Source organism: Corvus kubaryi, unplaced genomic scaffold, assembly GCF_017639235.1.
Source record: "Corvus kubaryi isolate FWS band 111438036 unplaced genomic scaffold, C.kubaryi_AGA036_p1.0 37367, whole genome shotgun sequence".
Lineage (NCBI taxonomy): Eukaryota > Metazoa > Chordata > Aves > Passeriformes > Corvidae > Corvus > Corvus kubaryi.
In genome coordinates, this window is record NW_024581119.1 from 428,798 (window position 1) to 500,603 (window position 71,806).

The following is a 71,806-nucleotide window of genomic DNA, read 5'->3' on the forward strand; positions in this document are numbered from 1 at the left end:
CAGTCTCTGGGAGAAGGATGCTAATGAAGATGTGATGTGGGCAGCGCCATCCGCAGCCATTTCTCAATTCATTAGCATCCTGTCACTCCGAGGGGCGACCGCAGAGACCTGTGTTCCCACCTTTCACCAAAACATGACAGGATAATAAAGCAACACTATTTTTACTGGGGAAAAGCCAAGTACATTCCTTAAGCTCAGTGTTTGTTACGGTGAGTCCCTTAAACTGGGAACAAAAAAAAAGGGAGCAAAACCCCAGAACCCAACTGAGCAACAACCAACTGCCTTGCACCCCTGGCAGGGCACCCACAGGCAGGTCCAGCAGCCCCATTCCTCAGTACAAGGTGCTGCTACACCCACGGCAAGGAGCAGGGAATTGCATGGAGTGAGCCTGAAAATCTGTGTGGGTGTCCCAAGGCAGGACAGACCCTGGCAGCTGAGGGCAGGGACAGGCAGCTCCTGCAGTGCTGATGCTCTCACACCTGCACAAACTCTTTATTTGGTGGCAGGGATATGGAGAAGGGAACAGGCAGCAATGCACAACAGGTGAAATTCAAATCTCTGGATCTGAGGTCCAGACTGTGCTCCACCAACCAGACAATTACCAATGTCCCCTACTATTTGTGCTCCACATCACGCCAGGTGAATGGTACCCCTTTGGTAGGGCAGATTTATCCCAGCAGCTCCACATAACAAACAAGCCCATTTCACTACTGAAATCAGAGTGTGAAATCGCACCACATCCTCAGAAAGATGCAGTGTGCCATAACCAGCTTTGGGTTAGAAAACACAGTCCTTCGAGCCATCTGATGGGTGCCTGAGGTAACGTGGTAATAGATAAGGCAGATTTCTATCGTAGCTGTGAGCATCCCGCTCTGCTCTGGGCAGGCTTTCATGCTGTTTCCATCACTGTGACATCCAAACTCAACGTCTCTGCTCTGACCGTGTGTCATCTGTTACCAGCAAACATTCAGATGAGCTGTGAAGCTCATGCAAATACTCACTAAATCTGGGAGACGCAGTTTTTGCTGATATCTGTTCTCTTGACAGTGGCTCCATCATCCGATTGGGAATAACAGCAGCACAGTGTGAGCCAAGGGTAGCAGACAGCTGGCACAAAGCCTTGTAAAATATACCTTGTGCTCACCCCCAAAGCCACCTGTCTGGCTGATTTGGGATAGAGCCATAAACCAAGCCAGAGGATGCATTTGCGGACACTGGAAAGAAGTCAGCCACTTTTCAGTCTGGGGCTTGTTTTCACCCTCGGCAGACAGGGAGGGGAATGAGCCACGTCTCCCTCACTGCACCAGAGACAAGGCACTCACCCTCCTCTGACAGGATCTCTTGGAGACACCGAGGGGCTGCTGCAGTTTGGGGCATGACCCAATCCCACTCGGCATGACGGGATCCTGTGGAGGGCAGACCAAGCCTGCTGGAGTAGTAACATGGGCTGGTGGGGACCTGTAGCTAGAGCATTCCAGCTAGGAAATTTAAATTACACTTTGGAAGGTGGAACGATGTGCCTGTGTTTGAATGGCAGCATCTGCTTTTAGTGAGATGCTCATGAGCAGCAAGTTTGGCAGATGCCGGTACAACAGAGCAGCCAGGAGGTCCCTGGCTGTGTCAGCTTCCTGAATCCAAAAGAAATCCCATTGCCTCCCTTCCTGTAACAGCTGAGCAGCAATCAATGCCAAGGGCCCCAGCTCTGAGGCAGGGTGAGAGGAACACGTGTTGGCAGTGCCTGGACAGCACCAGAGACCTCGCACTTCTCTGATTGAATTTCACTCCTCTCCCCTGGATACCTCCTGGCTTCCCTGCCAGCCTCAGCTGCAGCACAGCATCGTCTGAGCTGTGAACACGCAGCCAGCACATCCAGCCACTGCTGCCCGAGCCCTCCCCAGGGCTCTCAGCTCTCCACAGCCGTCACTGCTTCTGATGGCAAAGTGGTTTTGTGGATGACTGGGGAAAAGTGACCAGGGCGAGGGATCACCACCGGGAGAGGAGACAGAGATGTACAGAAGGCAAGCAGGCAACAGGAACGCATCCAGAGCCAGCCCATTTGAGGGCATGGCCATGCCAAGATTCACGTGGGGGTCCCATCCCTGCATGGAGCCACCCGACAAGGAGTGGAGGAAGCAACCTTCTGAAGCAGCTGACAAGGAAAACGCATTTGCCGCCCTCCCAGATGAAAGAAAATGTTCAGTGCACACTCTGACAGTACGAACCTCTCCTGATCTGATGCTCATTCCTCTTGAAAACACTCAAAAAAAGAATAAGCTTGCTCCCCATCCTCCTCTTGCAGGCTCGCACAAAGGCACCAGCTCTTCTCCATATGTCTTTTTTTTAAAAAAAGAAAGACCACGCACTTCCATTTAATTAAAAGTATCTACGTAGGAATGAGATTAATTAATTCTCCTTCTACCCAAGAGCCCTCTCATTGTGTTCGCTTAAATGAGGTTTTAAATGTTGTCTCTGTGCTGTATCTGGGCCAGTTGTCTCCAGACAACACTTGGAATGTTCTTCCAGCTCGTGCTATACCACCCTGCATCTCTTACAAGGAAATGAAGAGCACAGGGCCAGCCACTCCTTGCTTTGGAAGATGTTCCGAGTAGAGCTCAGGACACAGGTGGGCATCTCCAAGGATCTGCTCATCCTCCCAGTAGCCTGTATAGTCTGGGACACAGGCAGCCTCCACACAACACTCGAAATGCCGGGAGAGAGCTGCCAAAGCTGCACAGCCCAGCTGGAGCACAGTGGAGGGGAAGCAGCAGCTGGGACAGGACCTTGTGCCCCATACCACTGGTGCTGATGATGAGTGAGAAGCACGGAGGAAGCACCTCCACCCCCTCCCAGCACCACCAGCCCTGGCTCCAGCTCCTCTGATGCAAATCAGTAAATCAACAGCATGGGAGATGCCACTTCCCAACCTGACACTTTCCGTAGCCACCCGCCCATTTCTCTGCACAAATACACCGAAGGATGACAGCTGACAGGAGAACTTGGCTTGAACCACCCCAAATAAAAGGAAGAGAACAAAGCAAAGGAACAAGCTCCTCAGCTTTGGAGGGGTGACCTCAAGCAATGCTGCAAGAATGGCCTTGTCTATTCTGCCTGAGGAGCAACACACGTACTCTTTGCACCCAAATTCCACCTGTTGCAGGGAAAACATCTTTCTGCTACTTGGAGCTGCCCATGATCATGGCAGGGAGCCCTGCTCTTCCCTTCCCAAATGGCTCCCCCACGTAGACCCCTGGCAAAGCACCACGTTTGCATCCCACTTTCCTGGGGCAATTTACGTTTCACCCAAATCCCCTATGATGAATCGTTATCTGAGTGCCCATGGCAAGCCTGCGGTGACTTTGCTCACTCAGATTAGCTCCTTGCGGTGCTCAGCCAGTTCATACGGATTTCTGATAAATGTTTTGACAGATTTTCCTTACTTGGGGGGAAAAACCCAAAAACCCAGGAGGGGTGGAGGGGAAGAAGAAAGAGACCCTTTGTCTGCCCATACTCCAGATAGCACTGGAGATGTGAAATACTCATTGCCTTTCAACCAGGCAGGATCAACAAGCTGGCAACCACCTCTCTACCCCCAGATAACAGATCATCTCGTTTTCCCCGGCCCTGCTCTGCCAGCAGCTCCTGGGTCTTGCTTCTTTCCTGCACCATCCCACGCTGCCTGCCCTGGAGGAGCCAGGACTCCACGGAAGGATGCTGCTCCACCTGCTCCTTCCTCTGCACCCTGAGGAGGACTGGAGGCTGCAGGTGGATCTTTAAGCCGATTTGGGATGCCCAGGCAGCACTTATCTCCTCCCAATTTATGTCTCTGCAGCAGACACTGTAAATTCAGTGGATTGCCTTAACCTTTGGTGTTGTCTCTCCCCTGTAACTCTAATCTTTTATTCATCTCAAATATGAGCAAAGATTTTCTAGATAGTAAAGTGACAATGAGACTGCTGGGTATGTCACCCTTTGGTCAGACATGGGGACTGTGGATGCTCTTGATGCCACCTGCAGCTCCCCACCTGTGCAGGACCCCGATGCCGGATTTGGACTGGCATCAGTAAGGATGCAGGCGCCTGAGTTCCAGCTCCTGTGATATTCAAGTCTCCCCCTGGGAGATCCAGGGCTTGCAGAGAGGAGCACATAGCCTGCAGTCTGCCTGGGGATGGAAATTTCCACCATCCCTTTCATGCACCCGTTTACTCTCCACTGGATTTTTCTGCTTGCCATTAGCCTTCAGAGCTCTGATTTGTCGGCCTGTCATTTGGACAAATGTTGACGGGCAGAAACAAGCAGGGTTTTCTTTTCCCCCCTCCCCTTTTCTCTCTTTTTCCACCTTCCACACTCTCCACTGCCAGTGAGAACATCAAGGGAAAAGGATGAACAACTGACCCATAAAATAAATACAGGGCTTACAGTTTCTGATAGAGATTAAATATTGTAGGAGTCATGACTAGATAAAAGCCAGTGGAAGGAAAAGCCTCAGACCTCAATAGAGCATTAAATAAAAAGAAAGCAGCACATATACACACACCCAGACACAAGAAGATGTGCTGCAAGATTTATGGGGAGTTTGATAATCTGAACTGGTTTTGCTCCAAGCAGACTCACCTCAGGAATGCAGCTCAAACATGGCCCTGAGGAGGCCGAGGAGATGAGTAGAGGCAGAACATGGCTCTGCTTCACCCTATCCATGGGCTGGCAGCCTCTGTCCCCAGCCCCAGAGAGGTCCCCAGCCCCAGAGAGGCCCCCAGCAGCACTCCCAGTGCCGGACACAGTGACCAGTCCACATGGACCAAACAGGCTGGGGCAGACTGTGGGAGCACAGAAGTGGTGGTAGGTGATGGCAGCTCCTCCAGAGCTCAAGGGCTTCGATGGGCACATTTGGCACAATCTGCTTCTGACCCTGCCAGTCTCTGCAGGGGAAGCTGCTGGTCCAAGGGTTTCCATTGAACACACAAAGGGTCCAACAGCCTCAGCAAACCCTGCTCCCTGCTCCTCATTTCCCTTTGCCTCACTGAAAACTGTCTAAGCTCTCCTGTGACCCAGCTCCTGAACCTGGAGCTGGCCAAGCCACCACAGATTTAATTTCCCCTCCCTCAACTTGCAAACCTGTGAAGTTTTGGGTTTGCTCCAAAGCATCCCATTAACTGTGGCACGAGCACTGTGGCCAGGGCACAGCTCCAGGCAGGGCTGCTGCCCCTGTGCCCTGCAGTGGGTCGCTTCCCCAGGACCAGGAGCACCCTGAGGCTCCAGCTGAGCAGCCAAGCAATCAGGCAAACACCAGGCAGTTAAAGGGAGAATTGGAGCCGCTCTCGGCAGCAAAGTAGACATTTAAAAACTGAGGAGAGCGAGTGGTGAAGATTAAATGTGTTATAGATTTGCTGGAGGAGAGGCGAGTGAAGCAAAGGTGGATCATTGACACCCCTCAGGCAACTGGGTGAAGATTTGTTTACGTACTGGTGTGTAATCAAGTAGGAATGAATGCGAGACACAGGGCCTTAATTTTTCATTTGCAATCAAGGCCACGCACACACCTTTTCTTAGTCACAGAAAAACACTGCCACGCTCCCTGTCCCTGCTCAGCAGCATTACCTGGAGAAGGGACAATTACCAGGGATAATCGGGCTGATTGGGGACAGGAGCAGTGGGGGAAGGAAGGCTCTGGGGCTGCAGGGAAGGGCTGCCAGGCCAGTGGATGTGGGAAGAAGCCTGGTTCCCGGCAGATCCCAGTCACCACTGGAGGATGCACTGGGCACCGTGCTCCCCTGGCTTGGAGCACATTATGTGGAAGAAACACGAATGCCCAGAGCACAGCGTGGACAAGGGGCATGTCTGAGGAAGGACAATGTCTGAGCAAGCTGTACCCCAGCACAGGGCACGGGGCAGCACCTCCTTGTCCTGGGAATGGACACAGGGACCAGGTACAGAGGATGGAAAGCTGACCATGGGCACAGAAAACAGCAGAGAGGAGCTGGAACAGAGAAGGGTACAAAGGTGCAGGGGAAGAAAAGAACATGGAGAGTCACAGGCTGAAGATTACCTTCTCCATCTCATTGAGATTCCCATGCAGGTCCCACTTTGAGGAGATGCTGCCAACCTGTCGCAGCTGTGGTGCTTGGAGGCAGTGAGGTGCTGTCCCGAGGGAGGCTGAGAGCCAAGAACAGAGGAGAGAGGAGGGCGTCTGATCAAATATTCCCTTTACTCCTGGCAGCCTTCACATCTCCCGCTCGCTCGTTCCGTGCGTGCCTGCTCCGAGAGTGCTCCGGCAGGCGAGGGGATGCCAGCACCACTCACCCCACTTGTTGCAGCCAGGAGGGAGCCGCAGGAGTCCCGGGAGGAATGGTGCTGCTGTGACAGATGCTTAACCTGGGGCACTGAAGCCCAGGGCTCAAAATCCCAGGTATGACATGGTACCGAGCATCCCCTGCTGCACAGGTACCACTGCAGTGAGGGATTCCCACTTTTGGGCAGTTTGTTGAGGACGAAGAGGGGATCCCACTCGCCCCAAAGGATGCTGAGAGCCAGCACCTGAGGACTTGGGTTAGCACTGGTACTGTTGGGACACAAAGCAGGAAAACAGGATTTCCAGGATTTCTCTGGGGACAGGGCATAGAACAGCTTAGAGCAACTCTGCCAGCCACCACAGGGAATGAAGTCTGGAGGCAGACGCGGGTTGGCTCACAGCAGAATCTTAAGACAGAGACGAAACTTCCCAGGGCTGCTGAATCCCTTCAATCTTCCAGAGGGGCTCAGTTTCCCCAGCCTCTGGGGTGCAGGGTGCCCCCCCAACCACACTCAGATTGCCCAGTGCCTGAACCCTGCTCACTTTGGATTGCAGAGCCGAGGGACTGCTGAATGGCATCTCTCTGTACCCTTCCTATCTACGTTCTGCATCCCCGTTCCATCTGTACACATTTTTCCCATGCTGCCCACATCACTCCAGGTCTGTGACTTACAGGGCTGCTGCTGTCCTGCAGAACAGGATAAGGAACTGGAGCGGGAGAACACGGTTGTGGGCAGATAGGCAGAGGCACACGGGTTAGAGCTGATATTAATGTAGCTCGGCCTGGGCTGGCAGGGAAAAGAGATGGAGAGCTCTGCCACCAGCGCCGGCACCGCGGAGCGAGGCACCGACGAGTCCTGAGCAAAGCGGGACCTGTCAGCCCACCCACCTCCGGAGACTGGGCGAGGGGACAGGATGAGCCTGGAGGGGTGAGCGAGGAACTGACCCGACATGGGACAGGGAGACATCCTGTGAGGCACCCCCCTCTGGCAGCAGCAGGGCTGCAGGAGCTGACGATGTCCCCAGTCACTGGGGCTCTCTCTCCAGGAGAGCCTGTGCTGGGATGGATCCCTGAGTTCTCATCCTTCTCCTCGCAGGCTCCAGTGGCACAGCTGGCCCTGAGCAGAGTTTGCTTGTTTAACTCAAGCTCTTTATTGCACTAAAGTTTGCTTATTCAAGTAAAGTTTACTTTTTCACATAATGTTTGTTAATTCATCTAAAGTTTATTTTTCCTCCTTAAACCTGTTTGTTTACACAAAGTCTGTTTATTTTACTCAAACTGACCAAGGAGCTCCTCAGTTTGCAGCCCAGCTGCAGGGTTAGGGTTAGGGTTAGTGCAGAGCTCTGCAGAATCCCCTTTCCTGCCTTTCCCCACAGGACCCTGCTAAGCCCCTGCCCTGCTCACCGTGTACACAGGTTTCCAGGAGAGACCTCGTGCTGCAGGGATCACATCTCCACACTGACTCTGGCCGGTTAAAACAGGACAGGGCCAGTTTAAACTCTTCATGGTCAGTAGACTGAAATTCTTTTCCTGGTTACACTAATTCAGGTGTAAATTTTTAAGCCAGGCGTTGGGGTTTAGATGGAATTTGGGTTTCCCCTTCACTGAAATTACACATCCAGATGAAGCTGCTGGGACACAGCACTGGGGTGTCACATGTGCCCCCACCCGATCGATGCCACCTGGAGCAGGTGTTATCCCAGGTGGCACAGCACCAGAGGCTGCCTAGAAAATGGGATTGGATCTTCAGAAAAAGCTATTAGCCCCTTGTCAGGACCCTCTGATGAGAACTGACTGGCTGGCGTGGATCGATGCTGCCAGCTCACGCCTCGTCCCTGCTCCCATGTATTTCAATCACCCAGCCCAGGATCCAGGTACACCTTACCTGACGTGAGTTTAAGTGTCATTTATTGCTAATTACTTTACGTGGCATAAGCTCTTTGACAACTTCAGCCTGGCAGAAAAGGCTGTAATTACACAAGTCAGACTCAGATGCCCAGTTAAAATAATTCCTCCCTGTATTTGGTTAAAAAGGGAAGAAAACTAAGAACTGAATTACTGACCTAATAAAATAATTCTGCAATTAGGACCAAATGACTTCTGCAACTCATGAAAATGTGAAGTTCAGGGCAAAAAATAATGATAATTTTCTTCATTTTCATAAAATCCTGGCAGTGTCCTCAGCTCTATGTAATGGAACAGGCTCAGCAGCTGGGGGGTCATGCCTGGGGAGTGTGTTTCTGCAGCTGGACACTTAGGATATGGGAGTCACTCAGTCTTGTTGCTCAATTGTTACCCTTTCCAGCTTTCCCTATCCCAGTTCTTTGTATCTCAGTATCTGAAAAGTTAATGCACAGGGATTCATCAGGTACCTGATCCTGCATGCTACAGGTACAGTTTCCTGCCACCCACTTGTAAGGCCTGTGTAGGGCCAGAAAAGCGAAGGACAAGTATTTAGATCCACTGGGAAGAAAAGCACCAGTAAATAACCTTAAAACCCTGAAAGATGTGGACCCCTGAGAGGATAAATTACAGACACCTCAAGTGTGAGACACAATTAGTGCTGGCTTGAGGAGAAAACCATCGTGAGCCGGCATCGGGGACCTGTGAGCTGCAAATCTCTTCTGCATTGAAATAATTGCAATAGCCATGGAAACCATCATGAGCTCTGCTCATTTCAGGTAAGAAAAGAGCGAGCCGCTTTTTTGGCTCTGCCCTACGGTTTTTTCCTCAGTGTCATGATTTCTCTCAGAAAAACATTATTTGTGACGTAACCATACGAGATGCACCGAGTGCTCAAGAGCTGCACAGTGGCCTTGGAGCAGTGGCAGCCACTGCCTCCGGCACACACCCCGGTCCGCGCGGCTCCTCCAGCGCCGGGCACGCTGCTTCTGCATGGTTGTTCCCGGTGTGATCTCCTCGAAAAGCAATTGTCTTTCTCCTCATCCTTTGTGCAAAACATAAAAGATTAATGATTGTAATTTCAGTGCCGCAGCTGCCTCGCAGCCTGATTTGGGGGCTGTGGTGGGGGGAAAGGCGGGAGGAGAAGCGTGTGCTGCTGCCATCAACAGCTGCCCGAGGCCGAGTGGAGCCAAACGGATCCTCCCCAGCAGCGCTGGTTGTTGGAGTTGGGTGTCTTGAGGCAAACAGACTTTGTGTGTCACAACCTGGAAATGCCAAGTGTTTTAAGGGGAGATGCCAAGAAATCTGGCAGCACCAAGATGGAACGGGAGACAAGAACGGGGTGAAGGAGGTCACATATTTTAACACTCACCTTTCAAGGGAGGATTTAAATATTTGTCTGCTATTAAGACCTTGTGTACTGACCTACTCCAGCTTGGGAAGGTTGGAGCATCAGTGACAGATCAATTTTCTCCAAGGCATTACTCCTCAAAGAAAATAATTTAGCAATTTTAAACAAGAAACGTATGAAATCTGCTCCGTATTTTATGCAGCTTCAATACATCAGGTTTAACTCTTTTTGTTCCAGGCAGTGCTGGGTGTTACCTGCTTGGCCCCAGCTCCTCCTGCCCATGTCACCAGTGGAGCTCCAATGGTGGGCTCTGTAACAGCCAGGATAAAGAGTGCAAAACAAGATCTAGTTTTGTAACATTAATTTTTTTTTATTAAGAAGACAGATATTTCATAGTACTTCTTTTCCTTTGTAAAAATGGGATACATGAACCAATACAAAATGTGAATGGGAACAGATGGATATGTATTTTCTTACACTGTAACATCTTCCATGGACACCTTAAAACAGAACTGGCCTAAGGGGAAAAAATAAAAAGGCCGGGTAAATAAAGAACAAGGTTGTTTATCATCAGTTCCGCGTCCTTCATTTGTGATCCTCCTTTAAACAAGGTTGTTCTTTCTTCACGCTTCAAAGTCCTAATGATCTAAAGCTGTACAAAGTAATACTCAACAATACATTTCAACAGTGCACTGTATACTGAAGAAAAAATACATAAACCGATATACAACTAAAATTAATAATTTCCTGTTTTTTCTCCTGTTTTTTATGTGGGTTTTTTATTTCTCCAATGCGTGGGGCCGAAATTTTGCAATCTACCTGAGACGGAAAACACCAATCAAACACATGAACCTGAGACATGTCAACATTGTAAGTCAAAGTTACATCGGTAACACTGCACTACGGTACACTTCCAAACAAGTATGGGCTGCTCAAGGCCAGGATGCCCGTCCCGTGCCGCCGCCGCTGGGCCACGGAGCCCCCGGCTCCAACCTGGCTGCTTCTCATCGCGATGGGGATTGGCAATGGTGCTGAGGGCTCAGAAAAGAGCTGCGCTCGACAAAATCTGCTCAGAAAGAAGGGTGCTTCGTGAGGTTCTGCTTGTGAAGAGGGAAAAGACGGAATACTGCTGGGGAATGGGCCTGTTTGCTGCACCAGGCCACCCTGTTCCCAAAGGAATCCCACATTGTAATGGTTCTGCCAAAAACAACGACTGAGAAACAAACACACGGAAATGCCCCCCCGCAAAACCCCTAAAAAATCCTCAAACCTGACACTAAGATTAATGCTTTCCTTAAATAAATCAGATACATTTGCCACGTAAACACAATAAAAAATTATCGCTCGAAATCCATGATTACTCACCAAAAAAAAGTCAGCATATATAACTTTATACCGTCTTCCCGCTGCGGTTTGCTACCTGTCGCTTACAATTCCGATTGAGCCAGAGTCTCCTGTGCACCTATGGCTTTAGTGGTCATTAGCACGCTCGTTTCAACACGAATTCCCGCGTTTTACTCAGCAGGTAGAAAAAAAAGGCAGTTTTGTTCATCCAGCCGCTCTCCAGGTCTGGCCCCACGCATCAGAGGGGCTTTACCTGCTGCTCCCATGGCTGCCAAGCAGGGAGAGGATGAGGAGAAGCCCCCGCGCCCAGGAGAGCTCTGCCTGCCCAGCAAGGACCCTGCTCCTGCATCCCCACGGCCGAGCAGCGCCTCTGCCGAGCTTCAGCCCATTTCCCAGCCGCCACCATCGAAAGCACCTGAAACAGCCACAAAGGGGGGCTCGGGGGGTGTTATCCAAGCCCTGACGGCAAATGGGGAACGGGACATGGGCACACTGAACTGCAAACTACGCATCTAAAATGTGCTGGTTCTCCTCCGATGAGCTTGAGTTCTGAACGGAAACCGGTGAAGAGAAAAAAGGGGAAACACCTTCAGAGAAACGCACCTACTCCACGGGGTCCCAGCTGGCAACTCCAGAAACAGGAAAGGGGAAACGAAGAGCCACAGAAACCCGAAGGGAATTAACGCACAGAAGCCCCTCTTCTTCCCAGCCTCCCCCCGACCCGAACAAACAGAAATTAAACAAGGCACAGAATCTTCTGCAAATGACTTCACTAAACTAAATCCAAGCTGGACTTGGCCAAAAAAAGAAAACCCAAACGAACTGAGGTGTCGAACAGCAGAGTGTACTTTACGAGGAATATTTTTACACAGCAAATCCCGGACCTTCCCGGCCTCACCGCTCTCCACACATTTCCTTTTTTTTCCTTAAAAAAAAAAGACACAAGCTGGTTGCAACTTCCAAGATCACTGTCTTTGTAGCGTTTAAATAGGGCCAGTAGTAACCGTCCACAGTTGGACACCTCATGGGAACCAAGGCTGCTCTAGATGAAGTACTCTTTCTTTTCCTCGGAGTTGTTTTGTCCCCCCTCTGCGTTGATGATGGCTGTGTCTGCGTCGGCCGCATCATCTGCTCCTTTGGCTTCGTGAGTGAAGTATGTACCTGCAAGGAAAGTGGAGGCTGTGTGACTCTTTGGGGGTCTTGCTGTGGGTGCCAAGGGAGCGACCGACAAAGGAAACAAAACACCACTGGGAGAGAAACTGGGGGGGTCTGTCGCATCAGACATGCCAACACCGTGACTGAGGGGACACACGTGCCTGGCCTTTCATCCTCCAGCTTTGGTCTCTGTCTTACCTTTATGTCTGGCAAAATATCGCCCTAAAATGATGAGCAGGCAAAGCATCGCAAAGACGACGACGGCCACGACGCCACCAACCACGGCATGGTCCACGCTCCGTATGGCCCCTTCCTCACCTGCACGGGAATCTGTTGAGATCAGAAGAGGAATAAGCATTGGGGACTTACTCCGATGCTCTTGGCAGGGTCTGGCTGCAGCTGCTCTCAGGATGGAAAGAGCTGCCCTCAGGCTCTCCAGAGGAGCAGGGGTGAAGCACAGAGCTAACTAGACAGATGAGTTCGGGCAGAGGAGCTTTGTCCGGAGCCGAACTGATCTGGCGGCTTGACTCGCGAGGTGTTTTCCGCTAAAAGCAGCAGCACTATGACTATGCACGTGGGAGACAGCTGGGAGAGGGGAGGAAGGGCACATGGAGTCATTGGTGGGGACCTATTTTGGGAACTTTCCCTACAGTGCTGCCCAGATCTCAGCCTTTCTGGTGGATGGGGCACGAAGAAGAGCAAGAACAATATGGGAATACTAATTGATAGCTCTGAGAAACGTCATTAACGAATGCCCTGTGGAAAACATTTCAACTTCCCAAGACACTCCTTACCCAAAACCCAACCCGCCCAGCACAGAAAATGTGTTTACAACCATCCTCTGCCCCGACTGAACTGGGTTCCACCATGAAGCCCCACCTTTGCTGTTCATTGCAACCCACAAGGACACAACACTCCTGACCCAAACGCTAACACCTACTCCGAGGCCGACAGTGAGCAGTAACTGTACAGTGCCTCTGACTGCTTTACTGCGTTTATTTAACTCCTCATCACACAATTAGTTTCCTTTCAGCAGCGCCTCTCCCTCGGGACGCCGTCACCTGGGAGAGGGATGACTGATGTGGTGGAGGAACAGCTCCGGAATGAACCCCGGATGAGCTATGGCCATGTAAAATGAATGTATAGCAGTGTCAACAATTTTAATTTAAGAACGCAGCTACATCAACCCTCGCTGCAATCCTAATGGCAACTGAGATTTATAACGCAGTAAAAAACAATTATTCTCCTGCTGATTAATACATTAACATTTTGGAATAGAAGCTAAACCATTGTCTCTTTTTTTTAGTGAGTCAAGCACGACACCTCCATTAAAATGATTTACTGGCCATACCTTACAATTTAAGCACAGCAGCAACAGAAACGGTAAAAATCTTTTAACTTTACATGATTTGTGAAGTCATATGTGAAGGATTTACCATTTAAATCTTTCACTACAAGAAGCACATGGCCCATAAATCTGCCCTGCCTGTGCCTGCCTGGACACCTCGGAGAAATGCGTTTTGCCAGGACGACTGAGAGAGCAAATGCAAGTCAATTTTTAAGAAAGATTTATCTCCGTCTCCCTCCAAAGAACAGAGCAAATCTCTGAAGCCTCCACCTCTAATAATATTTGAAGTTTATCGATCAAGCGTACAGATCCGTGACAGCTAAAGGTAATGGGGCTCTTTTGAGCCGAGACCCGATACAAAGCTTTCGAGCAGCAGCTGGGATTTACGCTTTCTATCGATATTTCCAATTCTGCTCCAAGATTAAGGACTGAGGGACCCCAGTAGATAACTCGGGACCAAGAGCACCATAAAGCGCCTTTTAATTAAAACAATTTAAGAAAAAAAGCCCCTTTGAGTAACCTCTGAGAGCAGGAGCCTCAGCGTGGGCAGGGAGATGCTGGGATGAGCTGGGGTGTGGTGAGGGACACTGCAGAGACCCTTCCAGCAGCTTGGCTGATAAAAAAACTGCAGCCAAAAAAGGATTATTCCCCTGCAAACCAAAAGCCTTCACTGTCACATCCCCGAACCCCAAGCCATGGCACTGTGGCAAGAGTGTGCCAAGCAATCCAAAAGCACAGCAAAGGGGGACCTTCTGTCTCATCTCCAGTGGGAACGGACCATGCTGTGATCCCTTCCCAGCATCTGCTGCTGTGGCAACTGCCTGAACATCCCTGCATGCTGATGGGAAAGGTGCCCACAGACACGGCACGCTGTGGGGTGCTGAGCTGACCCCGTGCCCAGGCACAGGATCTGCTGCTTGCCCAGGGTGGCAGCTGGGGAAAACCAGCACCCCGGGAGCTCCTAATCCGACACAGCCTTCCCGCTGCCGCTCCAGCTCGGCTAATCTGGCCTCTGTAAACCTGCTCTCTGCAAAGCAACTGAACTGGCTCATCTGCTGGAGCAGCTGCTTTAGGTACGCTTCACTCCATTTTTTTCTTATTTTTTTTAGAAACTTTGTGCCCAGTTCCGCTCGGCTGCATTCGGAGCAGCCAGCAGCAGCCCAGCCTGGGCGGATGAGTGCCTCGTTGACATCTGGAACAGCTGAGGGGCATAAACGCACTGAGTTACGGCTCTGTAATGTGCTTCCAGCAAGATTTTGCATCAAGAGGCATTTTTTCTTCATCATCATAAATTAAGGTTCTGGAAAGACAAAGGTGTGTGTTCGTGCTGGCGGCAGCAGCCTCCACACCGTCCCACCAGCCCACGGCCGCGGAGACAGGGCTGTGCCAGAGCCTTGTGCCTGACACATCCCTCATGTCTTCCCTTTAATCGGCATCATGCCAAGAGCAGGGAGAGAGGGTTCCCCTGAGAAGGGACTTTGGCTTAAAGCCTTGCCAGGTTTGTTCAGCAGAGTTTGTTAAGCATGAGTTCCTCAACTGGGACGTGCAGGGCCATTTTTCTCAATTGTTTCTCTTCAGGAAGACCCCTGCGAGGTGACAGCCCCAAGTTCACGCTGTTACACGTGGCTAAATACATCTTCAAGCTTACACACAGCCTAAAACATTCTCCTGCAGGATCTCCTCTCCTTGCCTCCAGCACCTCATCAAACCCCGTATGCTCCAGCAGCATGACCCAGCACCAAGAGCTCTGCCTGCTGGCCCAGCAAAGCCCGACTCCACTGCCAGCGATTCCGACACTGCTCCCAGCAAACCTGCCTGTGTGCCACCAGCCCCTCCACATCCTGTCCCTCGCTATTTCTTTGGTAATTAACAAAGTGTCAGGTCTATAGAACAAAGACTAATTCCCCAAAGCCAAGGAGAGACTTGACCTTAACAACCGAAATCTGCTTTAAATGCTGTCTCCAATTCACCCAAGCTATTCCTGCCTCCTATCTCTGATTAAACCAGAAATCACAACTTTATTGCTGAAGAGGGAACAGTCAAGATGGCAGGAACTGACAAAATGCCACATTATTTGCTAATCCTAATATGTTATTCTTCCTCAAGATTTGCTTTTCTCAGCACCAATTCAATTACAGATGCTACAAATCCTTCTGACATTTAATTCCCTCTTGTCAGGGCGCAGTAAATGTATACATGCAGAGCTTTCCCGTTAGGATGTTAATATATATTGGAGCAAGCTGGATCCTGGCCTCTCCAGCGAATCATCAGGAATTTTCCTATTAGGGGTTTTGTTTTGGGTTTGCTTGCGAGTTTTTGTGGGTGGGGCAGAAGGAGGGAGGGAAGGGCAGGGAAGGAAGACATCACAGCATGTTGTCACCAACATGCCCCCTCAGGGCTACTCTGCAGCTACAGTGCACCTTGGCTGAACCGTTTTTGTGTCGATGCTTTGCTTGGCACCAAAGCACCTTAAAGGAAAACTGCATCAGCAATGGTACAATCCACTTGCCAGAGATGAACTCATGCAGGAAAAAAATCCATTTTTCTTTCCAAGTGCTGTGCTGTTCCCCAAGGGATTGGCACGGCTGCACCCCACCACAGGGGATGCCAGGGTTTCATGGGATGCCGCACTGGGTCCATCTGCCCACGGTGCAGATCACTGCACAGCAGCAGGAACGCTCCAGAGCCTCTTCTAGGGTGGCCAGGAAGAGACTTAGGCTGCTTTAAACTTATTTTTGCTGATTATTTTAACCAATTGCTCACGTAATCAACAAAATAGTGATTACACTGCTGGAATGGGAACCCTGAAGTTTTCCTTTAAACAGAAAGTGCGGATCAGCAAACAGCACACAGACAGGAGAGAAAGGAGTTTGGGACTGGTTGCTACTCATCACAGAACTAAGGAACTAATTCCAAAGGTCAGGAGCAGTATGGGGCAGACGCTGAGCTAGGGATTGTCCATCTAAGTACTGATAACCATCATCTGTGATTCACACCTGCAGGTTCTCAGCTATGGGGGTTTTGGGAGAGACTCTCTTTAAAAGTACATATATTAATGATCTCCAGGTTTCCAACATTTCTGCCAATATAAGTGCTAAAACCAACTTTCTGTGGGCTCTCAAGAAAAATGTTGGTGATGGTAAGAGCAGCACCCTGACAGTGTGGGTCAGCGCTTACACCGAGGTTTAGCAGAGGGAAGACTTTTCTGCTCCCAGCTTCTCAATGAAAAGGTTCCACTCAGTTCCATTTTAATGAGGCTTTAAATATAGATATATCTATGAATATTCCACTCTTTTTGTCGTCGGCAGCAGCATCTCAAGACTAAAAGCAAGACTGAGTTGGACCGGGCTGCCTGTATTTAAATCTCCTTTCTACCCACGCTAACAGCTTCAGACCTATTTGGGTCAAACCACTTCATGTTTACCTTCAGTGCTCCCCATGCTCTCAGCAGCGGGTCCCGCGAGGCTCGAAACGGCGGCTTTGGGCTCACCTTGGTGACGGGAGCCCTCTGCACACACGAGCATCCTCGAGTGCCCGGAGGCAGCAGCTCCTTCCAGTGACCTCCTGCAGCCAGGACCAGCCAGCCCCCACCTCTCCACCGCCGCTGGCACCGCTCCTGACATTACTGCTGCTGCCAACAGCTCCTTCCCTGTGCTCCAGCACCCTCTCCAGCTGATTACGGCTCTCCCTTGGCTCAGTGCCAGAGGTGCAGAGCAAAGGCAGCACTGGGAGATGCAGCCTGTCCTGATGGGATGATGTGGGAAAGCCCAGGTTTTATGGAACCCTGCTGTGTGGTGCTCCCGTCTCCCGTCCTTCCTCCTCACCTCCCTCCGGCTTCACACTCTGCATAGCCCAACATTCTGGGGTATCTCTGGACAGCCCTGACCCTCCTCTATGAGCATTTCTGCTGTAAAAGCAGAGAACAGAGGGAGATTTTTATGAAAATGTAGTTTAGACATTAATTTTGGCATATTGGATTTAATGCTGCACTTACACAAAAAATTTGCCTTTTATTTCTGGGTGAAAATGATTGTCAAGCTCCTGACATTGGACAGTGTGGGCTAAACTTGTGTGTAATCATGAGCAAGCTTATACACACTGACCCCACTGACAGCTCCTGAGCTTCCCAGATGTGCAGGTAACATCTGCGTCACAGCAGGAAAAAGGAAACCTATGCCAACGGCTTTGAAGAATTCCTAAACAAGTGATCTCTTCTAAATCTGGTTATAGTTCAGTTTATTAAATGATTATCACATCAGCACACCTGAAGATCCCACAGGTCATGATTTGGGCACTAATGGCCTTAAGTCACTTGAGCACTCCTGAAAACCTTGTGAGCCAATTATTCTTTTCCCTGGAGGTAAGAAACATCAGGATTGCACTGACACCTCCCAACTGAATCTGGGGTCAATTCTTTTGCGGAATGAAGTTTTTGAAATGATGGAGCAACACTAGAGGTTGGACTTGGCAGGGGGTGCTGGTGGAAGAACAGGCTGCCATTATTCCATGAACACTATAAACCACTTAGCCACAACGTGGGAGGACAGAAATCACTGCCTATGACAGGATGAGCAATAATGTTATTCATTCCCCCCGCGTGGCGTGGAGCAGGCTACCCCTCCTCAAATTTATTGAGGGGCTGTTAAACAGCAGTGTTAACCTGCCTGTCGTATCGTAATTGAATTTGGTCTAATTTAAACCAGAGAAATTTGAGGAGTTCATCCTTCTTCAATCAATAAGCTCCCCTTCAGCGACCCATTTCAAGATTGCTTCATAAAAAATAACGCGCTTTCTTTGAATAAATGTGCTCACCCCGGCAGAGCTCAGAGCTGAGCAGCTGCTCCCACTGACTCCTCTCTGGAGAAGGGAGCCCTGCTCGCAGCCGATGGCCATTGATCCACCTGCACCCCCTCCACAAAGGTGCTGATCGAGCTGCGGTCAGGGAACCTGGCCCGATGCGGAGGCTGCGCGGAGCCATCGTGACCATTCCCTGTTTTACAGGAGGTGCTGACGCTCTGGAGCAGAGCCAGGAGAGCTCAGGGAGTGCTGGGGCAGGTCCCCAGAGCGCGGTGCTCGGAGCCCGTGGCAGTGTCTATTCGTGTGCACCTGCGTGCACAGGTGCGCACAACACACACGCACTCAGGGCTTGCCCTCGCGATTCCTGGTGCTGCAGGAATCCTGCCTGTCGGTCTGCGCCGGGCTGGAATGAGGAACTGAGAGCTGCGAGGCCAGCCCTCTCCGCACCCTAAGGGCTCAGGATGTGAGGAACAAGAGGAGGATTGCGAGAGGCACGGACACACAGAACTCGGCCGGGAAGAGCGAGGATGGCTCTGGACTCAGGCTACCTGGGCGGAAGGCAAGGGAGGCATTACTTAATTGCACGGTCGGCAGAGCCTCGGTTGAAGCTGTGGGCGGGACAGGTGTACCTGGAAGGAACAGCACACTGAGCAAACACGGCAGCAGCCCCCACGCCCGCCACGCTATGGTCCCCGTGGGGGTGGGCACATGCCCTGCATCCCTCAGGGTGGTGCCCAGGGCTCCCAGCACCCACTCCTGCCGGAGCGGAGAGCAGTGTTCCCGACAGAGAGCTCAACTCCAGCACTCACCTGGGACCACCCATCTGAGAGCCCCAGTGTGCTGACCCCGGGCCAAAAATGCGACCTGGTTTCAGTTTCCTGACATTCTAAACAGAGGCTATGGGGCAGAGGCCGCTCTGTTTGTAGAAGAGAAGGGCCTGGGGCTTTCTCTCTAGTGCCTCCTCCATACCTGACCCAGTAAGATCCTGACCACTCCTGACCAGGAATGATCACCCTTTGGGCAGGCAGGAGTAATCTAAAGAGCAACAAGCAAAAGTTTGAAACTCTTAGGAAAAAAATCAGTAGTCAAACCAGATGCTCCAAAATGGGTGTCTGGAAGCACACGATAGGTGCTCGCTGTGGGCAGCGGCTCTGCCTGCACTGTGCTCTGTAAAGGCAGGGGAAATTTTGGCTTCCATTCCAGATTCAGAAAAAAGACTACACTGAGCTATGTGCCCCGGGAAATGTGTGAGCCCCTCTGGGCAGCACAGGCTGGGGAGCAGACACCCATTCTGGGCAATTCCTTTAAGGAATTTTTTCCTATTCTTCTCTTCATTCACCAAAAAGTGTATTTTTCCTTAAAAAATAGAATTTCAAAAAGTAGAACTTATCAGAGCAGAACAATTTTCCCCATCCACTCAGGGATGTTCACCAGAGCCCTGGTGCATCTTACCTATGGGATCTGTCCCAGGCCTGCAATAGTAATTGTTAGCATCACTCAGTGTTAGAACACATCCGGAATGAATCCATCATTTCTGACCTCTTGGCCAAAGCACACCTGTAGTGGCATATGGGATGGGATGTTCCCGATTTGATCGGGTGAGACGGAACTGTTTGACAGAATAAGATGACGACTCAGGGGTTTTTTGGGGTATTTTTTTGCTCCATGCTGAACCCCTGACAGAACAGCACTGGGTTCCAACCCCCCTGGGCTGGGCTCTTCCCAGGGGGCCAAATGGCTGCTCTGGCCCTGTGGCCAGGATCGCGCACCCTGTGTTGGAGTGGCCGCATGCAGCAACAGAGCCCGGCAGGTACCAGGGGTCTGCAGGGATGCTCTGCAAGTGGGAGCAAAAAAAAAAAAAAGGGAGGATTTCAATAGGAAAACATGAAGAACAGAGATTTAGGTTTGTACCACTGGTACAGACCCTGTTCTGAATGCACCCAACTGCACCCACTGAAGATGTTGTTATGCTTTAATCTCAATTGCTGCTAATTGGCAAGGACCAGCCAAGAGGATGCATTTATACCCCTTTCAGTCCAGTGTGGATAAAAACAGGCTCAAACCATTTACTTGGTTTGGCCTCACTGATGAAACAATCACCTCCTTTTTGCCCCCAAACTGATGTTGGTATGATGAGGAATCCCCAAGCAGCCAAGGGTTAGTGCTGGCCGCCTGTTTTAAGGGGGGTTTCACACAACACGGCAGAGTCAAGTGCTTTACAAACAAAGATTCAACTCAACCGGTCTCCAAATCAGCGTTCAAAAAATTCCAGCCAGGAGGGAACCACAGTGGTTGGCCTCGGTGCCCTGCACCTCCTGCCCCATGTCTGAGGACGCCACACAGAAATGGGTGCCAAAACAACAACCAAAAAAAAAAAAAAAAAAAAAAAAAAAAAAAGAAAAAAAGGAGGAAAACCCCAACAGAAAGGAGCGCACTTCCAAGCTGCGAGAGCGTGGGGGGAATGGCTGTGCCATAGCGACTGCACAATGCAACATGGCCAAGATGCAGGAATCAGAGTGGAACCAGTGTCTAGCGAAGGGAGAGCAGCGGGTTACCTACGGACTAGCCCTTACCTGAGAGATCCCCATAGTCCAGCTCCTCGGCCGAATTGGGCAACTGAGTAAAGCCTTACAAGTAAAAACAAACTCATTTTTCTCTGTGTTTCTCAAGCGACAAAAAACAACACACTTAAGAACTGAGGATGAATTTCTTGGGGGGAGGGGGGGAAGAGAATGCATCAATCACTTGGCACCGTCTGGCGGTGTGGGCAGAGCCATCGTGTGACACAAGTGCAATCGTGGCCTTTATTACAGACAGAAACGTTCCTCGCTCTACACTGTTGGCACACGAAACATGGCATTGAGACCACTCATAACAGCATGCAGAGCCCCCCAAACTCTGCCATTCAGCTGTCACGGGGACAATTTCCCAATTTAGTCCAGGCTGATTTTGGTCCTGCATACATAGAGCAATGGAAAACTTGCTTCCAGTTTTGCACCCAATCCAATTATTTTGGTCATGGTGACAAGTCTGGACATTTATCGATGAGAGAATACGAATATTGCACAGTGCATGTCATGGCCTGTTTGCAGCTGCGGGCTGTGTTGTCCACCAAACCATTGGACAAACCGGCTTTTTTTCATTTGCCCAAACGTGATGGATTTATGGGAAAAGCATCTGTCCCCAAAGCTATAAAGCAATCAGGGAGGCACATGGTCGTGGCCACCACAGGCAGCCAGCGCTGCCTGTGAGGGCATTAGTGCTGCTTGGTTTGGGAATTTGAGGAAATGCTGGGGTCTGCAGGCAGAGCATCCCCATGGGTGGCCATCCTGGCACCAGTGACAGGGCAAACCAGTGCCGGGAGGCCACCCAGACTTACTGAAATGTGGGGTGGGGCAATGTTACCCTGTGGGCTGGGACTTCCACGACTCACTCTTGCCGCTGGCCACTAAAAGCAAATGCATAAAGCGAAGAAAAAAAATTCCCATGAAGAGATCCCGCATCCCTGGGCACTGGGGAACCTGGGATCGTCAGCTCACAGACTGCCACCAGTGCTGACTGTTAAATAGCCAAGCTGTGAGTGCAGTATGGTCAATGTGCAGACTGGCCCCACTGCAGAGCAGCAATATGTATATTTATAAATACACACTGCTCTTTAAAGATCAAACTCATTTTCAGTGACTGGTTTTTAAATACATCAAATCACTAGGAAGCTATGTTGGAATTACCTCCTGAAGTGGGAAGTCATTTAGATTAATAGCAGGAAATTTGCTTGTGTGCCACTCTTGGGTTTCAGGGAGCCCTTTTCAGGTTTTCAGGAGCCTTTTTCCTATAAATGATCTATAAATACAACAGTTGACTCACAGAAGCACTGGACATACAGAGCTGTACTTGGCAGAGGAGCCCTTCAACTTTTCTTTCTCCAAAATTGCTTCTGTAGAGTTCCCTTTAAAGGAACTACATTTTATCACTGATGAAAAAGGGCAATGTTACATTTTTTATGAAGCAAAAAAAATCCTTTTCAGAATAAAATTTGCAACAATTCCACAATTCCGCTTCTCCCTGCACTTGGGACACTACTTCTTGATTCTTCTCATTAAACTTCCATATTGGCTACTAAAGCCCCTTCTTCTCACTACTGAGGGGATGAACTCAAAGTCTGCCACTACTCCTGTTAGAGAAATGAAAGGGAACTTTTCGCTCTGCTCCATTTCCCTGGAAATGATAAACTCTCGGCAGGCACAGCCGGCACGGCGAGCGCATCCTGCAGCTCAGCCAGGTGCCCATGTGAGGACCAGGCACCCTGGCTATATTTAGGTTTCTATGGGCTCCTACACTACATCCAGTTTTAAGGAAAAGCCAATTTCTCTCCCATCTCAGGCTCTAAATAAGCAATTAGGGATTCCGTTTCATGGCGTGCGTGGCGGCGCTGCACAGAGCCGCAGCGTGCGCAGACAGCGCTGTGATGTTTTATTCAACCGCCCCAAGGACGGGAGCTCTAAAATGCATTGAGGAACAGATTCACTATTAGCTGCACTTTTAAGTAGGGCATTTCCAAGAGGGAAGGAGGCAGTCGGACTGGCAGAGATGCTTGATGATGGCAATGCAGAAAGCTCTGAGGCTTTTTCTGTGGCACCTGGTGAGGTGTACAGCACTCTGGGGTGAGCAGGCTTTCACTTCAGCCAAGCAAAACTCATTTTCAGGGACTGAGCACTATCAGAAAAAGGAACAAGAGCGTAGCACAATAGTGTTACCTGTTCTTGGACCAAACCTGCTAAGGCCACAATTAAAAACCCACATGGGCTTTCAGGGAAGAATTTCCAGCCTGTAAAATGATTTACCTGCTGCATAATGGGCCAAGTATTTTCTTATCACTCTTCATTTGTGATTGGGATGTTTTCCTTATTTTAACCTTCACTCCAGGCTTCCTGCTTTGCCAGCTTCAGAGGAGGCTTTTTCACCCTACCTTTCCATGACAATGAGCAGAAATGCTGCCTGTGCTGAGGCAGCATTGCCTGGTTCTTGCCTCGCCGGGGGAGTGGGGAGCAGCCCTGAGCCCCCATTGCTGGGTGGACGGATGGACGGACAGGGACGCAAGCACAATGCCCTGCGTGGGCAACGCCCGCATCCTGGGGAATCACTCTGAGCTCTTGAAGCTCTCTGCTTAGAACCGGGTAAGGGCAGAATTTGGAAAAAACTGGACACAAGGTCAGTGTGTCCAAGGTCATGGCTGCTTAGAGATGTCCTGCTTGCGTAGGGGGCAAACGTGAGCCGGGCATCTCACCTGAGGGGCTCCACAAAGGCCAGCACCGCATGAGGGCCGAGCTCTCTGGCCACCGAGCAGCAACAGGGGCCAGGTCATTAAAAACTGGCACATTGATTTTGGTGGGGACAGGGGCAGGGGAAGAAAATTGAAAAGGCCTGGCAGAAAAAGGGCTTTCTCCCCAGACTGAGTGGCGCAGACACTCCAGGTTGTTACTCTCCCGGCTCCACCAAGTTCTGCCCGTATTCCAGCTCAAACAGTGGGACCTGCGATGTCAGCCCCACAGGCACCCTGACCCCATGGGGGCACACCGAGAGGGAGGAGGGCTGAAGCTGGGAAACCCCGGCTTCGTGGGGTGCAGCGGAAGCACAAGCCTTCCTGCCGGCCATGACCATGCTGTTATTGGAGCTCTGGCAATGAACAGTGCAGAGAAAGGAGAAAGTGCATCAGAAAACTCACAGTTAAGCTCTCATTTTTCAACAAAAGAGTTAACAACATTCGTGCGTTAGGTCACTCATGCATCGCTGCCGTCAACTCCATTCCGTGAGGAAACGGGAATGGCAGGGCCTTGGCTGCTGCTGGGACATGCACACACATACAGGACTCCTTCCCCCCAGTCCTCTAGGATACACTCCAAAACTTTAAATGGCTCAAAACCCTCTTTCCCCGATTGAAGCATTGTGCTGGCTATACACTGGCCTTACGTTCAATTTTCTTTGCTAGCAAGCTCTTTTTGGGTTGGTTTTTGGTTTTGGTTTTTTTTTTTGGTTGGTTGGTTGATTTTCTTTTTTCTTCCCCCAATTCATTTTAAATCGTTTTTGGAGAAAATCCATTTGGCTGTATTCATGCCCATGCATTTCTAGTCATTCACAGACATGCTCACTCCCATCGGACATCGGAAAGAACAAATGGCCAACATACAGAAACACCTGGTATACTCCATACACACTCCAGCAACACAAGCTTGGAAAGAAATCCAGAGTCTTCACGGGAAAAGCACCCCACAAGGGCAAGCACGGGGGAATTTGGGACAAACTGGCTGGTTTTAAGGCAGGAAAGTTTGTGGCAGCTCGTTTGACTGGGATAGGTTGTCATTTCAGCTGGCTACCTCCCTGGCAGCGATCTTCCCCACAAAGAGGGTAAGCCCTCGAGTTAAAAACAGGCTTTTTATGGCTTTCCCAGAACAAAGAAAGAGGAGGAAAGACATCAGGAATTGCTTAAAAAAAGGGGATAAGGGCTCACCATCGAGCATCTGCCCAGCTTGTCCTCATTGCAGAGACTAAGACATGCCTACATTGAGCCTTTCCTGATGCAGAGACACCTAGAAAGGATGCTGGGAGTTGTGCTATCATCAAGGCTACCTGATCTTTAGGGATCAACATCCAGCCACGAACACGTAGCTACAAAATCAGCAACGTTGGCTCTTGACATTTAACACACACAGGGAGATCGTCACACAGACAAAACACAAGTGTGCCCGAAGATTTCCTATCTTTATGCCAAGTGGGAAAATGCATCCAAGTAGGTAAGCGATTTGGGATAAGAAGTGCAAGCCCCTTCACTTGATATGGGACATTGCTACTGAATGATTGCCCCACTCAGTCCTGCCTCTGACCTCGTCCAAGCAACACCTCAAGGGGAACAGGCGGGAGAACAGGGTGCTGTGTGCTAGGGATTTCTGTCAGTAAAACAATCAGTCAGTTTATCAGAGTTAGAAGAAACTAGAACAGCGAAGTCCAACATGGATTAGCTGTAATTAAAAATTGTCAGAGGTTTCGGTTCTTCAGCTGAAAAGTAAGCTTGTGCCAAAAAATGGGATGCTCAACTTCCAGCCTGCAGCGCGTACGTAGGCTCGCCGGGGAACGGAGGAAGCTCAGGAAGCTGTCAAGCTGTTAGCTAGACTGCCTCGAGCAGACGAGAAGGGTTACTTTGCTAGACTGCTATGCTGAGACGAAAGTGTTGCTATTTGTTTTCCCAATCTCCTTCTGCAGTGTAATAACGCAAACTTCCCTGCCGACCTTGGAGGCGAGCGCTCCTCTGTGGAGCATCCCAGAATCCCCGGTGCTGCCCTATGCCAGCAGACCTGCTGGATGCCCTGTCTTAAAAACTAACTCAAAATGCAAGAAAAATGCTCAAAAAAAAATTTTTTTTAAACTTAATTCTTTTTCATGTGTGAAGTGACTCTCAAGTCAATGGATGGAGAATCACTTGGCATCGCTTGGACCTGGATGCCACTTCCATGGGGCTTGGGCTTGCCTGGCACCAGGATGATCAGCTGGGGAGCTCTCAGCAGAAATGACAAGAGCAGACAGACTTTCCGACCTTAGAACCCATGTTGCATTTATGAGATGAGTCCACCTGAAACACAGTTCTCCCTTGAAGACTCCAGTTCCCTTTTTGGCTTCCCCTTCCCAGGCTTGTCTTGCCACTCAGCAGCGCTGAGAAATAAGATAAACAGGAATGTGATACCAACCGTGAACTGCCGGTTCTGTCGTCGCCGTTGTGTCTACACACGGGAACAGAGGATTGGAGGAAGGGAAGAAACAGGAGGAACAGCATGCAAAAAAAGGGAAAATGGAAAAAATGGAACAGATAATATATGAGCAAGCTTTCAAAGAACATTGCGTGACAAGCAATAATAAAATGAAAGGCAAAAAGCATTTGAAGTGAGTTGCACTGTTTAGAAGACATGCCTCCAGTTCAAAAGCTATGAGCCTGAGGAAAACAGTAAATTTTTCTCTTTTTCCAGGACCTTGCCAGAACAATTACTGGTGGTTGCAAAGTCAGGGGAACAGGAGACAGGAGGGAACACCGACACCAATGGTTTGGTTGGTGGGGACAAAACAGAAGCTCCAGAGCAGGCTGAGGAGCTGAGGCTCAGCACGTCGCTGTTACACACTCAAACACTGCCCTCACCAGAGCACCCATGGCCAGGGAACAGTCTGCTCCTGCCTCTCCTCCAGCTTCCCAGCCACCACCTGCATGAGGAATCATTTTTTTCAGCATAAAATATGTTCTAGAACTGGTAACTGTCGACAAACATTACCAGTCCCTCTGCTGCAGCAGGTACCTGGTTGAACAGCTATGGGTAATTAAAATATCCTGGATGGTTTTTTGCTGGTTAGTGTGAAGCTGAGTCTACTCCATATGGCCTACATCCCACTGGAAATTTCTTGGGGGGTGCTGCCTTGCCAACGGAGAGATGCTTTGTCTCTTCCACGTGTTTTCAACAGGCAGTTTAAAAGAGTGACCCAAATCTGAAGGCTTTTTCTGACAGTTATTTCCCCACACCAATAGGTTTAAACCAAATGTAACCACATTACCCGAATTTCCTGGCTTATTTAGTTGTTGCAGCCCATTTGCTTTCCATCTGGAGGTAGGTATTCCGTGGCAGGGGTCAGTGGCTGGAGCGGGCTGGCTCCTCAGAACGTGGCACTGAAATAAAGCCCCGGAGCCAACGGCCCAGCCCAGGTTTGTCCCAGCCCTGCGTGGTTCGAGGCAGGCAGTGTTTGAGCGAGTAACACCGTGCGAGTGAGCGCACAGAAGCGCTGCACTGCGTGTCCCTGCACAGCAGCCGGAGCTTGGGTTTTGCAGCAACGACAGACAATTCACAGCGGCATTTCCCCTCGGTGACATGCTGGCAGAGAACCCGGGCGCGGGTCCCCTGCGCGGGCAGAGGCAGCAGTGGAAAAAGGAGGACCTGTTTCTTGGCAATTTAGCTGAGGACAGCCCAGGGCCGAATTCCTGAAGCAGCAGCAAAGACAAGAATCATACAAGGAATACACAATACTTACAGATACCAGGTCTACATGCTTTAATTATGGAAGCAAAACAAATAAACCCTGCACAGTTTAACAAACTGCACCAAGATTTGCATAACAGATTACCAAGCTGTCATTAGCCTGTTTCCACTGCCAACATAGGCTGTTCTCATCTTGGCAACCAAATCTAAGGCACCCTCAAGGAGGCCAGCCCTTGTTCTCCTGCGGGAGCTCTGGGGGCTGTAAGGGAAACCTTCCAAAGCCACGAGGAGACCAAGAGCGGGGGCTTTGCTTTGGTTTTGGGCAGCAATTCCCATTCGTTTTAACCAAGCAAATGGTGGAAGGGGAAATGGCGGTGGAAGTGGGGGGAAAGTCATTGTTTAGAAGGGGTTGTAAAACTGAGCATTAATTCCTGAGATAGCATCTTGACATCTATAAATAGTCTCAATTTACTGTCTTCCTGAAATAAAAAAAGTTATGTCAGCTTTTACACTAAATAGAGAATCTGCTGGAAGCAAACTTGTATTGATGTGCTGGAAGAAATTATTAGTCAAGAAAACAGTGCAAACTGGACAGTGCATCTCGCTTCCCCGTCCGGGGATAGAGACCAACAGGTTACACAAAATAAAGTTCTCAAGCGGTTGTAAGTGCGAACAAATATCCACGTCAAACAACATGTTGGCTGCAGCTGGAATGACAAAGTTATGATTAGCAAATGGTTTGGATGGTTGCAATAGGAAACACAGACTGGTTAAAGTTTAGAGTGAGCTTTCAGGGAGCCTTGTTCAATCCCAGTCTTCTTTGGGAAGAAGGACTGTACACACCAGTATTCCGGAGAGAACAACCCCGTGTTAAAGAGATGAGCGCCCCGACACTGGTGTGTTTCTACATCATCGTGTGGCAGAGGAGAGAAAAGTGGTCCCTGGTGCTTTGGTACCAAACCAGTGCATTCCTGTAAATCCGTGTGTGTCCTGGCCCTGCCGCCGTCACTCCTCACCTGGGAAGGAACATCCTGGCCCTGCAGTGCTGCTGCTCATACAACCCGTAACTTCAAGCTGCACTGGATAACTTCAAAGGTGCTTTCCTGAATCCTGGGTATGTGCCACCAGCTTCTGCTTTGCTTTCAAGACCAGCCACACTTCCATGTCAGAGTAGGCACACAGCACCCCAGGGATCAGCCTTCTGCCCCGTGTCCTACAACAAAAACCACCTCTTCTCCTTAAATGCTGACCAACAAGAAGTCTTTGATACACTCCTGACTTAACTAATGTTGAACAAAGAAAGCCAAGGAAAGGCTTTGCCGTCACAAAAAAGCACTGTTCTGGTCCCAAGCCATCGACATGCAGAACAGCTACACGACCACCCCGGGCTGACAGCTATCATTTAAAACGGAAAGCTGGTGATGAAGAACGAGCTGGTTTACCAGGTGTAGCAAAGCCAAGAGGACGTAGTAATCACATAACCAAACAGACTCAACTCAATGTGGGATTTTCTACCTTAATATCAAAGCTTCTCTTCCCAATGCCAGTAAGGAAGAGAACTAAATGTGCTGTTTGGGAAAAGCAGAACAATGCCATGGCCTTCCAAAATCTCCATGTACAAAAGCTCCTCAGAGGCCTGGTTTATAGTTACAGAAGGTACCCAAGGGAGTAACCACTGGCCTCTACAAAGCTGCAAATTTCACTTTATTGGGATTTCTGTGTAGCACTGGCCATAAGAAATAAATAGCTGCCAGCTAAGACAACTCAGATGACACCCAAGCTCTAGGCACTCACCACCTCATTAGGCAGCTACATAAGGGCACATACACATACACACACACACATATTTATAAAATTACTGCGTGGAGGCAGCTGGGCAACATCTCTCAGTGTTATGAGCTCCATCGCTGAGCCTCCTCGTTTTCTCAAATGGATTCTCTCCAACTCCAAACTGTTTGCGGAGTGTGACCAGGCCCTTTAAACTTGGCCATAATTAGTCCACAGCCTCAAACAGAACAAGCACGATGGAGGAATATTAAAACCCCAGCAGCAAAATTAAATTCCCCCGGTTGAATTCTGGAGCCGCAGTGCTGCAGCCTCGCAGAGGTACTTGGTGCTGGGGCTGAGGAGCACACACAGAATTACAGCAGCACATCCGCAAAATAACGGCAGAACACGCTGCCGCCTTTTAAATTTAAAGAGGCTTTAGCAAGTATAGATATCCATTCAATATATTGCTTTTTAAATTGCTTTCTGAACTGAAACCAAAAGCCAATCTGATCCCTGACGCGTGGAGCTCTTTTTCTTCCTGATTTTCCAGACTACTTCACATGTACTGACCAGGGCGAGTGTGAATTCCTGCACATTGCTGCCTTCGCAGCAGCCTGAGGGAACAGCATGGGGCACTGCAAACAGATTCATTCCTGCTTTGGCTCCGGTCCTTGGGGCTGATGAAAAGCCCTACAAAACCCTTCCCGGCGTTCCCCTGGATCAAACTTCTGTGGGACACCAGCACAGATGTCACATCCCCCAGCAGTGCGAGAGCTGAGGGGTGATGGGGCTCAAACACCAGAGCGCAGTGGCACGTCCATCCTTTCCCTCACCACAGCCACCCTCTCCCTCACCACGTGCTCCTCCAAGGACGGATGGAGATGTCCTTTGCATTCCAAAGCCCCCCAGCCTACTCCATACAGCACTCCAGGTTGGCTCTGAGTGCCCCTGTCCAGGCGTGCTGCAATGGGCTCTGGAGACAGCTTGATTAGCGGACCAGATGTTTCACAAAAATCATCACAATCTGTACGCATGTTGTGTGTGACCAGAACAAAAATAGTCTGAAATTAACACAGTGGCTCCAGCCATGCTTTTGCATGTTTCCCCATACAGCTTTGGGAGGATTCTGGTTTGATTTCAAGCCCAACTTTGCATGCTCCCCATGCTTCTGCTCAGCAAGATGATGGTTTGTGCACTGCTTATGCTGTGTCACCAAGGGCAAGGCCAGATATGATGGATCCTGTCTGCTACTGGCTGGACGTGGGACTGAAAGACTGAATTTTATTTCATTTTATTTCCTGTCCCAGGCCTGTCAGCTCTACCTTTAGCCCCTTTAATGTGGACACATCCTGGATGAAAATGTCAGAAAGGCACAGAATCATCTTTAAATTAACTTGACATTTTACCAGGGACAAGCAGAACTTTCAACAGAAAGCAAAAGTTAAATAATAAATAATTTGGGGGAACAAATCCCTGGGCTGCGTCCCTGCACAGCGGCATCAAGCATCAGAACGTGCCACAACTCGACAGCAGACTGGGAATGCTGAGAGCAAACCGGCAGCCCTGGCTGCTCCTGCTGACGTGCCCATCTCCCGTTGGCAGCACGGGCACCTCCACATCCCCGGAAAAGCCAGAGACTGTAAGAGAGTCCAGACTGCCGAGCTGAAGCTGACCACTCTGAGCTGACCAGGCAGCAAATGTGTTTCCCTTTTACGATTAAATTCCATGTCACCACCTGCAGCAGCCCCAGGCAGAAGTGGCCATACCTGAGCCGACGCCACGATCCTGCCTGTGCTTTAGTCATCCCCACGCTGCATCTTTGCCTCCCACAAACCCACTGCAAAGAAATCTGAGAAAAGGATGACTGGCACTGCATTATTCCTGCCCACCAGCCACTGGGATTACTGTCAGAATAAACCCCTGCAACTGCAGCATTTCACACCACCAGCTGTAATCAGGAAAGGACAAACTCCTACTGAGAATAAAACCATCATTTTTCTTGTATTGAGGAAATTTTTTGGCATGTGAAATGCTCTGAAAACCTGCAACACTATTTTTGCTCATGGAGTTCACATTTCCATGCGCCATTATTTTTAAGGCACCTGGGATGACACAGAAGCATGCTTCTCAGGAGACAGTGCCTGGCCCCGTGGGTGACAGGAGATTTCCACTACCAGGTGTGCCCCTGCTCAAGAGCTGATATTCCAACTCAGCATCAATTCTCAGCTCCTGCTTTGGAGCTTGCTGGCTCCGACACACCTCCAAGCCAAGCAGAGCTTGCTCCTGTGCTTGTACAAATCCTGAGCCTCAGGAAGGAACTCAGAGCTGTTTCCACAGGATGGGCTCGGTGCTTCCCAGACGCATTCACCGAGGGGGCTGGAGCACCTCTGGGAATTCTCAAGTGAAAACCACTACCTGCAGTATTAGAGCCCCCTGAAATATACACACACACCCACATACACACCTCCCTGCTCCTCCAAGGGATCAGTCGGATTTAAAATATGCTCTAAATGGGCATTCCAGGGAGGACATCAGGAGCCCCCAGCCTGCTGCTAATACTGCCACAAAGGGTGGAGAGCAGCACCTTTGCAGAGTCAGCAGCACCCACTGCAGGGCTGGCAACACCGGCAACCTGCACGTGTCACCCCCAGTTCTTCACCAAAACTGCTGCCAAGACACCTGTGCAATTCCACCTGTGGAGAAAGTGTGGGAAATGCAAATGTGCAGCTAGGAACGATGCCGTGGATCCTGGAGGTGGGTGTGTCAATGGACCGGGCGGCAGCGAGGAGGCTGGGAAAGGCAGGCAAAGGCTCCGCGCCGCGCTCCAAGATGAGAGCTGGGCTGTGATTAAGGACCTTTATCTCCCAGGAAACAACAGCTGTCCAAGCCCAGCATTTCAAGGAGCGACTCCAGGGTAATTCAAATGATGCCGTTTGCTCTGCTGTATCGTATTGTACATCTTAATGAAGAAAGCCACAAGGACAATTTAACTGATAAAGAAGGGCTTGGCAGCGATAACGGCTGAAACACCAAAGGATGGCTGGAATACCAATGCTGTTGGAGGCTACGTGGAAAAGATCAAGCTGTCACGCAGGAAATCTCTTCAAGCACCTACACTAAAGTGACAGAGGGAAAGCTCTAAAGGTCGTGGTGTCTGGAAACTTCACCACTGCTCAGCTTGTCCTTTGCTGGAGAAAGCATCAGGTCAGCTTTCCAAGAGCTCCCCCAGAAACTCCCTGAACCAATAAATCAAAAGGACAACTCCAAGGGCAGAATTTTCTAGGGTCACCTGCTAGAAACTGCTTCAGTGCAGCCTCTCTCCCCATGTTTTATTCAATTAAGGCAAGACAATTGTTTTTCAGAACTACTCCATGGTTCCAGGGGACATGAACTAGGTCAGGGTTATACTAGAAGTAGGGGGAGAAAAGCAAAATAAAGCAGATTTCAAGTCCACTTCATCCTAAGGATTGGATTCCACTGGGCTGGCTCTAGATGCCTGGATTGCCAGCAGCTCAGGGAACGCCCCCTTGGCTCCCACTGCTCCTCTGTCAGACAGGAAGAATGCTGGAGCATTCAGCTGAGGATGGGAATTAAGTTATCAGGTGTCTCTCGAGGCTTTGAAAAGTGTTCCAACACTATTCTGCTATGTAATTCTAGAGATTATGTTAATTTGACCTAATTTTTTCCAGCCACAAAGTCTCTTAACTATCAAAGGGCAAAAGTTGGTGTGGCTCCATGCTCCTGAGCACTGACTGGAGAGGACACACATGCACATCTGCACAACAGAGGGGGAAGCCTTGACTTGACTGTTCTGGGTGGGAAAAGCACACTGAACTCATGGGCAGAGGATGGGAAGACGCATGTCAAGAAGACTCAGTGCCAGGGAAGAAAATAATAATTTCTCTTATCAGCATTAACGAATCTTCTTCCGACAGATTGTGAGCAGGAACTGCTGGAATCAGGGAGCAATATCACATTTTCATTACTTTTCCAGCCTCCTCAGCAGTTCAAAGCCAACACAGAAAAGCATCAAGGAGGCGATGGAGACCCACTGGGTTCTGCCACCAAGGTCTGAGATCCTCCACCACTGCAAACAAAGGTGAGAGAATGATGCTGGACAGCCCCGTGCTCCTTACCCCAAGGGACCTCTGCCAGGCTGATGACACGGCCATTTGTGACTGCAAGAACCACCCCCCTCCCCTTCTTATTTTTAATATAAAAAAGCTGAAAAACTATGTGGAGGAGAGCCCAGAAGCTACTGAGCATCCACAGACAAGCCGCAGCACTCACAGCAGGACAACAAACAACCAAACTGCTATTCCTTGGGAAGAACCAACCACTACTGAGCACCCTGACACAGCAGGTGAGGACAAGCGAGGACAGCGCAAGCTTTGGAAGGCAGTGCTGGGGCAACCCCTAAAATGACAGGCTGGTAACAACCCAGTTCCCAGGAAAAGGACTGTCATTAATGTTCGCAGGCACCACTATTAACTTAAGGGGTTATCCAAGCATCAAGATACATTGCTCCTTTTAGCCTTCCAAAAGTCACTGAAAGCACGAGCAATTACCGTCAAACAAAGAAACCTGCGAGCGCATCCACGTACAGCCTGTGGGACACACGGGCCGAGCTTCTCTGCAAACAGCTCTTAGGGAGGCTTTGAGAAAGCTTCAAACCTCCTCTGAAACGAAAGCAGGTTAAGTCTAGAAATCAAAAACACGGGAGAAGGGAGACTGTTCACAGCAGAGCATCCCGAGCATCCCAAGCTGGGTGCCTGGAGCTGGGTTTACCGGTAAGCACCTGGAGGGAGGAAGCAGAGCACGGCGAGGGCTGGCAGCGTGGTGGTGGCCGCCGGCGCGTTAAGGCACGTTGGGAGAGAGGCTTCGCCTGCGTGTCCGTGCCAGCGGGGCCTGGCTTGGGTGCAAAAAACCTCGAAAGGAAAAGAAGCCACGAAACGCCCTGGACAGGATGGTGAAAGTCAGCTGAGCAGCATCATAAAAGCAAATAAAACGTGAAGGCATTTACACAAGGGGTGGTTTACAGCAACAGTAAATGTTGTGCCATTAGGTATTCAATGGTCCATCCTCACCTGCCGTTTGTCACCTCTGCCTCAAAAAAAAAAAAAACCCACAAAAAGCAGCAAGCAAAAGCAAAAGCAGCGGTTGGAATAGGAAAGGTCAGAGAAATGACAATGCGGATGGTTACAAATAAATCAGAAGGGTTTTCCTGATGAGTCAGGTCTGTGAGGAGGTATGAGGATGTGTCAGAGAGAGGTGTCATGATCTTGCTGGTTGTTTTTATTCATCTTTTCTCAAAAGACAAGGAAAATCTCACAAGCTGAAAGGCAGCTCCTCAAGAAGGGGCCTATGGGTGGCATTCACTCAATAAAAACAACTGGTGGAATTCCCTTTCCTGGGAGAGTGAGGGAGAAGCTTATCACAGAGAAAGACCAACACCTCAGCGTGAGAAAAAGCATCTTGAGTCTCACCAGGCGAATTGAATTGCTGAAGACCAAACTTTCTGCCATAAATTGCTCAGAAATTGATACTGACGGGATGGAGGCTGAAACGACTGCCCCGTGCCAAGCGAGCTCTAGGGCTGTTTGCATCCCGTGTTTGAAGTACCCAATACTGGCCACCAGTAACTGAATTAATCACTTTTCCTGCCACGACAATTCCCACGTTTCAGGAACACCCCTCACCCACGGCAAGGACCGTCTGACACGTCAAGCTGCCAGACCAGGGCTCGTGCTGTGGGTGGGCGTATTCGAGGGAAAAAAAATACTGCAAGTGATTGGTTTGTTGTTTTTCCCCAGGCTTCATGCTCTGCTTATATACATAAAAGACAATAAACATTCAGGACATTTCCAATGGTTATGAAGGTACCATACCTGTGATGGTGGTAGGGATGGTGGTGGTAGTGGTGGTGGTTGTTGTGGGAGGAGGGATAGTTGTGGGGGGATCTGGATAAAATATAAAAAGGAAAATAATAAAAAAGCAAATTAAGAAAAAAACAAGCAGAACACAACAGCGGTCAATCGTGATCAGAGGAAAACAAGGACGCTAAGAAGCAGCGCGGGGGTTGGGGGCCTTTCCTTGGCTAAATCCCAGGGGGAGAGCCCAGCAGCTGCAGGGACAGCGGGGCCAGATCCTCTGCCCATGCTCACTCTGGCTGGAGAACCTGGCCCCAACCTCTCCCCCCTTTCTGCCTTCTACAATGCTAAAAAAAAAATAAATAAAACCCAGCATAAATTAGTCAATGAGAGAGAGAAATGGAATGGGAGAGGCATAAGAAAAATAAACTGCACACTTTCCACAACAAAAAGACCAGTTTGCACATACAAGGAGAGACACAGTGGTGCTTTTGGTGGTTGTCTACGGATACATTTGCAAACCCAGGTGGGAGGGCTGTGTGAGGGGCCCTGCTGTGCTTCACAGCCTGAGCATTAACAGCACATGAACAGATCTCACTGTCTTCCCAGGGCCGTGAACCTCACTGCTCTTCCTCTATAAACACATGGCAGCAGGATGTTAAAAACTACTTCAAAGATGGTAACGAACACAGAGAAACGACAACATCATTGCTGAATATCAATTTCCAGGTATGAGGAATTCCACCAAGATCTTTTAATTTAAAAAAAGAAAAATCAGTATTTTTCTGACAATTTCAGTTGCGCACTCTTGTTTTTGCTACTAGGGCATCGTTAATGAGATGTTTCTCTCTGTGACCACTTCTCAGATGGACTGGACCTGTTGAGATTCAAACCCTGCTGCTCGTCACGGGATTGATGTTACACACAGGGACACATCCTTATCAAAACTATCGGGCAGGAGAAGGTAGATATGAGAAGATGTAAAAGAAAAAATATGTATCAATGCCCAGATGATCAAACTGAATGCGTTAAGTAGTCGGAAAGACTTTGAACTACGGATTCATTCGGCAATAATAGAGCATGAAACCTTTCATGGGCTTTTGATTTTAGGTTTCCTCCGTAGCACGTCACCTGTTCCTCACTAACACATCTGCTACTCTTTTATCTCTGAGCGAGCTCCCTTGGATCCCCTAATTAAGATATCTGAACTTTAATTATATACTGCACCTTTATTATATTCCATCCAACTTCCCAAGAGTTAAGGAATGTCACCTCATAGTTCGCTATGCTGTGAGCAGTCGCTGTCTTTCCCCTACACCCCAAGGATCCCAGCCCCTGTGCTTCTCTCTCACTCCTGACCCATACATCTCCCTGAGAGCAGTGGGGACCCTCACAGCTGAGGCACAGCAGCACTGAGGGAAGGGCCCCCAGACTCACACCGACCAGCCTGGGACTGGCTGTGTTGTGGGCTCTTCCTCCATAAAAACAAAAACAAAAAAAAAGCTGGTGTGCTAATGGAGCTGGAAGTTTCTAGCAATGTATCTGGTATCTGCCCAGGCCCATGGGGAGGGAAAGCATAAAATGCATTTTAGAAATGAACATGTTTTCAGTGTGTGCCAATGTGATTATACATCCCCATCCCACGTGGGCAGCTGGGAAGGTGCTGGGCACAGCTCAGCTGCTGGAAACCGCGTCAAACCCGCGACCTGCAGAGATGTCCCTTTGGAATGGGACTGCCTGAACGCTGCCTCTCCTGGAGCTGTGCCAGACCCTGCTCTGTGTCTGTAGCCCCCCAGTTCCCACCCTAACATGGCTTGGGAGCTCTGCACCGTGAGCAGCCGCAGCCACAGCCACAGCCAGCCTGGCGAGGACAGCGAGGCACGTCCTGCCACCAAGGCTCCCGCCATGCCCACAGAGACGTGGCTGCACGGACACAGACCCTGGTGCTGCTGTGGAATTGGCTGCTTTTGGTGGTGAAAGAGGTGTTAAGTGCCCCACCACTGAGCAGGATGAGACCTCCATGCTGAACCTCCCCCCAACGGCAGCTCCAGCTGGGCTCTGTACCAGCAGGCTTCAGCTGATGGCCACAGCCCAACCACTCCCTCCCCACTCTGGACTTCTTCTTAAATCAAGGGTTAAAAGGATCCCTTATGCTGTCCAGAGTGCCAGAGCCTAGCAGGATGCTGCCAAACATGCAGAAACTGGAGATGATGGGGTGTGTAAAACCCTTCTCTGCCCACGAGCAGCCCTTCTCTACATGGGCAACACATCGGCCAGATGCCTAAGCTGGAACCCACAGGTCTCCATCCTCCTTCCAAGTAATGCTGTCTTGGGTCTCCTCCTGTGGATTTAATCCCAAGAAGGAGCAACCCCAAGGAAGTCCCGCGCTGTCTATTCTCGCCCACATCCAAAATGCAGAGTAATTATGTGAGATTTCCCACGAGCTCTAAACCTCAGGTCAGTAATGCTGGGGAGGTTCCCCCAGCTCTGCCTTGGCCCAAGATGGGTACATACAACTACACAAGGAGGGAAACCACCTGCCCCACAGCTGCTTTATGGCAGCAGCTTTCATGGTTTCCATCTCGTGGGGAACCGCCTGTGTCCTATTCCAACTGCTTTGCTCTCTGCAAAATTGGTTGTTTCTTTAAACACTGATGTAAACAAGTGGGTTTTTAATATTGTGAGCATGCAAATTACCAATCATAAATGCATATCTGACTTCATTTTGTAAACTGGAGTCTTGTGGAGTGAGAGGCACTAGAAAAACTACCCATATGATGGTGTACATGAGTTTTGTATAAGCTCAAAGCTGTCGCTATCTTGAGTCTTTGGGCAAGTTTCTAAGACTGGGCTTAAAATCACTCCTGCAGAGGTGGCATTTGGAGAGGTATGGGAGGTTCTCCACTTTTTGACTGTATCAGAGCAACTACCAGAGAGCTCAGACTGCAGAGCTTCAGGCGGCTGTTGCATGGAACAAACTTCAAACCAAGTTTCTGTCCCACCTGAGTGGAACCGTAGCATCGTTCAGGTCGGAAAAGACCAAGACCCACCATGAATTCAGCCCAGCCACACACAACCGCTCTTAACAGAAACTTTAAATACTCAGCCCAAGGAACAGCTCATCTTTAAACTGGGGCATCGCTCTGCAAGTGCCTCCTGAATCTCCACTCCATGCAACACCTCATGGCAGGAGCGTGAGGTTTACAGCAATGCCAAAGTAAAGCAGAGGAAATGAAGAATTAAAGCAGGTACTTAATAGCACTTTAAAAGATGCTGAGGCATGTTTTAGTGTCTGCCCAGCCGCTCAGACAGGCTTAAGGCATCTCATTCCTCCAGTTTATTTACTGGTTTGTAATTGTCTGGGGATGCTGGCTGATTAACTTGCTAGTGGAAGGCTCGAAACTCCTCAGACCATTGCTCAGGCCACTGGAGGAGGTGTTACCAGAAGGACAAGAAATCATTGGAGAAGTCCTAGGAGAACTGCACAGTTCTCCCCATGCCCCTGCTCTGGCTTTCCCTTAGGCTTCAGCTGGCAGCACGGGGTGGGAGCTCCCCAGAGCCGGGACAGGCTCTGTGCCTGGTGCACACACCGAGAGCCCCAGCAGCACTCCAGTGGTTTCCCAGCCCCTACCCCAGCCCAGCACAGCGTCGGGGTGTCAGGAGCTGCCTGCAAACCTGGCATTGAGCAAATGTTAAGTTCTGTCACAGCTTTCCGAGCAGGGCATGTTGCAATTACGTGTAAACGAGTCTAGAAGAACGGTGGTTTTCTCACGTACCGTATACAAACAGCATGTAATCCGCATGTGATTTCCCCACCGCGTTGGAAGCCTCACAGCGGTATGTACCATTATCTGTTTTGTTTAGGTTACTAATGAGAAGGTTTGAACCAGACACTACAACGTGTTGAGGCATCTCATCATCTACTCTTAACCACCTCATGTCCGTAGGCCTACAGAGGAGGGAGAAAAAGAAACAGTCACATTACTATTTTCCTATGGTTAAGATGGCATCTTCAAAAGTTCATCCACAGACAGAAAGCCCAAACCAAGAAAAACTGTAAAGAAACAACACATACTTTCTTTGTACTACTCAAGCCCAGATGCTTTCGGGCTTCCTCAATTTAAATTTATTTTAACCCAACAGGAAACTGTATCCAGAGCTTAAATTTTCTGAAAACACTAATGCAAGCAGGAAGAAAGTTCATTAGTGGTTAATCATTCGCTTACTCAGCAAACCTGAAAGCTCTGAGGCTACAGACTCAATGTTCATCCACAGGGTGCTCTGAGGGCAGAGCTGGACAGCAGAACAAGTAAGGTTTCGTCAAGTTTGAACCCTTCCACAAGCTGCCAGGGACCTGGTGACCTCAGCGAGCGCTGTGCCGTGCACTGAGGGAGTTCCAGCCCTTCTCCTGTCCCCCAGCCCGCCTGGCAGCCCCTTCCTGCACCCCACCACTGATGGAACCCACATGGGCAGTGGGTCTGCAACATTCAGGGAATGAGCCTGGTTTGTTAGAGGTGGTAAAGATCAGGAGCGCTGAGGGGCTTGGGGGTCTTTTGAGTTTGTGGAGGTTTTTAACATCTATTACTATTATGTCTTTAAGCGGCCGTAAGGGGACAGATCAGCTCCTTCTCAGCAAGAAAACTCCAGCATCCTTCAGGCCACTCAACAGTGAGCTCTTAAAGAGGAGTTTCCTGCAGCACAGCTTCTCTCAGCCTGCCTGGCTCCAAGGCTGGCAAGCGAGACTGCATGATGCTGGAGGTATCCCACAGCTCAGGCTTTTCCCTGGGTCCAAACAGTAGATGACTGCCATGATGCAGAAGCTTCAACATCCCAGCCATGCTACTGGATGGATCCAGCACCAAGCAAACTCAGCTGGGCATTGGCTGACTCTGGTTTTGGACATGGGCTCAGTGTTCTGTCCCTCGCTGCCACGGCATCGGCACACGAACCATGGTGTGGGCAGCAGCAGCAGCTCCTGAGAGAGCCCAAATGCAGTTTAACTTCAGTGCGGGTGGGAAAGGTTTGAATGCTCCTGGCTACAGTTTTTAAAGGGCTCTTTGTGCTGTGGAGTCCCCAGGTTTCCCAGCTGGTACACGATGCAGGAGCCGCTGCTCAGAGAAGTGTGTCCCTGGATCCCCAGAAGTGACCATTTCAGCATCTTCCCACTTCTGTCATAGTCTTAGGGGGTTGTGTCTAATCTAACAAAATATCTGTATTAATACCAAATAGAAATTTCTCCTCTCTGGTCTTTTTTCCCTCTGAGCTTCCTTCCCCCAATATTTATGTTGCCAAATTTTGCAGAGAAACTACTTTGCTTAACTGGAGAAACCTCCCCCTTCCTCTAAAACCTCTGTAAAAGATTTCATGAAACCTCTTTATCTTAAAAAGATGGAGCTAAACCCAGCTCATTACTTTACTGTATATTTTCTTAGCTTTGGGAGACCCAGGTGAAGTGACCCAGAGAAGCCAATTCCCAGCACATCAGCAGCATCAGCAAGCTGCCAGGGAGATGTGTCTGTCCTATTTAACATGGGAATGTCTTACTCATAGCCTGCAAGGAAAAAAATGTAGAAAGCCTGTTCATTAGATCCCCAGCTGATAGCAAATGGGAGGCACTGCAGGTACCCAGGGGAACAGGAATGCAAAGGGGCTTGGCAGGCTCTGAGCAGGGAATAGCTACTAAACAGAATTCAGCAGGGACGTGCCAGCCTCTGATGTACAGGGAAGGGATTGGCCTCGTGCCGAACAGAAGAAACTGGGAAGTGGGAATCAAGCAAATACTATAGGAATCAAGAAGATACTGTGGAAGGGGATGTAGGCTACCAGGGAGGATGAGGGCAGCCTGAGCTGCCTCGGTGCTGGGTGCCCGCCCTGCCCACGCTGCTGAGCTGGATGGGGTCCAGCTCCTCACGCCCCAGCTCTGGGCATGCTGCCAAGGAGGCACTGACAGATCTCAGGGATGTTTGCAGAAATCTTATGGACATGATGAAAATAAAGAAGGATAGTAAATACTTGACAGCCATAAATCCAAGTGGAAGAGAAAGTATTTAAAAGAAAAAATAAAGCCGACAAAACTTAAATTAGAACAGCAATGAAAGTGTGAGAGAAAATCTACCCTCCCTTGCCAGGATTCTCCTGATGCATAAATTTCTTCAACTGCCTAAGAAAGCCTCAAGGGCTTGGCAAGAAGAGGAGAGAGAATAAAACTGGCATTCTATAAAAACTACACGGGGCACCAAGGGGGAGGAAAACCATCACACAGTGAGTACGAGCAGAAGGCTGGACTGCCTTACCTGGGGATCCATCCCACTTCCCCAGGGGCTCAGTGTGGGGTCCTGGGCTGGCGTCCACGCACAGGCACCTCCTTGGGCCACAACTGCAGCCCCTGACCTTGCTTTCGCAGATTAATCAAACCCAAGATTAATTGCAGATTAATGCCACCCAAGCCATTCCCTGGGGGAAGAGGTGTCCAGTTGGGAGCCTTTCCCTTCTGCACCCGAAGGCTGCTGCACGGTGGCCGGGAAGAGCTCTCCTAGGAGCTCTTCCAGAGGAAATCCCTGGGCCATTAGGCGCACAGGAATAAATGCAAATCAAACCAGATGTCTTCAGTGGACAACAGATGTTTGGGTGCAGGAAGCATCTCTCTCCTTCACTCTGGGACATGGTCTTCGCAGCAGAGAATGGCAACAGGAACAGTGGCCATGCAACGTCCCATCACCACCGGCCACCCTGGGCCGTCCCTGGGAAGGGTCCAACTTACTGTGGCTTTCCAAAGGCTGTGCACGTCAGCTCCAGCGGCTCCCCTTCTCTCGTCAGGCCTTGCAAGGGGTAATTCTGAGAAACCCGCACTTGAGGCTTATCTGCAGGACACAAAACATGGCTCCGTGAGCCCCGGGCCGCGCTCCCGCCGCTCCCCCTCGCCCGCTCGGTGCCGGCAGCAGGAGGTGGAGCCGGCGGCACCGCGAATCCCGCCGCGGCACCGCGCTGCCCGGGAAGGGCCTTTTGCTGCACAGTTCATCTCTGAGCTCGCTCAAGCTAAAAGGAACTCATTTGCCTTCATGCTGAGGGGAAGCTGGAGAGACCCGTGGTGCCCAGAATTGAAGGGTTTTGTGGTGTATCAGCGATTCCTGCACCACAACACTCGGAGTCCATGAGTGTTAACACGCTGAGCTGGACAAGAGACGCTTGTTAGAGACACCAACAGAGCCACAGCCACCGCTGCCTCTGTGTAAACAACAGGAGGTTGTATTTCGTCCAGACAAAGCTCCTCTAAATCCTACAATAAACAGAGAATTAAAGCATGGATAGTTAGGGAGCCAACTAAAAAACACTTTAGTAAGACCCTGCAGGAAAAAAAGAGCCAAACCACAAACCTAGAGTCCACAATTAAAAAATTCATTACCTCCCATGACTGAAACAGAGATTAAAAACGCAATGTGAGCTGTAGCTAAAACATTATCAGCGCAGGAAATCAATTCAAGGCTACAAGTGCCATTAAGCCATAGATATTTTTCAGGAATTTACTCAACTGTAAGGAACAAAGGAAAGAAAAAAATCAGTATGCATAAAGGTTGAAACCATTTAAATGTTTCTATTTCCTTTGAGAGTAACTGCTACCCAAAATACTGGCTGGCTGCATTTTATTAACTGTGTTTAACTCATTAACATGCCTCCTATGGAATAATAGAGATTACGAAAAAAAACTTGCATGTCAGGATTGAACCAATTTAAACTCTCATAATTTTCAGTAATGGAATAAGCTACACAAGTAAATCCTCTCCCGAGATGACTCTACCACAACATTTCATCAACTAATCCCTGTTACAGATGCTTCCTGCAGCTCTGGAACCGGGGTGTCCTTGTGGGCTGCGGGCGGTGGCAGCTGTGGGACAGCAGTGCTTTGGGGTGCCACTGGCCGAGGGGACAAATCCCAATCCCGCAGGAAATGGGGCGGCTTCAGTGTGCCTGGAAACGCACTCCAGCCCTGGAATGGCAGTAGCACTGCACAAGGAGCACGGGAGGACGAGTTCACCCCAGTGTTATGCAGCAAATAAATCACCCGCCACATCCTCAGCACTGCGCTCAGCACTGCCGTCCACAGCTCCCACCCCCACAGCCATCTGCTCCCCATTTCTGATGGGCTTTGCAGCAGCACCACCAGCCCGTGCCAGGAACATCGATGGTTTGTATCTGTGCAGTCGAAGGAGAAGGAAACCTTCCCAGCCCAGTTTACTCAGCACATGTGGACTAAACTACTCCTTTTCCATTAGGTGAGTTTAGTACTCCTAATGAGCTGTTTACTAATGACAATTAGTTATGGAGATCAGGAGGAATACACCCAGGCTCACTGTAGGAGAACAAAGTGCCAACTCCATGAGCTCCCACCAAGCTCGGTGAGCCCTTCTATTGCCACTTTCCAGCCCCATGGGCTTCATTAAACTGACGATGGCAGTGAACTGGACCCATCCCATTTGGATCCAGGTGCTGTCGAGGCGTCACCTGCAAGAGGAACCTGGGTTTATCAGCACATGTGCCTGCACTGCTGAAGCCACGAGTTTCCCAATGGAGCTACCACAGGAAAGGACTTGTCAGCATGCTGGGAATTATAGAGGGCACTTAGGCAAATGTACCTGAGCCTGAAGGATTCAGGGGCATGGCTGGACACTCCAGAGAACCAGCTGGCATTAGGCTCATGGCACACAGAAAAAATTTCACTCAAGCATCTGGAGGGGCAGTAATGTCTTTTCCCTTTGTTTAAGGACGTGCCTTTAGACAATCTTAAATTCTACTTCCAGTGCTCACACCCTGCCTCACACCAAGTCAGTGTATTTCCTGCAGATTATGGACTCTGAGTGTAGGTTTGTGAAATGCCGAGCGCTGTGGGACCCCGAGCCCAGCTCCTGTGACATTTAGCAGTGCACATGGACAGAGCACCGATGGTTCCAAGGTCTGCTCCAGCCCTTTGCCACCGCCCTGTTACAAGGCACACATTCCAGCAGTGATGTCTGCGGCTCTGGAACGTGGGGTGATGACCACCTCGGATGGTAACAGGATTACGACGCAAGAAGTGGCAGTTTTCACCACCTAGTGCATTCCAGTGCCCCGAAATCCTCAGCTTGGAACTTCATAACATCACACCACTGGATTGTTACATAAAAATAAACACTTGCATCTGTGCACCCAAGGCCCTGTGTGCTCCATGGCAGCCAATTAGACCCAACAACCCACAGCTATTTCCTACTACGCCGCTTTCTAGCAGCTTAAAAAAAACAGCCTCGTAATTTAATAAGGCACCTTTATTAAGCTAAATTCATTCAAAAGCTCAGAGTGATATACAAGGTTAAATACCAGTCGTCTAAAGGTTACACTGTAGCAGCAGCCAATTTGAAAAACTTATTACAAAGCCATTCTGCGTTTGATGAGATTTCGCTCACAACAGGCGCGTGCCTGTGTGCTGGGGTCTGCTGGGGGCTGCAGCCCCCAGAGGGACCATGCACCCCAAAACGCTCACCTCCCCTCAGGATGCCACTGGCCACCGAAGCCTGCACCCCTTGACTTTCACAGCTCTCAAGCTCCGTGCTTGGGAACTTACCAAACCACTCCAGTTATTCTGCACTTGTCCCAATTCTTCCTTTTTTAGCTGCTTGCCCCATTTTTGTGCCATCAGCAAAGATTATTAACAGTGACTTTTTAAGAACTTCAAATGCTTCAACTGAACAGCATCAGGCCAAGCACCCAGGCCCCTGCGTTCCCTCTAAAAATACCAGCACTGCTGATTACTCCCTAATGACTACCCTTTGAGATCTGCCAGTTAGTGATTTCTTAATCCATTTAAACATGCACTTCATTGATAATGCTTAGATGTCATTAATCAGCTGAGATAAAACATTACACTGAGTTCGGGGCCTTACAAAAGCCTAAGCCTATTATTTCCACCCGTTTCCTTTCATCAGGCCAGCCCACAATCTCCAAGGCAGGCGAGCTCACTGCCCCACAGCCTGGCACCAGGCAGATTTGGCAAGCCTGGCTCCTCATGCACCCAGGGTACCGTGATGCTCCAGGGGTCTTGGCTGCGGGACCCTCGCTGACCACCCCCAGAAACAACCCAGCCCACCCTTCCTGGAGAACACGCTCCGTGCTGAGGCTGAAAACAGCCAAAAAGCTTCTTCCCAAGTGCTGTGCTGGGAAACCAGCACGTGGCGTCTTTGGCAGCGCCAGACCCCAGCCAAGAGAGGAGCCGGCAAAACGGACTCTGCCAGTGATTCAGCCGAGCAGGCTCTGGCCTCTGCCAGGTGAGAAGGTGCCAGGTCCAAGTCTAAAATCCGTTTTCTGATCCCTGCATGAATTGCTGACGTGCCTCTTGGCAAACCTGACACCAGATGGCATCCCTGGGAGCAGGATCCGCAGGCCAAGCCGTGCTCCTGCCCACTGTAGGTAAATCCAGCCTCAGCATTTCCCAGATAATGCTTCACACACCTCCCTTCAGGTGGGCATTGCTTCATCCAGCTCCTCATCCCTGCTCTGGCCTGGGCCCCAGTGAGCTCCTCAAAAAACTGACTTGTGGCAGTCTCTGATCTTGCCCGGGGAAGAGCAGGAAAAATGTGTTCTTCAATATTAAAAGAAGTCAGCGAAGTTAACACTGATCCTCAGGTGTAAACAACAGCCGCCTTTATTCCAAAATCCAGCGAGACTGCTCATCAGGAATGCGCTCTGCATCAGAGCCAGCCCAGCCTGGCAATCCCCTGCCTGCTCCTCACCTCTGACAAGGACGAGAGGCTGCACTGCTGATTTTCAGCCAAAATACAGAAATCTATTCAATAAATAGATCCCGTGTCTAAAATAAGGAATGAGCAGGACTGGCAGATCACAGCTTGTCTGGAAGAGCCTGTCAACCCCAAACACAACTCTGCAAAATTCACCCCTAACAAAAGCAATTTAATCATTTTGCTTGTTGCGGGAAAAGGAATGCCAGAACCCGACAGGCATTTTGGGGATAAACACTTCTCTTTTAATATTTAAGCACACTCTGCTGCTTAATGCCTGCAAACGGCAGAGCCCCGGCCGCCCCACACGCTCCGTGCTCCCAACAACATTCCTCCGAGAAAACCTTATTAATGAGCTCACAAACGAGCACCCAACTGGGAAATGTCACAAACAAGAGTGGCTAATGCCCCAGAAAATCAAATAACTGAACACTCGGCTGATTGTGGTACTTTTCATATTCGCTAAAAGAAAAAAAATAGCTTTAAATCAAAGTTTCTGAAGGGGTCAACACCTCGCTGAACAAAACAACTCATTTATTCGCTTTTAGCAATCTCCAGATGATAAATTACATTGATGTTAATCACTTCACTGCAAACTATGCAATTAATATTTGTACTGGATGGAAATGTAAGGATTACTGGAGATGCGGCAGCAAACGTATGTGGCCGATTTTGAACATAATTGGGCACAAAAAGTTCTCCTATCACAACAGCAGAGGCTGCAACAAGACTCCATTGGGGCAGACTTGAAAGGTACACGTGTAGATATAACAAAAATGAATGCACAGTTAATTATAATTTCAGAAAAGGACAAAAAGCCAGCCCAGAGGAGAGGCCAAATCCAGGCTTTGACACTCACTTCCAGTATCACGTAATAAGAGCAGCAAACGCACCACAAGGGCTCAACTAGCATGTCTCCCAGAATATCTGGTTCCATTCAGTTCCTTAATGATATTTTAATGCATTTTGTTGCTTCATTTCCTTTCTAAAATTACACCCAACGCACCGGTCTCCCATCGCTCACTGACGGATCCGAGCCACAGGAAGAGAGCGACTGCAGCAGAACTGGGGACATTTCCACTCCAGTGCCACCGCACAGGGCTGGGGATGTTCCTCAGGCATGGAAGGGCTGTGGCCACTGCGAGTGCACGGCACTCTTGGTCCAACCCTGCTTTGCTTTTGAGGAGTGTCAGGGGAGGCTTTCACGCACATTACTCTGCTTGTTTGCAGAGATTCAGAGATTTCTTTTCAGTAACACACCCTGCAGCCACGTGAAAGCACTCACCTCAAACTTCACCACCAGCCATGCTGTGCCAGGGTAGATATGCAACAAAAGGCTTAGTCCACGAGTAGGACAAGTTAACACCCAGCACTGTTGTTTTCTGCTTTTTTCTTGGAAAACAAATGCCACAACTTTTGAGTTGCATCTCAGAAAAAATATCTCCCTACTCTGAAATTTAGTCAGACAAAAAATACCTCATTATCCAAGCAGGCTCCATCCATCATCCTCCTGTCCTTCCCCAATACATTTCATGCTCCAGTTGGATACATTAAGTGCAGAGAAATACAACATCTGCTGAGAAAAACATTTTCTTGTGCCCTGCTGATGTTCTGAAGGGGCGGATCTGCTGTGCCCGTGGGGGGAGCGGGCAGGATTTGTGGGGAGAGAACGTCAGAGCAGAGAGTGGAACATGCAGCCCAAATAACCGACCTGCTGCAAGGAAAGCAGCAACATCCACACGGATGAGCAAGGAATTCCAGGTGCCGCTGCAGCGGAGACCCGGTAGCTGGGTACCTGCAAGGTAACGCCATGGACAGTGGCAGGAAGGGACAGGAGCTGGAGAAGCGTCCTCTGCTGAACCTGCACATTCCACATCTAAAATCAACTGAGAAGGTGTCCGTGCAGGAGCCCCAGCTCCCCCCACGGCCGAGCTCCATGGGGGCACTGATGGAGATGCCCGTGTGCACGAACAAGAGCCTCCACCTCCTGCCCACGCTCTCCCAGTGGCCAACAAATCATCACCGTGAGACAGGAGAAGCTCAAGGGTAAGAGTTTGCTCTGAAACTGCCTTTTCTTTAAACTAAAGCCCTGCAGCAGGTACAAAATGCAGGTGTCTGGCTATGCTCCAGCCCACTGAGTCCTGGAGCCACGAGGTCACATCACAGGCAAGTTCTTGGGCCGGGGCTCCTCTCTGGCCATCTGCTGCTGCCCACCCAAGGAACAGACCGGGCTAACGGGGTCAAGTCCCCACACTGGAACATAATTACTTCTAACAAGCTCAGAGTTTAATTCAGAACATAAAACCAAATCAGTCTGACCTCGCTTCTCCTGTTCATCCCCATTCCCTCCCAAGGAAGCTCCGTGCTTCATTCCCACAAACAGCTCTGGAACAGCCCAAGGAGATGCTAAAATCAGTGATAAGGGCAGAAACGTGTGCACAGGATGCAGCAGGGCCTCCAGTGCAGGAGCTGAACAAAAACTGTGCTTTAGGGGTGCTTTGCCCTCACTGCATGGGCAACCCCTCAGGCTGCAAACTAAAGCGGCCAAGGAAGGATTTATTTGACGAAGAAGAGAGAAAACGTTAGCTTTTTCCCCCCTGAACAGTGGCCCTCTCCTATTCCACCAAATCACCAGGATTACAGAGAGATTTCTGAAAGGAAGCCTCAAGGTTGTCCAACGCCCTTTCAACCCAGCGAGTTCCAATCCCCTCACACAACAGGGTAGATGGGATTTTTTGCTCTTCCCCGTTAAGTATTTGATCAAGCCTCACAAAGGTGCTAATGTATTATTAAAGCTAATGGAGCTCTACAAGAAATGTTAATGGACATTAAGTTTGCATAAATGAATTACACATTAGCACAGTCGCAAGAAATCTCGTATCTGTCAATTTAGGCAGTATCTGATCATTCCTGTTTTCCTCATTACAGGAACATTACTTCCCGCTAGTTTCGGAGATACGAGAATTGTAACCAAGATGTTCATAATGAAACTACATAATGAAGCAGATGAAATAAATTAATACAAAACTTCCTCTCCTCCTTTCAATGTGATGTAGTTGAAGGGATCCTACGGAAACAAGGACTTTGAATTGTCTCAGGGCCTGGTTTTCCAAGCACACAGCCTCGCTGTAGGCACCATCCCACTTTGCTTTTGGGAGCGGTTTCAGAACAGAGGGATGCATGTACACAGCTCCAAAATTTCCACCAGGTGCATGTGGGACCACAGATATTTCCAGGTACCTGCTTGCTGCTGTCATGTACAGTGGAGCAGCTCCTAAGGGAAGTGAGATGCATTATTAACAATGAACATGTCAGGAGCAGTACAGGAAATAGGCTGGCTTCAATCAGTGCTGCTACTACAGATTCCACATAATTCCATACTCTGATGTACAAAATCAGTCGATGCTGCATGTTCACAGTGCACAGCACTGGGTTTCTCTTGCACAATACCCAGTTTTTGCCAGTAAACTCGCCACGGTGGCCAGTTGCTTTGAAGGGGGAGTAGAGAAGCACTTTTCAGAGAGATAAGTAGGTTGCTAGAAGAAAAATACTCAGATTTAATCTGTTCTGACAATTAAAAAGCCCAGCCAGAAACCTTTGATGCAAATTCTATGTACAGAGAGTTATTTCATCAGAGAACAAAGCAAAGTATTTATGGTATCACAGAGGGCTGGGAAAGTCGTGGCTTCACCCATGAAGTGTTACCTTACATTGTGATTACGATTTCTACATAACAGGATATAATCCTCATCGACGCTGGAATTTTAACATGTAGCGAAGGGTTCCTGAACGCTCAAGCACACAATTTTATATAGTAAGAGAATTAAAGGTTCTGCTACTCACACATGACTTCCAGGTAACGCTGTGTCTGCAAGTCTTTGACCGCAGGGTGATCCACCAGGCAGATGACAGGGACCCCATCGTCCTCCCGCCCCACCTTCAGCAGGAGCTGGCTGGTCACGGTGTACATGTCGGACCACCGCTCCACCTCCGACTTGCCTGGGGCAGGGAACAGAGAGAGCAGAGTGATGACAGGATGAGCCTCCCCTGCAGCCAGGCCACCTCCCTCTTGTCCATGTTCCCTTTGGACACCCATCCCGTCCTCCTCTCCGTCAGGTTCCGGCCAAGTGAAGTCCACGCGGTGTTACCGCAATGATTAACAATCCCCTTAACAACGTCCCCAAACCCCCAAATTCTTAAACCAATGAGGTACAAATCCCCTCCCACTCCTGAATCAACAATTAGCTACAAAAGTGATTTAACAGATTAAATTAACTAAAAGTAGTATTGATAGGGAGCTCTGTTTGAGGGAGGGGAGCCCGGCTCTGGACCGGCTGCCTGAGGGATGCTGTGATGGAAACGAGCAGGAAGACAAGACAAAACGAGACAAGACAAGACAGGAGAAAAAGGATTTTTCCAGGAACCCAGCAAGCTCCCGCTGACAGTGCAGCTCTGCTCTGATCTGTGCCTTTTCATTTAAGAATTCACAGGCAAAATGCTAAGAGTAACTTCTGTAGCAGAGCTCTTCCAGACACCAAATATTGCTGTATAATATATGAAACAGGTGACACGCGCAGACATCCCTTGATATTTGGAGGAAAAGCTTTCCCATGGGCAAAGCCACACTTCCTGTAATTCACAAACTCACAGCCAAGTGTTTCAGTCTCTACTCTGTTAAAAAAAAAAAATCTGAAGACTGAGCAGGGTGAGGTGGTATTACATGAAGCTCAGCACTCTTCCCAGAGAACACAAAGCTGGGATTCGACTGCTAACACAAGAAAACTCAATCAAGAAGCTGGACAGGTCAGGCAGAAAGGGACAAACACTTTGTCCTGCTGCCCACTGGGATGGGGAAGGGAACCAGAGCAGCATCGTTAACTCCCTGCACACCACGGCGCTGGGACTCAGCGGGGCACCACTTCGCCAGGCAGCAGGTTTGCATCCCACTTGCATCAGCATCCTCCCAGCATGTGGCCTGCTCAAATGCTCTGAAGTGTTGGGCTTAAGGAGAGGATTTTATCCTGTTCTTGCAGGGGGGTGGGTTTGAAGTAATAAGTCTGGACTTCTGCAGAGAGTCCGTCAGTGTCTCAGACTGGGTAAAGCACAAAGGTGTTGTCAACCAAGCTCACATCCACATGCAGACTTAAACTAACAGCGTGTCACATGCAATCAGAGTCAGTGACTTGAATGTGCAAGTACCAGGAGCAACCAGACTTCAGGGAGTCAGAGAAACCCATCCTAGATGAATATTCAACTGAACACAGGGAAAACGCTCCACAAACAAGGGAGCTAGACGTGAAGGTGAATTGCAAATCTTTACAGCCCAAAGCGCAGACAATCCCTCTTGTACCTAAAACAGGGCAGAAAGCTACACAAGCCACACAGAAATGAATTCAGTGCACAGCTCTGGGCTCCTCAAGGTCACCTGCAGTTACAGCAGGACTCCAGAACCCGGCACTCGAGGCTGGCAGGTAGGCAGAGGACCAAATGGAGTTCAGCCCCCTGCGTTAGGGAATTATCTGTCTGCCCACACAGTGCTTTGTTTCTTAGCTGGCGCTCCAAGGAGCTCATTCTACTTTTTTTCTTTTTTTTCCCCTTAAACTGGCAGCAGAGAACAAACACCCAGCCATTACATAAATCACTTCAACTCCCTGAACAAAGCAAGGGACTGAGAGGACACATCTACCAGTTAGCTCCTTGTTGCCTTTGAACCATCTGATGGTGGTGGCTGGTCTGCTGGCCATGGCGGTGCAGTTCAGCTCGATCTCCTCTCCCTCCACGGCGGTTTCTTTCTCGATGTCAATTACCAGATTGCGTGGTGGGACTGGAATGGGAAACACAACACAACACATACCAGATGAAAAAAACACCTTTTGATCATTAACACAAGACAAAACCTTGAGGAAAACCTGTAAAATCTGCCGAAGGAAACAAGGAACCAGCATTTATTTGATCTTTCAATCAATCAAACCCTTTGATAGGTGGTTTTGCAGTAATTGGAGTGAGCACTTTCACTCTCCACCTAATAATCACCGCAGTCTCACAAATTATTACTTATCAGGGTTGTAACTTTCTGTTCCCTCTCCCAAGCAGGCACCGTTCCAGGGAGAGCCGCAGCCTCCTGCGCTACTCGGGTGTGTGCTGCTATTTAAAAATCCAGCTTGACTCCGTGCACACTTCCTGACTTCTCTGACAAGGAGAGGAAACACAAAAGCTGACACTTGGCACTGCATTACTTACCAAGCCTCTAACCTCCACGGCAATTTTTCTCTCCTGCTGTTCAGCTCCAAGGCTCAGCCATGAGCATGGAAGCAGGCCAGCAAACATCAACCTCATTTAAGGCGCTCTTAAAGCCACTGAGCACAAGCCTGGAGTGGAACACCATCCCTTGGGAACAGACCTGCCTCCCATCACACCCCCACAAGCCACCCCAAAACCATCCCAAAGACAGGAGGGAGCCAGCTCTGCAGCCACATCCTTTGGGGTGGAGATCTGCTGCTCTGCCCAGGCACACATCTTCCCTAGATCGGGAGTCTCCCAGAACACAAAGCTGGAAGATTACATCCCATGAAAAATCATCCAGTAATACTGAGAAACAGGCTGTAACTTCAGGGGTAACAACCACTGCGGCACAGCCCAGAAATGGGACAAATGAGCTTAAAAATTAAGACATGGGAACAAGGGAATCTCTTCCCAATCAAAGCACCAGCAGCAAGGCAAAACTCAGGAAAAAGTGAACAGCGAGAGTTCTTATGGCAGAGTCACGGCTTCAGAAAATCCCAGAACTTCCAAAGGAAACTCATCTTTGCTCTGATCAATGTGATTAAGCAACTGCATAGTTCAGATGTGACTCACAGGTCTTCGAGCTAATGAAGAACAAATATGTATAAATACCATCCAGATGATCAAATGGACTAATTAGTCACTTGTGGCTTCTCTCTAAAAAGAACAGAATGGGCTACATATTTGAGACTTTCTCATGTTCCAATTAAGCATGAATAAATCTACATATCGTGTCACAGAAGACATGAAAGTGCTGAAGCAAATGTGCAGCTCCCTCTGAATGCCGGCTGCAAAGGGGGACACCTCGACACCCGCCTCTGCTCTCCTGAGCTGGCAGCATTAGAAGCAGACCAGCAACATCAGTCTTAGACACAACTTCAGAACTATCAAGGGCTGGGTGATGGCCACGAGATTTTTGGTGGGGAACAATTTCCTGGGAGGACCAGCCAACACCAACACAGAGAACCCCTCCTCCGCCCTGGCTCATTTGTTCCCCTAATTAGGGTAATAGGAAAGACAGGCAAGACAAGCTATCCCTGGTGTCACAGTGTCCAATCTCTCTGTGCAAGTACTAAGACCCCTCCTTCATCTTCTAATAATAAACCTCCCTCACCCTTGCCTGCTTCCTGAGCTGAGGTTTGACCCGAGTACGTGATGAAGGTGACACAAAACCTTTATGGATGTGGGGGAAAGGCAGCACACACACTGGCCATGCCACAAAGGCTTCTCAGAAACAACTGAAGTACAAGGCAAGAAAACAGACTTTTCCCTCAGTTCTGAAGCACAATTCATGCTTAAAAAAACCGAACAAAAACCTGCATTATGTCTCCCACTTGAAAGACATGCGGTGCTGGCTTACAGGTGAATGAAATGAGTATTCTGATTTCAAACACCTTCTCAGCATTGCCAGCAGTGAAATTAAATCCAACAAACTGTTTTTGCCTGTGCACGATTAGAGGCAGGAGCTGGAAGAGCTTCGCATGCCTGTGAGCGCTGGAAAGTGCACAGAAACTTTGAAGGTGTTGATAACTGTAATAGCTGGAGTAAAACTGCTTATAAACATTACTTAACAACGTATAAAAACCTAAGACCCAAATCTCATTAGGCAAAAGAAGGAAGATTTAAACTAATCAGCAAGTGAGATCTTACATTAAGTCACCCTCCCTGATTCAGGTTCTCCCATTAATAGAGCCTTAAAAGCTGCTGCTAATTGGCAGGAACCGCTCGAATAGAGGAGCTGCTGTCACTGCCAGCGCGTCGGTCCTGTGGCCCCACGTGCCCGGCCATCAGCACTCAGCATTCAAATCCTTGCTTCAAATCTCTCTCCAGGTGGCTGGAGCTCTCCCAGGGCCACACAGAACCCCATCCCACTGACCCTGTGTGTCCAGGGACTCCACAGCTCCCTGCGAGCACCGAGCCGTCCTTACCGAGCACCGTGATCGTGGTGTAGATTTCCTGGGGGGGGTCGGTGTAGAGCTGGCAGAAGTACCTCCCTTCATCAGAGATGGACACGTTCGTCAGGGACACTCGGAGCTCGCTGTTGGAGAAGTTCACCAGCTGGAACCTGCTGTCCTTCAGCGCTGTGGGGCAAGCACAGCCTGGGTGACTGCACGGAGAGAGGCAACGTCCCCTTCCCGCCACACCACAATCCCAGAGACCCCTACAGACAGCAGCACATCAAGGCGAGCACCCCTGGGCTCCTGATTAGCTTCCATCCTGCTTCCTACCTTGAAGCTGGACCTATAAAATCTTTTAGTTCTCAGATCATTTCACATAATCAACATGAGAAAACCACTGGGCACAGCATCAAGTCTTTGGACGTGGTTTTATTACCAGGTGGCTTAGGGATGTGTAGGTAAAATGCTTATGGTGTCTACACAGCCCCATCACTGACTGTAGGCACTCAGGGACAGCCTGAATGAGGAAGGAATTGGGAAAAGTAGAATTTAAAGTTGGTTTCCCATCCTGTTGTTTCCTGGGCACAGAATATGGCTGTGTCCCCACAGTGGCACTAACACAGACCATTTAAAGCATCTCACTGCAGCCACCATGGCACTGTCACCACAGGACAAACTTATCCACTGGACATGCAAGTGATGAGAGATTTTAGTTTGGGTAAAAAGCAGCACAGATTGTCCTGAAATTTTCAGTCTTTGGCCTGAAGAGATTACCTCTGACGACACTGCGCTGTTTCGGTGTCGCCCAGTTCAATTTGTTTGTGTCAGCTAAATATTTGGCACTCAATTGCAATTCACCCTGAATTACAACAATCAATTCCTATTGCAAAGTAAGATGTTCTGACTTGTAGAGGGGACCATGAAGTTTTCCATTAAGGAGAAGATTATGATTGTCTATCTCACCTTCCTCCACAGAACCAACTGAACTGTAAGTGCCCAGCATTGCACAAACAGGAGAGATCTCAGCAAATACCGTATCCTGAGAGCAAGTGAGGCACAGGAGGAGCCATGGCCAAATGAGGAACCATAAACTTACGCCTGAAATCTCTGAAATAGATGGTCTGCCTGTTGGGGTTCAGGAGCTGGATCACCGAGTCATCGCTGTTCTTGACGCGGCAGCTGATGGTGGCCACATCCCCCTCCACCACTGTCACGTCCTCCGTCACCAAGTTCTGACCATCACCTGCAGGACAAAGCAAAGGCAGGACTCAAGGTCAGAAATGACACCAGTGGGTTTCATTTGGGAATGAAAACCTCCACTGCCACCACGGGAGAAACATTGGCCAGTGAGCCATTGACTCTGGGTCCCTCAACCAGCTGGTAGAGGAGCAGTGAGAAAGGAGGTCTGTGATGGAAATAGAGGAAGGACTACTGCCCCACACAGAAACACCACAAATTCCCTTCCTCACCCAACAGACAAATCTTGTTAAATTACCTGGAAAGAACAACTCGCTGTAAGAAGCACTTATCCCTTGACTGGAGCAGACAGACTTCAGGGAATCAGTCGTTACTCACTCTGTGTAATCAGTAGGTGCTATTAATGTCCAGCAGCAGGAAAAAAAAAAGATCCCATGCAATTATGCTGTGGGAGCCTTGTAATCATTTACAGGTCATCACCCCGAAAACTCTCCTCCTAATGAATTGAAGCATCACATCACCCGCACGCTGAGATATTCGCCTCGAACACCAAAGGACGCAGGGGAGGGGAGTGGGAATAGCCTTGCATTTCAATTTTTCCATAACCATTGGGAATCAAAGTGGGAGAAATTTTGAGACTTTGATTGGCAATGTTCCAAATGCAGCCAGGACACCTGGGCACTTGGCCCCAGGCTGGGTGGTCAGAGAATCCTCTGCTGCTCCACAGCTGCCTTAGCCACGAGAAACCCAAAAATGCAGGATTAGGGTAAAGTTTGCACACAGGAAATCTGGGGATGGTATTTAAACCCCAGTTTTTCTCTCACCCTGCATTTTCATAATTTTTTTTCCTTCCAACTTGCCTTTATTATTTGACATCCCTTGGAAACTAATGTTTGAAAAAAAGGTGCATTGTTTGGAAAGAGAAAGATTGATAAACCATCAGACTCCTCTCCACGCCTGATGGGCAGCGAGCTGAAGTCTGGGCACATTTTTCTGCCCTCTCAGTGTAAATTTTAGACAGATTCTCCAGATTGATGAACTTTGAGGAGCAACAAGATTTACTATCAAACAGTAACACCCGTATTGGAGCACAAAGCCCAAGCCCCATTCAAGAGAGGCAAAGAGCCTGTCCCAGACATCTGCCTGGCTCCTGCTCTACGTTCTGTGGATCAGGATGAAGCTGGTCCTGCTCAAAGCCTCTGATCAGAAGATGAGCATTCAGCCACCTCACCACGCTATCAGCACCCTTAATGTGGTGTTCTTGAACCTTGGGGACACACGTTGATGGTAGCTTTGGCAGCGATGGGTAATGGCTGAACTCAATAATCACAGAGGGCTTTTCCAGCCTAAATGATTCTGTTCTCAAATCCCAAACCACGGTGCAGATCCCAAAGGCCATCACAGCACAGCCCTACCCTGCCTGTGCCACATCCTGCCGTGGAGGTGCCCTGCACAGCCACAGCCAGGCCCTGGCATCAATGAAATCAAACATCTCAAAAGTGGTTCAAGCAAAAATATTAAACATTACTAACTGCTTCTGGGGAATAATTTTATCAAATCCATTCAAAACAAGGTTCTTGCACAAGGATCAGCTTGATATGTTCTCATAAACGCAATATTCCCTACAAATCATTAACAAAGCTATTAAGATTCGATTTCCATCTAAGCAATTATTGCCAGCATATTTTTTTACATTTACTTTAAAAGACTCAATCCTATTTTCAATTCATTAAACTGTTCCTTGGGTTTACTGAATTTTACATCAGCTTAGAAGACTATTTGAATTAATAAGAATTACAGTAGAAGTAATTTAGAAATAAATTATTTGAAGTTCAAGCCACTGAAGCTTTTCACGCTGGGATGCTGCTGCATTAAACCTGCCGATGGATGGCCGCAGAGTCCAGCACCTCAGCCTGGGCTGGCACCAGATCCCTCTGAACAAGGCTTTTATCCGGGTTAATGATGGGCAGGGAGCACATAAGGACACGCTGAGCCCCTCCACGGCTTGGAGCAGCCACAGCCTCCTGGGCTTTGCCTCTTTGTTCTGAATCAAAGGGCGTCTGATCGGCCGCCGTCTGCTCTGCTGACCTAAACGTGCTTCACCACAGGCACCGGCGTGCACCCCTCCAGGTTTTGGGGCATCTATTCCTACCTGCTCCTGCTTACCAAGGCAGGAAAGCTGTTTCCATGAGCAGCATCGATTACAAACTCTAAATTAAATAAAAATGCAACACAAAGCAAGAACTCTTTAGACCCATCCTCATTGTCAACAGCTCGGGAAGCTTCTCCGTAAATATTTACTGTCAGTGTACATGTATTTTGAGGAGCATTAAAGTACATGCACAGCATGACAATATTTTGGAACAGAGAAGGACAGGCTGGGGAGGGGAGATGAAATTTATGGACCCAAGAGGGAATCTCAGGAGTTGAAAGAAGCAAAGGAAAATTACTGTCGAGAACCAATGTTAAATCCTTGGCAATGCCTTGGAGGGGCACAGCACAAGCAGATCCAACAGAAAGCCCCCAACAGAATGATAGGGGACAGATTTTCATCTATTACACGTGAAGGGACTATGACAGCACAGTGCCCATGTATCAGACCAAAGCTTCCTGTTGGGACTCCAACACAAGGGACAAATCCTCATCCCAGTGTGTGACTGGCTGGACAGACTGCAGGACAGACAGACTGCAGGGCTGGACTTGGAGTCTTGAAAATCTTGACCTGGAGGACAAGGCATTGCTCCAGAGGGAGTGGAACAGGAACAGAAAGGAAACCACTTTCTGGGGGGGGGGTCTCCAGGGTGAGCTCCTGTCTACAGGCAACACGTGCACTGGTGTTAAAGAGCAAGGGAAACACCAAAATGGGCGCCTGCAGTGCCAGGAGGAGGGAAAACACAATGTATGCTTCCTTCATTACCCAAAGCAATTCTCCAGCCTCATTTACTGAATCTCTCTTTGCAAGGTGAAAAACAACACCGTGCTTTACACTTACTGGAAGGGGGAGTGAGGGAGAACACAATGCTTGAGGGACGCTTCGGCTGCAACCTGTACAATTAATTTTTGCACTTGTCTTCCTGTCTTAGACCACTGCAGTCTCTCCTCTTAAGGCTGCAGACAGACACAGATGAGTAAATTGTGTTTCAAACAAGTTCCCCTCAGCTGGACACAGCCCAGGGACCTTGGCTCATATGCAGCGGTCACATTCAAAATCAATTCTTTCTCCACTTGTAGGACACCCGGCTAGAGGGAAGCGTCAGGGAGAGAAGAGGGAAAGATTAAAAATACGTGCTGGGGAGCATGGTTTTTCAATTTCTACGGAATTTCTAACCACAGGTGCCCCAGCGCGAGCTGCAGTACTGCTGGCTCAGTCTGCGGGATCCCGACACAAACGCTTTCCAAGGAAGAGGGGTTTTCATTACACCTGAACTATGTAAAGCCCGTAAACCTAAACAAAATTCCTCTTAATAGATTGAATCAGAAGAAACAACTCACACAGATACACAAACTGTCCACGTGCTCAAGGAAAAAAGCGACACAAGGCTCCATCCCCAGAATTAACACAATCTGAATGTCAACATTCATCTATCAGTTTCAAGTACCTAAAAGGAACGTGGTGGTTAAATCCAGAGCTGAGACAAGTGGGTTTATAAACACTGAGCGTGGATCCACCTCCCCAGAAGCTCTTTTGTGCTCCTTCTCCTCCCTGAGCTGAGCAGCTCCTCTGCTCTCATCCATCACTGAGGGCTTCATCTCTTCCTTTTAACACAAACATCACAATCGGTTTTTCAGGAAGAGAACGGGAACCAAAGAGACTCTTGGTCATGGATCAGATACAGGAAAAAGAAGGGAACCCAAGGGCCATTTAACTACTCTGCAGATTTGCTTCTAGGAGGGAGAGGAGAACTGCCAAGGCAGTGCTGGAAGAAGCTGCTGGAGCTCTGTACATCTGGGCTCCAAGTCTTGAGAGACTGCTTTAAAAAGCTGCAGTTGTCACACTTGAACTCTGGAAAAGAACGGACAATCCACACTGATTGTGCTGGCAAGGAAAGGCAGTCCCTGCTGATGGAGTTCATCTCATGGTATCTTTTCATGGGCGAGAGAATGGCAACAGCTGGAGCCCAGGCTGCCCACAAAGCACACGGACACACGCGCGGGCCTCGCTGCAGGAGGGCAGAGCTGCAGCGGGAGGGTGCTGTGCCAGGAGGGAACAGGTTGGGTCAGAAGGCAACGCTCATGCAGCCCCACCAAAGCCAGCCTGGATTCCTCCATGGGTGTCCGAAGCACACCAAGACAGCGGTGCTCTCACCCGCTCACATAAAGGCTACTGTGAGAGGCTGGGGTGCAGGGAGGGCAGAAGAGGCAGCTGCTGCTCCTTCCACTCATGCACAGTCCCTAAGGGAAGCCTCCAAGGCCACGGAGCCTGGGGCCAGACGCGGCACCTCCGAGCAATTCTTCTGTCAGTGTGGCCCTCAGCCCCAGAGGAAAATGTTGTTTTCCATCAAGATTCACAACTAACCTTTTGAAACAGCAACTTTCTCTTCTAATAAGATGTAATTATCAGCTTTGTGACCCTGAGTCAAGCCTCTCTGAGATTTTCCTGCATTCAAGTAGCTCTTATTCCCTCTTCAGCATCTTCTCCATGGCCAGCAACAGACTCAGCAACTCCAATTCCCAGGCAAAGAGCTCTTCAAAAAAAGTGATGGTGGCAAACAAATAGAATTCTAGAACAATCTCCCTCTTGAGTTAGTTCTGTGCAGGTCTGTCAGCTGCAATACAGCACTAGGGAGTCTGGCCCATGAAAATCCCTCGCTGAGCACCAGGAGGAACAGGGATTTTCCAGCAAGGTGCAGCAGAGCCAAATGGGGCAGAGCTTGCTCAGTGATGACGGGAATGGGGTATGGCTGCTCCATGTCTCCCTCTGAGGCAGAGACTACAGCAAATTGATACGGTAACGCTCACCTGGTACTTGGATTTTTACCTTCAGATTTAAGGCATGTTACCCTTTCTTTATGCTGCAGCCAGGTCTAAGAGAACTGCTCTGAGGAAGGGCACTGCCAACAGACAACTTTGCTGTGCCACGTTTGGGATCCCCTGGTGATGCTCAAAGCCCCAGTACCCATTTAGGAGGGAAAAAAAGGACAGGTGGGAGGAATCAGCATTCACAGAAACTGTTCCCAAGACGTTGATTTCCTTGAGTCTCCCTGACGCTGTCTGCAGGGACAGAGCAGCTCCTGCCGCCAGGATCTCATCCCTTGCCACAGGCTGTGCTCAGCCCCAGCAGCCACAGGGACCTACTTCCCCTCCTTCTCAGCACAGATTTTCGCGAGCGAGCACTTTTGGCACCTCTTGGCAGCGCCGCACCCGGCTCCTCTCCCCGCTCGCACCCGCCGCAGTCACACTTCCCCTGAATTACTCTCCACACTCAGGGGGAACGTGCAAGATGGTGCTAAAAATTACTTATTGTGAGGAGCAAGTTTATGCTATGAAACAGCCACTTCAGAGAAATACACAGCAAATTCAAGCGAGTTGTGCACAGATATTAAATTTGTGAAGAAAAAAAATGCCATTGCCACCTTTATGGCTTTTCTGGCTTAAAAAGTAAGAATAAAAGATGACAATAGCTCCAAAATTACACTGGAGGCAGCACTGACTTTTAACATAGTGAATATCTGTGTGATGCAATGGCATCAGGGAATTCTTTCCACTGCTTGAAACCAAAATGGTACAGGGACAAAAATCCTGTGTTATGCCCAAATTAAAATATTTCTTTGGATCTTAGGAACAAAATTATTTTTTCTGCCATGAAAACCTCTGCACCTGTGGCCAAGGGTGTTTCAGACTGAAGCAGTTCCTTCGCCCTCCCCTCACACTCCTGTTGCTGCCAATCGCCCCATCTGCGCAGATTTATGATCTGTCACCTGTGCTGGGATTAGATGTCACCCTTGTCTTTCTATTACCCAGATATTGATAGATCAAACTCCCTGGCCATACGCCGCCTGTCCCTTCAAAGGTTACTGCTGGCGGACACTGAGGATCAATATCCATCTGCTCTGTCACTGACCAGAGGGGACTGGGCAAACGCAGCGCCGGGAGCCCGGTGAGGAAGAACTCGGAATGGCAGCAGAGGTCTGTTGGTCTGCATATCTCAGGTTTTTATTCCACCTTTCTAATATGTTTCTAAGAAACAGAAGCAGCTGGTCTCTTGCTTTGGTTCCAGCAGCTGATGGTCCATTGCCTTGACAGTAAAAGGTCACTCACTAAACACTGTCCTTCCCCCATAAGGTCAGAGATTTATCCAAGCGTCCCCCAAGGACACCGGTGTGAGCAGCTCCTCGGCTGCACCAGGGAGACAGAAAATCTTGTGTGGAGGATCCGAGAAGGGAAGGCTGCTGAGGACTCTGAGGGGGCTGTTGGGGGACACTGAGGCACAGAAGCAAGGATGACCAAAAGGACAGGAAAGGGCAAAGCTGTGAGTGGCCCCTCAGCAGAAATACAGTCAGTACCCTTCCCTCATGTTCCCCCGACACTCAGCTGCCACTGCCAGCCAACACCCGCCAAGGACACCACCTAAAATCCACCACTGCCATGCCCCAGCACTGCTTGGAAGCAGGATCAGCAAGGGAGAAGGTTTGACAACACGAGAGGCTCTCAGCAGGCTGCTGCCTCCACTCCGTGTGTTTAAATAACACTCAGTTAGCATCAACACACGTTTATTATTAATGGAGCCCTAATACAGAATTCCTTATCTGCATTTATCTTCCAGCTACATCGCTACCAAGGACACCCACAGCCCAAACCCAAGGAAGGAGACCTTGATTAAACCCGAGTTTCAAACACAGGTGGAATTTCCTTTCCCTGCCTTGACTTGCTCCATGGGGAGCTAAACCCTGATGAGGATCAGGTCGCTGCAGCTAAGAGGAGGAAGCACAGATGAAATATTCCATTTTCACAACCAGAGAGCATGTTCTGCGCATTTCCCTGACCAGAACAACACCTGCTGCCTCACACTCCTTTCAGTCTCTGCCACAGGGGTAAAGCTGCAGCAGCCCCTGCCAAAACCTGAGCACAGGAGGAGAGAATTTACATGTTTGCAGGTTTGTCACCATCATTGTCACCTCTGTTTTTGCCCTGTGGTGGCCGGCAGCTGCCACCTGCCTTGCACCGAGCACAGCACTGCTCACACCCCGAGCTGGCACATGGATCTGTGGAGGGAGCTCCCCATCTGCTCTCTGTCCACCTTCCCCTCAGCACAGACCCCTGTTCCCGGGGGTGTCAGTCGGGGACCGCGGGGACGCAATGGGGGGACCGTGCCATGGCATTGTGCAGCAGCAGAGCCCTTCCACAGACCCCACCATTCCAACCCCTCAGCTCCAGATACTCTCCAAAGCCCCTGGGATGATGCCATTGCTAATAAGGTCTGCTTTGGTACACCCTCAATTCCTGGATCCGACAGCACGTGCCCCAGGTGCACCCCAGAACACCGATTCCCATTAGCCAGAGCGATGGGGTTTCCAATAACAAGGAATCCTGTTTCAAGTCAGATGACGGGTTTCATTTTACTCTAATGAGCAGATATGTCTTATATCCATACCTGTAACCCATTTCTTGCAGACTTTTTCACATCCTTTTTATTTTTTACTGTCAGTAGCATCTGTCACAACGTGCGGCTTAATAATCTCTTTTAAACCCAAGAAATCTCTATTTCCATAAAGCACCCATGATGAATTCTGATCAACATCAGCCTGGTCTCTTCCCTGTAGAAAGGACCTTCTTTCAACTGCCTGCATATTTAAGTCTGAAATCTTTAGTTCACCACTGAAATAAGCAAGGAATAAATAACAAAATTAATAAGAAACGTGCGAACCTGTAGAAAATGTCCTCAAAGCAAAGGACCAACAAAGAATACACTGGAATACTGTGTTTTCTTGGGGTATCCTGGCCTATTCCCACCCTTTGGCTCAGCATGCAGCCAGCCTTAAATACAGCACTGTTATACCCAGGAGCGACTCTGTGAGCCTTCCCCAAAACACCTGCCCAGCTGTTCTCCCAAAACTGTGATGTGAAAGCAGAAGGCAAAACATTTACCAGCTGGAACGACCACGAGCTTGTACATGGGAGTGACCCGTTCACTACTGCCCACCGAACACTGAATGCTCAAGGATGAGCCCTCCTCCACAGATTAAGCTGAGTTTCTTTTGCCCTTTGAAGTTAATTCCCAGTTTGCCACCAGGGGAAGAAAGCTGATCTCGCTTCCCATGAACTCCCAGCCTTTGGAGTGGCTTTGCTCACAGGTGTTATCTGTCCACTCTTCATCTCCCTGGGCAGGAGCGCAGATGAGAATGTCACAGTCCTGGATTTTGGAGCCCTGTTGTGCCCACAGTCATCTCCCTGTCCACCCATCACCTGTAGGGACACCATGCCATAAAGAAGGGCACTGTCTTTAGGGGCCTTTTCCTTCACTTTCTTTTAAGTATGTCCCCACCCCCCTTTAAATTTCTTTGGAGACCACAGACAAGATCTTTTCTCAAAGAACAATAGACCCCCATCAGCGACACACTCCCCCCAAAAACGGGTGGAAGAATCTCAGCAGCAACATTATGATCAAAGTGAGGACTCCTTCCAATTTCTGCTTCCCAGGAAGGATAAAAAGGTATACGAGAAGCCTTTAGTCTAGATCAGACATAATGATGAATGTTCACCTAAAGGGCAACATATTTGTAAGTTTTAAGTCTCTTGCAACACCAACTGTCCTGATTCATCCCCATGATAAAGGCAGCTCTGAGAGCTATTTTACCATATTTATTATTTTACAGAGGAGGAAGAAAAAACCTGGCATCAGCCCTCAATCTGCCACCCCTCGGATTTATAAACGTTAGTATAGGACCAGTGCTAATATCTTTAAACATTAATCTCCTCATTGCAGATCCTGCACGTCCCCCTTCAGCCTCCACCCAGTGGCTCATCCAGGCTCGGGGAAATAAAATGCATTTTGGTATTTTTTTCCCTTCATCTATGGGATTTGTTTTGACTAAACCCATGAAAAGAAGAGAAAGGGCAGATGCTCCTGAACACATTCCTGCCTGCTGTCAGTGCTTTTGCCAGCTGAGTGGAAGGCACAAAGCTCTGCTCTAGTGTTTATTTTTAAAGATGCAGCTTGCCTGATCCACGCTCATTCCTCACGCCTTGTTTTCAATAGAGACTCTGTTCTCTTTGCTGGCTGCCAGGACAAAGGCAGAGCTGGGAGGAAGGGAAGAGAAACCGTGTTCTGCACACGAAAATAAACCCTTGGGTTTATAAACTGCATTAGCCCAATGCTCTCACTGCCTCTGCAGGTGCAGCAACAGGACCGTAAAGCAAGTGACCAAAAAAATACAGTAATGATGAGAGAGAAAACAAGTCTCGGTATGGTCCTCATCCCACCTTCCTCAAATCTGCACCCAAACCCCCTCAGATGCCCGCCCCATCCCACAGCAGGCACACCGAGCACAGCACTCCTCTCTCAGCAAGCTCTTTGTAAATTTTATCACTTATTTCTTAAAGTTGCAATTGCCTTTTAAAATTAGATTGTATTTAGTTCTTAATTAAATCGTCATCGTTCTACAAAACCCCACAGGCTTTGAGGTTTAGATTGTCATTTTAAACAAAAGTAAAATGGTAAATGCCTTTTCCATCCAACACCATTAGGTATAATTAAGCAATGGGTAAAGCATACATCGTGCTATAAATGTCATTTAGTTTTACAGTGAAACTCATCAACATTTATCAAAACACTGCCTCGAGAAAGAACGAGACAGCTCCAGAGAGTGACTTCCATTCGCTGCTGCCTTTGAAGCGTCTGCTCTGAGGGAGAGCTGCAGCAAGAAGAGCCTTCCCATTATATATTTTTATCTTTTGGCTGAAATGTTCATTTTCTGCCACGTTCCCATACGTAGCAGGATGGGTGGTGCGTAGCCAATGCGCACCAACATTTGGGAAGAATGTCCTGGAGAGCCTCAAAGGCAGGGGTGGGATGAGCAATCTCAGGTAGAACGGAGCACAAGGTAACGCCAAAGCCTGCGGCCAAGGGCATTTATGGTGGGGGCAGGACAGTGCCACTGCTCCTCCCTGGGGGCAGCGTCCCTGTCACAGCACCGCGGGGCACCAGGCTGCCCAGCAGACTCACACCTGTCCCCACAGCCCTGTACCACTGGGTTCTGCAGGTGGGAAGGCTCAGATAAATGGCATTTCATTCCTGCTTTCAGGTGAGGCGCCTCTGAGCCACCACCGAAGGGACGTGAACGGTAAAGAAAGACAAACACCAGCAATGCACACCACCAGGCACCGCTGCGCCGCTTCTGTTTTAAAATCTCAACATTTCTTGTGTTCTCCCGAGAAGCATTAAAACAGTCAAACTGAGCCCATTTAGAAGCAATTTTCAATTTACTGCTCCTCAGTACCCACACGGCAAACACCAGCAGGCACCGGCTCCACCCATAGGGATCCAGGCACCCAGTTGCCTGAGCCGAGCCTGACGCTGCAGCTTCAGGCACCAGGCAGAAAACAGATTTGAAATTGATGTTTCATCATTACCCATCATTAAAAAATTATGCTGTTGTACAATCTCAGAAGTAGCAAGGAGTGAACGTTGACTGCCTCTGCAAGTGTTATTAATTCTCCCTCCCCGCCGTGGTGCAGAGGGGTGTTTTTGGGCGGTGAGGTTCTCTCCTCCTCCCTCTCTTCCTCATCCTCCTCCTCCTCTCCCTGCCACCCCGAGCCCCCGGCATGACGGCTCTGCCGCAGCCACTCTCTGCTCCGACATCTCCTCGCACCGTGTTGGCAAGGCAACAGGAGCGCAGGGCTTTGGGGAGCCCACGGCTGCGCCCGCAGAGGGGAGCAGGCAAGTGCTGCAGCCCCAGCAGTGCCCCAAACACTGCCTCGCTCCACACTTGGACCCTTCCAGAACGATCCGAGGCCGTTCCCGGCACGGGGCTGTCCAGTGCTGCTGGGACCCAGACGGCAGCCAGTGACCACTCGGAGCAGCCATGGGAAACTGTCTGCAGCTCCCTCTGGAACCTCCACACGTGTTACACCCAGGGCTTGCCCAGAACTCGAGCAATTCCCACCCTGGCCCTTTGGCTTATGAGCCTGCCCTCACTGCCTGTCTGCAGATGCCATTCCAACGGGACACGTGCTGGGAACAGCAATGGCTACAAGGCAAAGGCGATACCAGACACCAGAGCCACGCAGTGCTTACCATCTTATGGAAAACCCCTCCAAAATCAGTGAAAATACCCAAGAAACTCATTCTTCCCCCATTTTTTTTTTTTTTGCCCTTCTTGTTCTCAAGCAAGTATCTGCCATCTCTTCTGCTCACTCTCACCTGTGGGAAGCCCTCGCTGGCAGCCTGCACTGGGGTGTCCTTAAGATCAGGGCAGGCAGCGGGGACAGCAGGAGGACACACTTTCTGCTGCTCCTCTCCCACGTCTCCAGGCTCAGAGACAAATGAATTTTGGTCAGTACACACTTGTACTCCCCCTCAACAACCCTCCTCCTGTCCACAGGCACTGTCAGGACTGCCAGCAGGGAAACAAACTCCTGAGCTCCAGCCCACTGCAGTGCCCTGAAGGAGAAGAGAGTATGGATTTACAGGTGAGCTGGAGTGAGCAGTACAACCAGGGATTTTGGAAATGGACACTACATCCAGCACCAATCCTCCAGGTCACCTTGTCTAAAAACTGCAAATACAGTGAGGCCACTCCACCAAAAATCCGTCTTCTTAACTGCTTGAAACTAAATTTAAAATGCATGTATGCAGCGTTCCTCTCTGCTCGCTATTCTGAGCTTCTCCTTTGGCCTTATGATAAAAGAATGCAGGAAATTATAGCCAACCTTCCCCCAGCCCGGAAAAGGGAATTAATTACTGCAAGCACAAAGTCAGCGCTCTTCCAATAAACCAATGCAATCCATCCAGGCACTGAAAAGCAAGGAAAACATCCTGGGGGCTCGATACCTTGCTAGCCATTCACAGCATGCGCCGCCGTGGATATTGCAGAACAGCTGTGCCCGGGACTATCACAAAGCCAACATTATCTCTGCCATTATTAGAATTAAATAAAGCCTCTCCTTCTCGATGTGCCCAGGATTACAAACCACCTCAAACCCCTGCAGGCTCTCGCCACGCCTGGCCCCACAACGGCTTTACTGCTTTTAGCCAGGATTAGACAGACTGCAATGACCAGTGACAAAGTTCCTCAACGTGCCAAGCTGCCACCACCACCTCAGTGCCACCCACAGCGCCCCAGAGCAGCTCTTTGGAACATTCTGAGGAGCCCAGTGTGGGCACATGACAGGGATTTGGGGCTGGGCAGGTCACTGCTCACATCCCAACATTGGCTTTTTCAACCCTGCTCTCCCCTCACCGCTGCTCTTCCCCGTCCTCCTGGGCACAAACCTGGGCAACACGGGGAGCCCCCAGAAAAATGTGGTACTCCACTTTTTGCTGCAATTTTGGACAAACCTGCTCTCATGCCCACGAGGGAGCAGCTGGGCAGCACAGGGCTGGTGACTCCCCAGGCCAAGGGGCTCGGTCACCCAGCACGAAGCTGGCACTGAGCACTGCCGCAGGTGGAACCAGGCGGAGCAGCCGATCACACACACACAGCCTCCCCTCCTTCTGTTTGTACACACAGTAAGTGTATTTCAAATAAAAAGACACTCCAACCATCAAAGCCAGGCAGGCTCCAACCCTCCTGCTGCCATGTCACAGGAGACATGAGACCTTTTACAGATGTTGCCAACAGCAGCAGAAAATCTACCAGACATTTGCTTAGCATTTCTTGAAAGAACAGTTTCAATTAGACACATTCTTCACAGTTCTCTTCTCAAACCCCAACAGTTTGAAGAGATCTGCTTGTTTTTGCCAAGTTTTCATGAACTGTAAGCCTGGCCCCCTCGCACTCAGCATATCAAGGGTAGGATATTTAAAACAAGGCTCATTTTCAATGGAAATGCTCCACAATAAATAACTCAGCAGTGCCGTTGTGAAAATTTCAGATTTCAGCAGTTGACTTTTAATCAGGAGCTGCATTTGCACCTGAGAGCAAGATAAATCCTCCCCTTAATCACTCGCATTTAAAACCACTTTATAAAACCTGCTCTAACTCAGGGCACACTCTGTCCAGAACACCCCTCCTTAAGCCCCAGCAACCCTAGCCTTCCAGTAAACGCTGCTCTCACCAAACTGGATGACACACCACATTTTGGAGCTACAAATGAAGGACAATTCCTCACGAGTATTTTTCTAGCAAGGCACTGAAATGACAGTCTGGCTCAGGCTGCTTTTAAAAGTGGTTTATAAACGTTAGAAGGGTTTTTGCTGAGGAACCACTTGGGCAGATCCTGTAGTGAAGGTGCTTTTTTGTTGGAGATTATTTTTTTTGCTAAACCTGCCAGGGCTGTGCGTTTCAGAAGGGTTTGCAGGCAGGCAGCTACTCTGGAGCACGGCTGTCATCAATCACTGGAGTCAGGCACTCACTGGGTTCCGCCTCCGAAGTTACACCAACAACTCGCCCAGGCTTGAGCCCCAGCATCCTCCCTGGGAGCAACACTCCTCCCTCAGCTCACCTCCTCAAGGCTGCGCCTTGGAGTCATTACCCTGGGATAACCATCCTGTGAATGGAATGTATTAAGCTCAGCTGATGAGATAAAACACTCAAGTTTTGTGGAAAAATGCTTTGACACAGACACCATATGCTCAACACCCACAAGGAGGCAGGTGACTTCAACCAGCAAAATTTCCTTTTCTTACTGCCTGTACTTAATTTGGGAGCAGCTCGTCCTGCTCTCATACCCTGAACATGGGGATCTAAGCAGCGTGCATGGGAATGGATCGTGGAGCACAACAGGTTCTTCTCCAGCTGGGGTTGAATCCTCATCGTGGATACCCCGCGGCAGCCACGCAGGGTGATGAACGGCTTTGGAGTTTGGGCTGCTTATGAGAACAAAACAAGCCATCTTGAATCTGAAGGTTTTATGGGTATGCTGTTTCATGTAATTTCCCCAAAAAACGAATTACATTCTGCTCATTAGCAAACGCCGCTGCACAAAGCAGAGGGCTCTGCAAGCGGATTACACGCGGCAGCGCGGGGACAGCGGATAACGACTCCAGTCAAATTCTATTTTAATGCGCCCAAAGAAACAATAGCGCAATCAAACAGGGGGAGGGAATCAGAAAAGAAGGAAATTCATCTGCCGTACTCTTCCTTTCCAGCCGAAACGCAATACAAGGAATTAAACTTGTCACTCTCAACTGCAAACCGCACGACAGAGTGGAACCACGTGTGGTTGCCCCTGGCACCAGCGAGCCCAGGAATCTGTCCTGGCACTGCTGACCGGAACCTGTGGGAGTGCTGGCTTGCAGGATGGGAAGCACTGATCCCCTGAACCTTGCACCAACTATTTTCCCTGGGAAACTGCAAGTTTGCAATCATTTACCCAAAACTGGCAGAGCCTTGTGGAGACACAAGGACACACAATGTTATTATGGGCACTGTACTGGTGCCGTGCCTCAGACTGAGTCACAATCCACACTGTACCTGTTGTCTTACTCAAAATCCCAGGGACAAGTGTTTCGCTCTGGCTCAGAGGGTTTTTGGTTTGTCTTCTAAACAAACATCAACAAAATGTTCTCTGATAGGCAAGTTACCCACACAGACACGAACAGCCCATCTCTGAGCAGCCTCGGCAATAACTCACTGCAGAAGCCAAAGCAGTTCTTATTCAAACTTCACTTCTTATTTGGAACCTACCAAGCTCCAGAGGAAACACTGAAAATAGGGAAGCTTTGAAACACTCCAATACAAATCCCAGGTTTGTAAATAAATGGGAGCTTGGCCATGAGGACGTGAGGACAGCTACCTGTCTACGTGGCACGGTGTCTGTCACCAGCACCAGCCTGCACCCACTATCCCACTGCTGCTTCCCAAAGACCTGCTGGGGCAGGCACTTTTGGGAACAAGAAGCTCAGTCACAGCAACTCCTCCATCTCCTGCCACCCCACAGCTACCGAGGATGGTGCTGGCGGCCAAAGAAGCAAAACCTTCCAAAGCAGCGGGCGAGCGCTTTGCTCCGCTGAGACTCGCTCAGCTGAAAACACCACTTGCAGCACTTTCCTGGTCCAAAGAAGGCTCAATCGCGCCTCGTTGTCATCACCAGAAATCATTAATGGTGAAACCCCAAAGAGCTGCAGCTTCTCAGCCCACTTCCCTTGCTGCCACCCCGCTCCCCGAGCCAGAGCCTGGTCACACTGCCAGAGCCGGAGGGAACAGGGAACGTTCCCAATGGTGATCCCAATTAACGAGCCCACAGCTATTCACGTTCAAAGGCTTCGCAGCTTCCATTGAACATTTCCCTTTTGTCTTCCTGTCCCTTCCCAAAGCGAGGGCTCATTACTGCTGCAGCCCCGGCTGTAATTGCTTGGGAATGCGGCTCTCGGCACAATACCCCAGAGAAGCTGCTTTATGAGGCTCCTCATGCTACTGAAGAATGCCATGAAAACCCCAATCCCAGATGTCTGGCTCCGAACCAGGGAACTTGGCCGGCCTGACGAGATTTCCATCGTGCTGCTGCAGCATTGTGCTTATGTAAGGGCGGCACTCACAAAGGGACACTGTAAAACAGAGACGCTGTCACCGCTGCCTTGGGCCAGCTCCCCTCACAGGGAACAAGCTTTGACTCTCGGCAGCACCTCTTACCTTTTGTGCCCTACACAGGACCTAGAAAGAAGTTCAGCACCTGCACTTAAGTTTTACCTGAGTGAAAGCATGAAGGCACCTTCTGCCCACAGGGAATGAGCAGTCAGCACATCTTAGAACAGGGCAGGGTCAATAAACACTCCGCTGCCTGCTGGGGTAGTGGCCAGATGTGCCAAACTCAGGGCAATTTGGCAGTGTGGATGGTCAGAGTCATGGGGCAGCCTGCCAGCTGTTTCTCACAGGAGACCAACACACGTTACAGCAAGGAAAAACACCTAATGGGCAAGCTCTTCAGCATCACAGAGGCAAAGTGACAACACTCTTCTTAGAACAGAGAAACAGGTCAGAAACAGCCTCAGAACTTCAGCAAGAGAATTACTTGTGCACCACCACTCCCCCAGTAATGGGCAACCAAATGACACAGTGGAATTATCCATGTTAACTGCTCTCACGTGGCTTAGAGCACTAAGAGCAGGGTTTGGACCAAATCCACGTTCCAGTTTCTGCCTGCACTGGAAGGGATGACCAAGGGCAACGGGAGGCAGTATGACCAGAAAAGCACTGATTTCTCTGCAGCAAACTGTCACCCTGTAAGAATCCTGCTCCTGCCAGGACAGCCCTGCATCGACCGTGTCATCCACCCAGCAGAACACAGGAGAGTGCTGCCACAGGAACGGCACTACCCAGGGTGTCTGCAGCCGCAGCGCTTCAGTGCCAGCAGCACTCCAGGAACAGAAAATAAACAGAGTGAAGCCTCTCAGGGAGACTGCCAAGCTCAGAAAGCCAGCCCTCCGTGCAGCACCAGGAGCTTCCTGTGCGTCCCCAGGATGCTTTGGCACACCTGGAGACACAGAACTGCTGTCCATCACTAAGAAAAGGATTTTTCTGAGTTCAGCACATCTTCTGCTGCCATTGCTTTTGTCACCAAACACAACCCACGTAAGATGAATCACAGGTACCGTGTGCCACCTGTGATGTACACGGGGCTCTCCAAACCAACACTTTCCAGTCCCAAAATGCACCTCCTCAGCAGCAGAGGAGAGAAAGCTGCTCTCCTGGCTCAGGGGGCCAAGCCAACTTTGCCCAACCACCCCCACTGTCCCACC

At 49.5% G+C, this 71,806-nt stretch overlaps 1 protein-coding gene across 1 annotated transcript; it reads right to left on the minus strand.

Annotated features, from left to right (window-relative positions):
* Positions 1-9,886: 9,886 nt before the first annotated feature.
* Positions 9,887-55,446, minus strand: CADM1 (cell adhesion molecule 1). Its single transcript, XM_042034032.1, has 13 exons — positions 55,440-55,446; positions 54,869-55,039; positions 53,803-53,955; positions 51,279-51,416; positions 49,436-49,591; positions 41,590-41,689; positions 38,606-38,778; positions 34,848-34,919; positions 25,921-25,953; positions 20,758-20,811; positions 18,733-18,813; positions 12,238-12,369; positions 9,887-12,045 (listed from the first exon to the last, which is right to left on the minus strand). The coding sequence occupies exons 1-13, from the start codon at positions 55,444-55,446 to the stop codon at positions 11,927-11,929; spliced, it is 1,389 nt and encodes a 462-aa protein (XP_041889966.1). The 3' UTR covers positions 9,887-11,926.
* Between the last annotated feature and the right edge of the window lie 16,360 nt (positions 55,447-71,806).

Bases quoted from the DNA above. Each gene is read 5' to 3' on its own strand.
- CADM1 (XM_042034032.1), bottom strand. The intron at 53,956-54,868 runs GTAAGTTTATGG...CTTGCCCCACAG, and splicing joins CTATTTCAGAGATTTCAGGC to CGCTGAAGGACAGCAGGTTC. The intron at 25,954-34,847 runs GTATGGTACCTT...TCCCGTGTGTAG, and splicing joins CATCCCTACCACCATCACAG to ACACAACGGCGACGACAGAA.